Source organism: Lathamus discolor, chromosome W, assembly GCF_037157495.1.
Source record: "Lathamus discolor isolate bLatDis1 chromosome W, bLatDis1.hap1, whole genome shotgun sequence".
NCBI classification, from domain to species: domain Eukaryota; kingdom Metazoa; phylum Chordata; class Aves; order Psittaciformes; family Psittacidae; genus Lathamus; species Lathamus discolor.
In genome coordinates, this window is record NC_088908.1 from 20,560,371 (window position 1) to 20,632,459 (window position 72,089).

General features: G+C 47.1%; 1 long non-coding RNA gene across 2 annotated transcripts; it reads right to left on the minus strand.

Moving 5' to 3' along the window:
* Positions 1-23,415: 23,415 nt before the first annotated feature.
* Positions 23,416-35,440, minus strand: LOC136004326 (uncharacterized). 2 transcript variants are annotated; one of them, XR_010608387.1, is made up of 2 exons: positions 34,846-35,440; positions 23,416-25,938 (listed from the first exon to the last, which is right to left on the minus strand). It is a non-coding gene; the product is annotated as an uncharacterized LOC136004326 (long non-coding RNA). The 2 variants fall into 2 exon arrangements; XR_010608388.1 differs by lacking the exon at positions 34,846-35,440 and adding an exon at positions 26,607-27,523.
* Between the last annotated feature and the right edge of the window lie 36,649 nt (positions 35,441-72,089).

Below are 72,089 nucleotides of genomic sequence, written 5' to 3' on the forward strand. Positions count from 1 at the left end.
CATCAGAAAATCTCTTTTGGGGAAGAGGTTGTATTTTCTCTGAGGATCTGAGCTGAGGATCTAGGCAAAAGTGGAGATGTTCTTTCTGTTTTTAAGGCCAGTGGCTTACAGCCAGGTCTGAGAACCCCTCCCAAAACATCCTTTCCTCCAAACGCACTCATCTGAGTCACACTAACAGCATTGATCTGGATTAAGCTGCGTATGTGGGCATGAGGAAGGGAATCATAACTTTAGACTTGGGACCAGAGCCTGCAGTCTTGACAAGATGGAAATCCAGACTTCAGGAGTTCAGAGTCAGAGTGGTTGCCTGCATACCTGCTCTTTCCTTGTTTTCCATGATTCCTCTGGCAGGTAACTCACAGGTGAGTAGCTCCAGAGAAGACACCTTCAGCACTGGAGCATGAGGAAAACACAGCATCCAGGAGTCTTGACCCTGAATGGCAAGAGCCACCAAGGGAGTCTCAAGTCCTCGTCAGGACTTGCCCAGGAGCCAACAGCTCAGCTGATGTGAGCAGCTGACTCAGGGAGCGGTGCCAGGAGGGACAGCACCACCCCTGAGCGGATAAAACACCACCCCTGGGAGCACGAGAGACTAGGGCATGGCATGGTAGTTTGCATAAGCAGGGTGGGTGGGCAGGTGAGCAGAAAGGGTCCAGTAGCCTGGCAGGCTTCAGAGGTAAGTTCACCCAGTGAGCATCGAGAGAATGCTACAAGAGGGCATCCTCTTGACAAAAAGCAAAGAAAACTAAGTCCTCTCTGCTGGCCAGGAAGGACATGGCGACCCAGACAGAGATCCCTTATAAACATATAACTGTCGGGGTGTCTGGCTGTAGTGAGTGCCAGAGCCTGTTGGTGATGTTAGATGGTGGCTGTGTAAGATGTCAGCAGGTTGATAATTTGCTCTGCATGGTGGCAGAGCTATGGGAAGAGGTGGAATGGCTAAGGAGCATAAGGGAATCCAAGGAGGAGATTGACTGGTGGACCTGCACTCTACCATCCTTGAGAGTAGCAGGCCAGCCACTCAAAACAAAAGAACTTCAGGATCCCCTACCTTCTTGTCATGGGGCAGATGGAAGGAACCTAGGAGACAAGGGAGGTTGGAAACGGGTTACTCCTCGGAGTAGATGGCCTATTACCCCCCAGCTTGTGTCACCTTCCCAAGTACCCCTTTACAATAGATATGAGGCCCTAGTACTTCAGGATCAGGAAAGTGAGGAAGATGATAAGGGGTCATCCAGGTTAGAAGAGTTCCCACAGAAAAGTTGGAACACCTCAGTTTATGACCAGCTGTACTACAAAGAAAAGAAGAATAGTGGTGATTGGTGACTCCACCCTAAGGGGAACAGAGGGCCCTATATGTCAGCCTGACCAGACTCACAAAGAAGTCTGCCTGCCTCCCCGGGGGCCAGGGTTAGGGACTTCATCAGAGAACTCACTTATTGGTACAGCCCTGTGACTACTATCCTTTATTAGTCTTCCAGGTGGGCAATGAAGAAATCTCCTCAAGAAGCTTGAGGGGGCTCAAGAAGGACTTCAGGGCCTTGGGGCAACTGGTTAAGGGTTCAGAGCCCAAGTGGTATTCTTATCCCTCCTGCCAGTCACAAACAATGCCAATGGTTGCATCAGAAAAATGACATTAATTCCTGGCTCTGTGACTGGTGTCGCTCTGTGACTGGTGTCAGCACCAGAATTTGGGGGGTTTTGACCATGGGTCAGTTCATACAGCACCAGGCCTTCTGGCAGCAGATGGGGTATGCCTGTCCCAAAGGGGTAAAAGGTTTCTAGCCCAGGAGCTAGCAGGGCTTGTAGAGAGGGCTTTAAACTAGGTTTGAAGGAGGAAGGGGGTAACGCCAGGCTCACTAGACATGAGCCATGGGGTAGCATGCCGTTGTTGGAGTCCAGATCCACAGGGCAGCTTAAATGCATTTATGCCAATGCCTGCAGCATGGACAACAAACAGGAGGAGCTGGAAGCCATTGTGCAGCAGGGAAATCATGACATAATTGCCATCACAGAAACGTGGTGTAATGATTTGCATGAATGGAGTGCTGCAATGGACAGTTACAGGCTCTTCAGAAGGGATAGGCATGGAAAAAGGTAGTGTGGGGTTGCATTTTATGTCAGGGAGTGCATCAGCTACCCTGATCTCAATGTTGTGAGTGAGAAGGCTGAATGTGGGTGAAGATCAGGGGGAAGGCCAACCAAGCAGATATCCTGATAGGAGTCTGTTATAGACCACTCGGCGTGGATAAGGCTACAGATGAAGTGTCCTTCAAACAACGGGGTGAAGTTTCGTGATCGCTAGCCCTTGTTCTCATGGGGGACTTACCAGATGTCTGCTGGAAGTACAATACAGCAGAGAAGAAACGATCCAGGAGGTTCTTGGAGGGTGTGGAAGATAACTTCCTGACCCTGCTGGTGAGTGAGCCAACTAAGGGAGATGCCTGGCTAGATTTCCTGTGCACAAATAGAGAAGGACTGGTGGGTGATGTGATGGTTGGAGACCGTCTTGGGCAACGTGATCAAGAAATGATTGAATTTTCAATCCTTGGAGAAGTCAGGAAGAAGGTCAGCAAAACCTCCACCTTAGACTTCCGGAGGGCTGACTTTGGCCTGTTTAAGATGCTGATTGGCAGAATTCCTTGGAAACATTAAAGAAGGACAAAGGGGTCCAGGAAGGCTGGACATTCTTCAAGCAGAAGGGCCAGGAGACCTCCTTGGATGGATAAGGAGCTGCTGAGGAAAATTCAAAGGAAAAAAGAGGCTTATAAAAATGGAAGCAAGGACAGGCGGCCTGGGTAGAGTACAGGGATGTTGTCCGGGAAGCTAGGGACCAGGTTAGGAAGGCTAAGGCCCAGCTAGAATTAAACCTAGCCAGGGATGTTAAGGATAATAGGAAGGGATTCTACAGGTACGTAGCAAACAAAAAACAGACTACGGACAACATAGGCCCCCTGAGGAAGCTTTCGGGAGAACTGGCTACACAGGATTTGGAGAAGGCTGAGGTTCTGAATGACTTCTTTGCCTCGGTCTTCACTGGCAAAGGCTGACTGCACCACCCAGTTCTTAGAAGGTAGACTCAGGGACTGTGAGAATGAAGACCTTGGGCCCACTGTAGGAGAGGATCTGGTTTGAGACCATCTTCAGAATCTGAACGCGCACAAGTCCGTGGGACCTGATGGAATCCATCCGCGGGTCTTGAAGGAGCTGGCGAAGGAAGTTGCTAAGCCACTGGCCATCATATCTGAAAAATCATGGCAGTCAAGTGAAGTTCCCGACGACTGGAAAAAAGGGAAATATAACCCCCATTTTCAAGAAGGGGAAAATGGAAGACCCGGGGAATTACAGACCAGTCAGTCTCACCTCTGTGCCTGGTAAAATCTTGGAGCACATTCTCCTGGAAGGCATGCTAAGGCACATGAAAAACAAGAAGGTGCTTGGTGACAGCCAGCATGGCTTCACTAAGGGGAAATCCTGCCTGACCAATTTGGTGGCCTTCTATGATGGGGCTACAGAATTGATGGATAAGGGTAAAGCAGTTGATGTCATCTACCTGGACTTGTGCAAAGCGTTTGACACTGTCCCACACGACATCCTTCTCTCTAAATTGGAGAGATATCAATTTGATGGATGGACCACTCAGTGGATAAAGAACTGGCTGGATGGCCGCACACAAAGAGTTGTGGTCAATGGCTCGATGTCCGGCTGGAGACCAGCAACGAGTGGTGTCCCTCAGGGATCGGTGTTGGGACTGGTCTTGTTTAACATCTTCGTCGCTGACATGGACAGTGGGATTGAGTGCGCCCTCAGCAAGTTTGCCGATGACACCAAGCTGTGTGGTCCGGTTGATATGCTGGAGGGAAGGGATGCCATCCAGAGGGACCTTGACACGCTTGTGAGGTGGGCTGATACCAACCTTATGAAGTTCAACCACGACAAGTGCAAGGTCCTACACCTGGGTAGGAGGAATCCCAGGCACAGCTACAGACTGGGCAAAGAAGAGATTCAGAGCGGCCCTGCAGAGAAGGACTTGGGGGTGCTGGTCGATGAGAAAATGAACATGAGCCGGCAGTGTGCGCTCGCAGCCCAGAAAGCCAACCGTATCCTGGGCTGCATCAAAAGGAGTCTGACCAACAGGTCGAAGGAGGTGATCCTGCCCCTCTACTCTGCCCTCATGAGACCTCACCTGGAGTATTGTGCGCAGTTCTGGTGTCCTCAACATAAAAAGGACATGGAACTGTTGGAACAAGTCCAGAGGAGGGCCACGAGGATGATCAGGGGACTGGAGCACCTCCCGTATGAAGACAGGCTGAGAAAGTTGGGGCTGTTCAGCCTGGAGAAGAGAAGGCTGCATGGGGACCTCATAGCAGCCTTCCAGTACCTGAAGGGGGCCTATAGGGATGCTGGGGATGGACTCTTCGTCAGGGACTGTAGTGACAGGATGAGGGGTAACGGGTTAAAACTTAAACAGGGGAAGTTTAAATTGGATGTAAGGAGGAAATTCTTTCCTGTTAGGGTGGTGAGACACTGGAATGGGTTGCCCAGGGAGGTTGTGAGTGCTCCATCCCTGGCAGTGTTCAAGGCCAGGTTGGATGAAGCCTTGGGTGGGATGGTTTAGTGTGAGGTGTCCCTGTCCATGGCAGGGGGGTTGGAACTAGATGATCTTGAGGTCCTTTCCAACCCTAACTATTCTATGATTCTATGATTCTATGAAATCCTCAAGGTGCAGGAGCAGGCAGTCCCTATGTGCTGAAAATCAATCCAGTGGGGAAGAAACCAGCCTGGCTGAACAGGGAGATATTGCTGGAACTCTGGGGGGGGAGGGGAATTAGATGCTGGAGTGGGTCCAGAAAAGGGCAACAAAGCTGACAAAGGGCCTGGAGAATAAGTATTATGAGGAATGGCTGAGGGAACTGGGGTTGTTTAGTTTGGAGAAGAGAAGTCTCAGGGGGAACCTTATCACTCTCTACAACTACCTGAAAGGAGGTTGTAGTGAGGTGGGGGTCAGTCTCTTCTCCCAAGTAACAAGCGATAGGACAAGAGGAAACTGCCTCAAGTTGTGCCAGAGGAGGTTTAGATTGGATATTAGGAACAGTTTCTTCACAGAGAGGGTAATTGGGTATTGGTACAGGCTTTACAGGGAAGTGGTGGAATCACCATCCCTGGAAGGGTTCAAAAACTGTGTAGATGAGGCCCCTCAGTGATATGGTTTAGCAGTGGTCTTGGCAGTCCTGGGGTAATGGTTGGGCTTGATGATCTTAAAGGTCTTTTCCAACCTAGTTGATTCTATTCTATGATTATCCTCTAATTTCTTTTCCAAGAGGGAGCTGAAATGGTCACCAATTTTCATTCTTAATAGAATGGCAGAGGGCTTTTTATTATTCAGCTGCTTTGAAGCTGGAGGATAAGCCTGACTGCTAAGCACTGTCAGCTGCAAAGGGCTCTGAATAAAGGAGAATAAAGCCCATTAGATCTAACCTTGAGTTGCTGGAAATGATTCCTTTACAGTGCTTCACGTCTTAAAGAATCCAGTGTTTTTCTTCTAGATAACTTTATATCACACTTATCTATTCACTTGTAAGTTGTAAGCCTGTAAAGCAGTGATAAAATACAACAGGGGAACACAGATTTGATCCAACATGTCCATTTATTTTTCCCAATAGGCAGAGATGAAGATACAGCAGTCTTGGAAGTACGTAGAGCATGTTGCTGTTTTGAGCCCAACTAGTCTTTTAGTGTCAACCCTTATCCTCTATTCTCTTCTCTACCCGCTAGGGTAGATTCCTCAGGTCCCCGTCAATCTAATTCCAATTCAGTGGTCAATTGAGTTTGCTGTTTTCTCTGTGGACATTCCCACTTCCAGTGTCCAAATCCTTTGCAGTTTGCACATTGATCCTGACTAAGGGGAGTTCTCCTATAGCCCCCCCCTCTGCCTCTCATTCCCATTCCTCGGCCACGACCTCTGCCTCTCATGCCACTATATCCCTCATTCACTTGTCCCAATGCTGCAATCGTAGCTGTTGTTACGACCTTTCCTAATTTCTTTTCTTTAACTTGTTCTCTATTCCTGTATACTTTCCAAGCCACTTCCAGTAACTTTTCCATATCTCTTATTTCAGTCACAGATAACTTTTGAAGCTTTTGCCTGATATCCTCCGATGACCACCCCACAAAGGAATTTGCAAGCTGTAATTTTCCTTCCTCTGAGGAAGGATCCAGTGTGGTGCATTTTTGCATAGCTTCTCTGAGCTTATCCAGAAACTCTGTCGGCAACTCCCTCGGCCCCTGTCTTATTTCAAACAGCACCGACCAATATACCGCTTTAGGAATAGCATTTTCAAGCCCATATTTAATCCAATTCTGATATCTTTTCAAAGACGCATAATCTTCATCATTATCATAATCACAATTTGGAGCTGTAAGGGGAATATGATCATAGAATAGTTAGGGTTGGAAAGGACCTCAAGATCATCTAGTTCCAAGCCCCCTGCCATGGGCAGGGACACCTCACACTAAACCATCCCACCCAAGGCTTCATCCAACCTGGCATTGAACACTGCCAGGGATGGAGCACTCACAACCTCCCTGGGCAACCGATTCCAGTGCCTCACCACCCTAACAGGAAAGAATTTCCTCCTTATATCCAATCTAAACTTCCCCTGTTTAAGTTTTAACCCGTTACCCCTTGTCCTGTCACTACAGTTCCTGACGAAGAGTCCCTCCCCAGCATCCCTATAGGCCCCCTTCAGGTACTGGAAGGCTGCTATGAGGTCTCCACGCAGCCTTCTCTTCTCCAGGCTGAACAGCCCCAACTTCCTCAGCCTATCTTCATACGGGAGGTGCTCCAGTCCCCTGATCATCCTCGTGGCCCTCCTCTGGACTTGTTCCAACAGTTCCATGTCCTTTTTATGTTGAGGACACCAGAACTGCACACAATACTCCAGGTGAGGTCTCACAAGAGCAGAGGGGCAGGATCACCTCCTTTGACCTGCTGGTCAGACTCCTTTTGATGCAGCCCAGGATACGGTTGGCTTTCTGGGCTGCGAGCGCACACTGCTGGCTCATGTTCATTTTCTCATCGACCAGCACCCCCAAGTCCTTCTCTGCAGGGCCGCTCTGAATCTCTTCTTTGCCCAACCTGTAGCTGTGCTTGGGATTGCTCCGACCCAGGTGTCGGATGTTGATGATCTTCAACCCTCCCCTCTATCGCCTCTGCAGTAATCTGAGCATTTACCTGAGTACAAGCAGTTTTTATAACCAATTGTTTTTCTGTCTCTGTTAATGCATCCAGGATTACATCTATATCTTTCCAGTCAGGATCCTGGCTTTTTACCAGTATCTCAAATTTCTTTGCTACCCCTATAGGGTCATTTCGATACTCTTTTGCAATCTGCTTCCAATTATCCAAATCTCCTACAGAAAAATTCACTTTTATTTTAGTACCTCCCTCCGGTCCCATTGCTTCCCTCAGAGGGGCTTGCAGGACAGTCTTAGTTTTACTACGAATCCAGGCAGCAACAGGAGAGGAGGAAATTTGCTTTACACTTTGTTCTTGTTTTACACTTTGTTTTTGTTCCTCATGCTGAATCAGAGGATTCCTCCTCAATCAGAGGTGGTCTCTGATCCGGTACTTTTGGGGAAACATAATCCTCCATTCTATCTTCAACCCTGTTATCCTCAGCTTGTTTCTTAAGTTTCAAACAAATTTCCCCAATATCACAACCAGAACAACATCTTTCCAATCTATTCCCTGCCTGCTTCCTTTCTTTTTCTAAAGCCAAAATTAAAGGATACAAAGGTGCTATATTAATTCCACATTCTTTCTGCCATTCTGGGTGATTTCACAATGTGAAAAACATATCTGCATATATTACTTCATCCCATTTTCCTTGCCGCCTCAAAAACAACATTAATTGCAACAATGTATTATAATTCAGAGTTCCATTTTTAGGCCATTTTTCCTGATCCTCCAGAGTGTACAAAGGCCACCATTGGTTACAATATTTTATCAATGTTTTCTTATTTACTGAGCCCCCAGGAGACCCTCCCAATTCTTTCCAGTGTGCCAAAATGCACCCTAAAGGACTCTTTTTCATGATCTCCTCACTCTGCTGATTTCCCATTATCAAGCTCTCACTCACACACACACGGGATCCCACAGACACAGTCCACGCAGTTACAACACTTGAAACAGATACAGAGACTAAAATTCTATCAAACAGAACACAATTAATAATACAGTTCACCGATACCAAAATCACAAGACCAAAATCAGCACTGTAACAAGCCACAAAACAAATCGACCAATAAGATTCAAAACCGTTTCCACAAGACACCCCCTGCGTCTTGCAGGACCCAAAACCATAAGAAGCCCCCTGCTTCTTGTGGGTGTATACCAAACGGACGCTAGCAGCTGGGTATACGCCTTTACCTACGAGATTTCCTATCTCGATTTACGGAAGGCTTCCAAACCATGCGTACGCTTACCAAACCAATTTACCAAACCGAGATGCCCCCTGCACCTTACAGACTATATAAAAGAAAAGAGTACCTTTTTATGAAGATGGTCCTTGTCTGCTCCCGCAGTGATCCGAATGAGTCGAGGGGTCCCACCGGGAAAAATTCCCGAGGGCCCTAGGGAGCCCTGTCCTCAGCGGGTCCTGCAGCCGAGCAGAGAGGGTCCCATCTGGGGTGCCAGATTGATTCGGAGAAAACTCCAGGAACAAACTTGCCAACAAAGTTTTCAAGCTGACAAGCAGGTATTCTTTATTGCGGTGCCGAGAGACACGGGGGATAGCTCCACCTAACGTGTGTCTCCCCAGTTGCCACACAAGCCGTCCTTTTATAGTCACTGGGCATACATACATATTCATGAGGCTACGTATTGATTACATAATTTTCCAGAAAGCTCCCCGCATGCGTACAGAATTGTGGTGGTGGTCTCTGAGGGTCGTTTACTTCTTCCAACAATCTTCATCACTTCTGGCAGCCTTTGAAGCATGCGCAGTAGATGCTCATACCAGTTTAATTGGTTCGTTAGCACCAGAGACTCCTATCCTCCTACTTATCAGTTAGTTTAACTGTAGCCCATCCTGGACACCTGCCATTCCCAGATACTCCTTATCCCTGTGTCCTGTTCTTCTAGACTGTTTTTCTTAAAACTATGTCAACTATAATGATTTATCTTGTGTGAGAATTCTCTGTATGTTCTCTAGCTGTACTCTATTTTTTCTCTATGTATCCTGCACCTCAGTAAGTTTCCATTGCTACTGTTACAAAGCCATCAAACTTAACATTACTTAAAACTAATTCTAAAGGTTTATATATTCCTTTTTGTGATTTTGTGCCACCCTTGTCTCAAAGGCTACAATAAAAATGGAAGTGAACTTGCAGTGGCAGGTGAAATAGGATCTTTGTAACCATGAATTAACCTGAACAGAAAAATCAAGTCAGGTTTGCAAAGTTTTGGCAATTTCAGTACAGAGTTTTGCAAATCCAAATTAAAAATATCCAAATATCCAAAGTCCAAATTACAAAATTGAGAGTCAAACAGGCAGCTAGCCAGCATTCACCCAACTTTTACCTGTGTTTTGTTTAAAAACACTTCGTTATCATCAGTTGCATAAATTTAATTCAAGCTTAAGTATTCTGCAAGTTTCTCTAGTGAAAGAAGGTGGATGAGTCTGCTGTAGCTGTAAAAACTGTTTACCAAGAGCAGTACTGCTCACTTCCACCTCTGCCATGGATGCTCTGCAAAACATTGGGATTCCTGCCACTTTGGGTGAGCCCAGAGTCACTAGAGCTGAAAAATCGCAATTTCATTGGATATGTTTAAATAAAAGTCACTATCTAACAACAGGAAGATTTATTACATGAGCCCCTGCAGCTTTTTAGTTTAAATAATACCTGAACAGTAGTAACGAGAGGGTGGTATACAGCCCCCATTCACTCATCCTTAGGACCAGCTTACATGCTCACTTGACTCCATGATTAACCAACTCAGCAGAAAAGTGAGCCCTACAAAAATCATACAGCAGTGTCTGCTGGTTCAGTCAGGCCGGACAAGTCCTAGGGCCAGCAGAAGGGAAAGGATGGAGACAACATGGCAGGGTGGGAGGGAAGGCAGGACTGCAGTGGCAGTGATGGAAATTAATTTACATTGTCACACTGCATCCACAATATTTTGACATTAGGTTGTCATCACTGAAATAATTTCTGATTTTTCTGCCTCTTATTGCAATGTCATCCAAGCCAGCATATTATACAGAAACTCAATGCTTAATGCTTCCTTGAAAGGTAAGCCTTTACAGGAGTTAACATCTCCTAGATGATAAAAGCTAACAAGCCAGAGTTGTTGTTCATCCCCCAGAGCAAGCTCAAGGAAGAAACAGCAAAGGAATGAATCAGCAAGGGCTGGGAAAGGGTATCAGATTAATAATACAAGTCAAGGGAAGACATGGAGTAGCTGTACACATCACCCACAAAATTCAATATAACAAAGCACCAAGAGTCATGCTTAACTTTAAACGCGTCCCACTCAAGTTGCTTAATCACTCTAATAAATACAAGTGGCCTCAAGCATTTAAATGCTCTATTAAATAAGAGAGAGCCAACACTGCCAGCAGAACAGACTCCTTTGCACCCACAGGTAGGAGTCAATCAGTATTTCCAAGAAGTTTTGTAACAGAAAATTTTTACCTTGAGTAGAGGTACCAGGACCCTTTATGGAAGTTATTTTTATATCTCTTATCTCTCCTTCAAACTGCCTGTTTGGAAGCCTTGTTTTGAAAGAAAATGCAGAGGAAGAACCCTGGTTAAGCAGATTTTGTAAATAATGGGCAGGTTTTATTGATTTGGGGAACAAAATTTTGAATTTCACCTCTCACAATGTTTTTTGTAGGTCCCTGGCACTACAGGACTAATTGGGAAGGCTCTTCATGAGCCTTCCTAACTGGGGTGGTGACTAACAGGTGGGTGAGCTTTCTTTTTCCTAGCAAAGTTTCCTTTACTGCTGCAACTGCACAGCATTAAATTCAGAGGAACGGCAACCAACACAAAGGTCTGCTCCTTGGGACCCATCAGACTACATCATGGTCACCTTTGGGATCTAAGAAATCAGAGGGAAATTCTTTAATGTGGGTGGGACATTTTAACAATAGATGAAAGGAGTGAACCTGAGCTCAGCCAGTCATTTAAAGTGGCCTTAGCATATTTCAATGAGAGCTTACATGCTATCCAGTGTGTGTCAAGCCATCCTCTTGGTCTGGCAAGCATCCAGATGGCAGTTCCCCTCCTCCCCTCCACAAGTTGAGAAGAGAGAAGTTAGAAAGTGATATGGCAAATCTCCAGTCCTCTCTGAATATATTTTATTAATATAGCAATTAATATCACAAACCAGTGCCTACTTCATAAAAGCAAATTCAATGTTGTTAGGAATGTAGAGTGCAAGTGATTTAGAAACTACAGTTTCTTGGACAAGGGCATACTTAAAAAGCATGATCTCATAAATCTGTGGTTTCTCCACTTTTTTAGGTTGTGTATATGAGAACTCCCACACCAGATAGCAGGATGTGTAACATTAACTCCATGAACCCCAGTCACAGGATGGTAATTACTGAAAACCTTGAAACAAAAAAACGTAATAAATTCATTAAGAGCACAGCTCCTGTTCAGTTACTCATAGTACAGAGCTGACCTTGGCCAGAACCCATGTATGGAAAGGTCTTATCCTTTAAAGCATCTTGATTTCTCAACATGTTGCTGATCGTTTATCTACTTCTGTCTACATGTTGGACAAAAAATAGTCCACTCAAATGTCTTTGAAGGGCTCAAAGCATCTAACCCAGCAGATGCTGGCTCCTAATTCCTTTGGCCTCATCAGAAATTCAGAATTAGTAGCTTCAATAGGGAGGAATGATTAAGTCCAGCTCAGTGAAGTTTTGCTTTCCAAATACAGAGGTTCTTCAGAGCACACAGTTGAGTAGCTTGAACTTACTTGAGAAATGTCCCATGGACCACATGTATTCTGGTGAAAAGCTGCTTGAAATAGGGAAGCAGGAAAATTGGCAGGAATGGGGTGACAAGCACTCAAGAGGAGGGAGAACAGTAGAAGCAGAAGTATTCACCACCCACTGCAGTGGATGAGAAGCACCCACAGTTTAGCATCTCCCCAGGTCAAACTTCTACAAATGAATGCAGGTTATCATACTAAAACTTCTCTGTTGTCCTCTTTCTAGAGCCATCGACAGAGATCTCGAACCAGATCCTCTCCTACAGTGGGCCCAAGGTCTTCATTCTCACAGTCCCTGCGTCTGCCTTCCAAGACTTGGGTGGTGTGGTCAGAGCATTTGCCAGTGAAGACCAAGGCAAAGAAGTCATTAAGAACCTCAGCCTTCTCCAAATCCAGGGTAGCCAGTTCTGACAGCTTCTGGCGGGGGCCCACGTTGTACCCTAGTCTGTCTTTTATTTGCTACGTACCTATAGAACACCTTCCCGTTATCTTTCACATCCCTTGCCAGATTTAATTCTAACTGCCCTTAGCTTTCCTAACCTGGTCCCTAGCTTCCTGAACAACATCCCTGTGTTCTTCCCAGGCTGCTTGTCCTTGCTTCCACCTTTTATAAGCCTCTTTTTTCCTTTGAATTTTTCTCAGCAGCTCTTTATCCATCCAAGGAGGTCTCTTGGCCCTCCTGCCACACTTCCTTCTAGTTGGGACACAACAGTCCTTAGCTTGGAGCAGGTAATCCTTGAATATCAACCAACAGTCTTGGGCCCCCCTGCCCTCCAGGGCTATATCCCATGGAAGCTTACTAAGCAGGTTCCTGAAGAGGCCAAAGTCTGTTCTCCTGAAGTCCAGGGCAGTGAGCTTGCTGCACACTCTTCTCACTGTCCTGAGGATCTGGAACTCGACCATCTCATGATCGCTACAGCCAAGGTTGCCCTGGAGCATCACATTCCCAACCAGCCCCTCCCTGTTGGTGAGCATGAGGTCAAGCATGGCACCTCTCCTTGTTGGCTCCTCTATTACTTGCAAGAGGAAGTTGTCTTCCACACAAATTGAGGAACCTCCTGGATTGCTTGTGCCGGGCTATACCGTCCCTCCAACAGACATCAGGATGGTTGAAGTCTCCCATAAGGACAAGGGCCCGCGAGCGTGAGGCTGTTCCTATCTGTCTATAGAGGGCTTCATCCACAGAGTCCTCCTGATCAGATGGTCTGTAACAGATTCCCACAATAATGTCCCCCATAGCTGTTCTAACTTTGACCCTGACCCACAAACTCTCTGTTGACTGATCACCTGTCCCCAGGCAGAGTTCCATACTCTCCAGCCTATCACTGACATAAATAGCAACTCCTTCTCCCCATCTGCTGGGCCTGTCTTTTCTAAAGAGCCTGTAACCTTCCATTCTAACACTCCAGTCATAAGAGCCATCCCACCATGTTTCTGTGATGCCAGTTATATCATATCCCTGTAGCCATGCACACATCTCTAATTCTTCTTGTTTATTCCCCCTACTACAGGTGTTTGTATAGAGGCATCTGAGCCAAGCTCCAAATGAAGCAGACTCATTGGCTGGAGCAGCTGAAATATCTCTACATTGCTCCGAGCATTTATTATAGGTGCTGGCAACTGACTAGGTGTGTTGGGATGGAATGATGCCCCCCTCCCCCAGCATATCTAGTTTAAAGCTTTCTTGACCAGCCTGACAAGCCTCCTACTGAAACAGCCCTTCCCCTTGTCAGACCAGCTCCACCAGCCTCCAGTAGACCTGGCCTCCCAAATCAAGTCCTGTATTCTAATCACGAAAACCCCTGACTATGGCACCACCTTTCTGACCATTTATTAACCTGACAAATCCATCTGGCCTTTTCAAGGTCCTCCCCTTTAACCTGGAGGATTGATGAAAAAGCTATGTGAGCTCCAGAGCCTCTAACCACCTCTCCCAGGGCTCTGTAGTCCTTCTTAATGTTCTCCAGTCTACTGCTATCTATATCACTAACACACACATGGACCACTAGAAGTGGGCAACAGTCAGCAAGACTTACTAGACCAAGCACCCTCTCTGCAAAATCCCTGACCCGAGCCCCTGGTAGGCAACGCACCTCCCTCGAGACTGGGTCAGGCCGACAGATAGGTGCATCTGTGCCTTTCAAAGTAGATTCTCCCTCTGCTTTTTCCTGGCAGCACCAGTAGCGATCTTCTTTACTGGTGCACCAGCAGATTGTTCATTTGGCAAGGTGTGCATTTCCTCGTTAGCCCCCTGCAGAACTGCAAAGCAGTTCTGGGTGGGTACAACAGATTTAGGAAGAAGCCCCTTGCTTTTAATTGTCCTCTTCCTCCTTTTTTTTGTTGTTGGTTTTTTATTTTTTTCTGTTACTAGCTCCCAGCTTCCTGGGTTAATGCCCTCCTTCTTTCCTGTATGGGCTATGATGGAGGCTTGAGTCCCCTGCACAGTGTGGGGCTGGGGAAAGCAGCCCAGCTCCCTCTCAGCTTCCCTGACATCTTTCAGCTTACTGACAGTGTGCCGCAACTCAGACACCTGATGCAAGACCTCCACCAGGGTGCACCAAGTGCAGCCCTGGAGGCACTTTATACACTCTGAGCTCTGCACTGCAGCCTTCCCTCTCATCCGCTCTGTCTGGTGCCGACGCTGCCACTGCCGGAGCAGCCAGAGCAAATCCCCCAGACCAGGACCTGGTCCTGAGACGAATGCTCAACATCAAGGCATGTCCTTATTTCAGGTGACAGGTACGACCTCACCCAGATCTCAAAGTGTTTCAGTGCTGTAATTCCCAGCATTTGAGGTTTGGTGACAACCATTTAAGGTGGCCTTAATCTTAAGGGGTGTTGTCAAATGTTAAGAATCAATTTTCAGTGTTTGGTCCCATCTCCTCACAAAGAGTTTAATGGTACCTGAACTGTTGCTCAAATCGCAGTGAGAGCTGCTGAAACAACACCGAAAAGACATTTTATAAAATAATCCTTCTGTCACTGCTGCTAAACTGAATAAAACCAGAAATTTACGCCTTGATTCAGGAAGGCACTTAAATGAGCACTCGCATCTTAGTGAGCACATTTGCTATGGGCAGTTTCTGTTCCAATGCATTGCTTTCAAAGCTTTCCAAAGGATTGTTAGGTTTTTTAGAATATACCTTTCAAAAGAAACTCTTCCTCCTTCCATAGGAGTTGTCAGTATGGTAACTGTGCCTTCTGCAAGAGAGTAGGTTGTAGAAATGCATTATAAGAAATGTATATATGTATATATACACGCATACACACACACACAAAAAGAGAGAGATGTCATTCCCTAGTGCATGGACCAATCCCTGTAAAGCTGCTGAGTTCATCCGGTCCATGATGTCGGGTTCCATCTCTTGTAACAGTCTTTCAGAGCAGGAGAGACGGTGTGCAGTGTTGGATTGTTGCCTGCTGATGGCATCGCAGAACTCATCTGGTCACTTCTGAACTCATCTGGTTTCATCAAGGTTCATTCATTGCTGGGATGGTGGTCGGAGGGAAGTCAGGGCCAGTCACTGGTGACCTGAAGACATCTAGTTGGTGGGCTATAAACGTGCTACATAGCAGGCAACAGCATATGTTGCCTTCGTTGACTTGACGACCTATCTCAGGAACGGCACGGCGACCAACCCCAGGCCGCTCGGGCCATCAGCTCGCAGACACCAATGTGGTGGACGGCAAATGGCCTTTATTGACGGGTAACACGGTGTTATATACCCTGAGTTTACAACGTCACTTTCGTCTGCTTACGTCACAAACCAAGTGTTACTGGCTCTAGGGAGAGGGGTCTTATCTTCTTATCTTTCCGTACAACACGACATCTTCCGACCGCCGATCCCTAACTACCACATTTCCCCCCTCCCTATGCTTAACTAAATAGGCTAAAGTATAAAAGTATAAAAACATGCATTATATTTTCATAATAACAATAAAATTGGCTAAAATCTAATAAGTTCTAAAAGAGGTATATCACTATCCACTTATCTTGAGGTATATATAAGGCATGTAGAGAAAGAGGTACCCAGGGGGCAACTAGGATCAGTGAGGTGTAATTGGAGATGGCGAAAGGAGACTTCGAATAAGAACGTTTCTAAAGCAGTTGTTGGCGTTCTACCAACATAATGTCAACTCGCTCTAGCCGGCTCCTGACGAACGATATAAGCTTGTTCAGGACGCAGGGTCCAAAGATCAGTGCCATCATGATCATTGCAACTGGCCCCACCAGGGCAGGTATCAGGGTGGTTAGCCATGGTGAATGGTTAAACCATGTTTCATACCACCCTTGTTGGGCTTCTCTGTCCCTTTTTCTTTTTTCTAGACCTTCTCTAAGTTTAGTCATGGTATCTCTGACAACTCCAGTGTGATCTGCAAATACACAACATTCCTCTCTAAGCGCTACACACACTCCTCCTTGCTGTAAAAACATTAAATCTAATCCTCTCCGGTTTTGCAACACTACTTCGGAGAGTGATCTGATGGATTTTTCTAAAGCAGTTATTGATTGCTCAATTCTCACCAGGTCCTCATCTACGGCCATCCTTAGTGCTTGAAATTCTTTGCTCTGTTGTACCAATGAGGTTACTCCTGTTCCTACTCCCGCACCTCCCAGGATCATTAATGTGGCTACTGTTAATGCTGTAAAGGGTTCTCGTTTGAACAAGTGATGATTCGAGGTGGTATGTGAGTCATAAACAAACTCTTCGGTATGGTAAAATATTTTGGGGATTATAGTCACTTGGACGCAATATTCTGTGGATGGGTTAAATTTTTCTAGCGACAGGCAAGGTGTAATTCCCATAATAGAACAAACCCACTTAGTATTGTTGGCCAGTATTAGCCATTTTGCAGAGGTGCTATCTTGGATCTTATTAACACACAGTTGTTTTTTTTTCGGGACTTTACCTACACACACGCCACGCCCCACTATTTGCTCTATGGTGATTCCTTGTTTTTCTGTGTCCCATATACACTGGACTGGGTTTGGGACGTTTATTCGTGAGGGTTCGTCACCTACTCCTATAGCCTCATAATAAGGTGGGTTTATCCCGTAGCACAGCCAACAATGTTCGGTAAGATTTGGGTGAGTTTCGTTCAGGACTTGATAGCTACCCTGCATCATTTTCCAAAGAGAATTTTTATCATAAATTTTGGGGATGTGTGTCGGTATAGTTGTGGTGAGTTTGGTATTATTCATGGCAATATTCGGGAAAGGTGTGGGCAGTCTCTTTGGGGGCGTGGGTGTTTGTGGTTTGAGAACTGGATTAGTTGGGGGTTGCGGATTAAGGACTGGGTTAGGTCCGACTGCTTGGGGTGCTTGCGGCAAGAGTCTAATGATTTGTATTACTACTCCGGGATCTGTGAAAACTTTGTGAATGAATACCGACCACATTTTTCCCACAGCCCAACCCGCATTGGTTGGGTGTAGGATTTCTAAGTTTAAATTGGTGCAAGTGCCTCTATGATATATCATTCCATCACTCGCAAATTTTGGATGGTCACAGTTATCTGGTCCCCATGTTACTAGCAAGAATTCATCGTTTCTTCCTGGCTTCCATCTATCACTTGTTACGATGGTCTCACACCCCCAGTATCCACAGAAATAATATCCTGGATAGTTACAGTATCTCATTCCTGGGTTCGAATTGGGGCACCAATATGTTCCCCACAATGATTTAGATTTGGATCCTCCCACCCTGGAGAACAAATCGCCAATTGTTACCGTAAAAATCGGGGCACCTACTGTCGTGTTTTCTTTTATCACTGGTTCACTGTGTGCGACTTTTAGGACCCACCTGAATGGTCGATGGGGATGGTAAGCTGAACCTGCCTGACTTACAGTAACAAGCCCTAAGATCAAGATTACGCAGGAGCATCGCAGCCCTCCTCCACGGGGGTTAGGTCGCTGTTGGTTAGATTCAGCCAGTGTGGAGCTCTCGGGTGCAGACTGGATAGTTGTCGACTCATTCTCTCTGTCGGTCACCGGGATGTATCGGTTACGGGGACGTCCGATGAGGTGGTCCTGTGGGCAAAAACTCGCAGTTTTCATTAGTTTCATTGTTTTTATCAATTTTGTTCTGGAGATCTGGTTTAATAGACTTAAGTGGGCACCATTTAACTCTGCCATCTTTTCTGACTTCAGCATACCCTCGCCCTGTGAGGACTAGCCTCCATCCTTGCTCCCATTCTCCCAACTCATTTCTAATCATGACTGACGGGCCCTCATCTAGTGCTCGAGTGGCCCAGTGTTTTTGGGAGGGGCTATTTACCTCGTCCCCCCTGGGGAATTGATTTAATGCTAACAGAGCAGTCGCTAGCAGGCGCGCTTGGTCTCCCAAGGGAATGGTGTTGACAAAACCTTCTGTCTTTGCCAATACCTCTAACTTAGATTTCAAAGTTTGATTCGCTCGTTCAACTATGGCTTGCCCGGTGCTATTATACGGGATCCCATGTGTTAGAGTGATACTCCATTTAGAAGCAAATGTCCGTACTGATTTAGAGACAAAATTCGGACCGTTGTCTGTTTTAATCTGACTGGGGACACCAAGCCACGCCATGGCCGTCAGCCAATGTTGGATGGTCGCTTTAGAGTCAGTTCTGAGGTGTTGCGTGGCTATGATCACTCCACTATATGTATCTACAGTTACTGCCAACCACGCCCGAGGTTTCAACAGCTGACAAAGCGTAAAGTCCATCTGCCACACCTCAGAGGCCTTAAGACCTCTGGGATTAACTCCACTGGACCACAGTGGTGTTTTCTGACAGTGGGGACACGTGGCGACTATGTGCTTCGCGTCAGCGATCGAAATCCCACATTTCTTTGCTAGTGCTTTGGCTCCAATATGGAGAGACTCATGTAGCTGACGGGTGTGTCTTAGCGTCCACAGTCCTTTTGCGGCAGCGGCAGCTTTGTCGTTGCCGGTTTGGAAGAAACCTTTGATTGGGTCATGACTGTTAACATGGATGACCGATATGGTGCCCTTTCGGGAAAACAGTGCTTCTTCTAGCATCAAAGCTACTGTAGATGTTGACACACCGGGACCTGACATGGCCAAGCAAAGCTTGGCCACGAACATCGAGTCGGTCACTATATTAAGGTGTTCCATTGGGAACAGTCCGCACGCCAGTGCCACTGCCCTCGCTTCTAACTGTTGGACTGAAAGCGTGTGGTCAGTCATTTTGATGCAGTGCCATTCCCCTTCCGATTGCCATACCGCCGCTGCGGTTGAAGTCACTGAGGATGCATCTGTGAAAACTGTTGGTCCCTGTTGGGGTCGGTCCATGACCTTCCATGGGAGGTCGATGTTGACAAGTGCCAACATTTGAGTCCAGGGAGGCTTCGTAGCGTACCGGACTTCTCCACCAAATCCAACGAGGGCTATGGCCAGGTACTCTGACATCGCCACTGATTGTGTTGGGAGCTGCTTGCGGAAGGGTAGGAATATCCTGGAGGGTTCGATGCCCAGGTGTCTTAGGGCGAGTTTCCTGCCTTTCATGATTAAGTTACCAAGACACTCAATTCCCGGAGAAAATGCACGAGACGGTTTTCCCAGGACTATCCATTGTATTGGGCGGGCCTTTTCAGGGGGACCCTGGGCTAATGCTCCTACTCCCCCTCCTTCCGTAAAGTGTACGTACAGATCGAGCAGTATATTCGGATTCCACCTGGTGAGCGTACTTGACGATATCTACTGCTCGATAAAATCAAGAGAGTTTATTGCCTCCGGCGTTAGAGTTTTTGGTTCCCATGGGTTCTTCCCTTTTAGAAGGTCATGCAAGGGGTTCATGGTTTCAGGAGGGATCAGGACAATATTGCGGAGCCATTGTAAGGACCCTACTAAGTGTTGTACATCATGGAGCGTCTTGATGTGCCGACGGATTTTTACTAGGGGAGGAGTTATGTAAGAACTTGTGATCCCCACTCCTAAAAAACTCACGCATGGTCCTCTTTTAATTTTCGCGCTCGCAATTTTGAACCCGCTTATCTTCAAAGTCTCCGAAACCATTGATACTAGCTGGTCCACCTGATTTCCTGATGGTGCGGCAATCAGGATATCGTCCATATATTGAATGATGGTCGCGGTCGGATCACTGTGCCGAACCGGTGTCAACGCCCGGTCCACTGTAATCTGGCAAATAGTGGGCGAGTTGATCATTCCTTGAGGCAACACTTTCCATTGGAAACGTAGGTTGGGGCGCTGGCTGTTTGGGAATACAACAGAAAAAGCAAACCGGTTCCTGTCTTCCTCATGCAAAGGTATCGAAAAGAAACAGTCCTTAATATCAAGGACAGCACAAGGTTGTCCTTCTGGTATCATAGAGTTCATGGGCAACAGCGTTTGGACAGGACCCATTGGCTCGATTCTTTTGTTTACTTCACGCAGATCATGAAGGAGGCGAAATCCCTTACCAATCCGCTTGGGTGTAACAAAGACCGGGGTATTCCATGGGCTGGTGGAAGGTTCTATATGGCCTTGTTGTAGTTCGCGGTCAACTAGCTCAAGAAGAGCATCCATTCGAGGCTTAGACAGGGGCCACTGCTCGACCCACACTGGATCAGATGATTTCCAAGACAATTTAATTGGTGGAGGCGGGTGTGTGGCAGTGGCCCTTACTATAAATTTGTCACCTTGGCTTTTAATAGGGCTAAAGCGTCCCTCCCCAACAGGGGTGGGACTCCTGACATAACATATGGAAAAAGGGTAATTGTTTTCTCCGGTCCTTTTTCAGTATGAAGTGTGATTGCTATCAGTTGGGCACTCTTCCGAGCTCGGGATAATCCCCCCACTCCACCCACCATAGAGGCGTCTTTCAATTTCCAGCACGGGGGCCAGTTCGTCTCAGGGATAACGGTGACGTCTGCCCCAGTATCAATCAGGAAAGGGACACTGATGGTGGTACCAGATAAGACATTATGGAGGGAACAGACCCCCCACACCACTGGCGGGTTATCACAGTTCACAGCCAGGGCCACCCTGGGGTCCCGCTCCCAGGGGTTGGTCCTTGTTGACCCTGGGGTAGGGACAGTTCTGGCTGAACCGTCGGTTGGACCATAAAGCTGGTTGCTTCTCGAGGGGGTAATGGGTTCGGGAGTGCCTCGCCCCATCTGGGGTTGGCATAGTTGGGCCGCCTCATGTCCCAAGTGGGAGAGGACTGTGCGCGGCCCAAGTGTCCCCTCCCCGCCCCGTTTCCCTGGGTTTTAGATCTACATTCCTTAGCAAAATGCCCTTTCTTTCCGCAGGCCCAACACGGTCCTCTGGGTTGGTTCCGACGTGGGGGAGGCGCTATTAGTGGCTTTTCCGACTGAGGACAGTTTGGTGCAATGTGGCCCACCCGGCCACACTTAAAACATGCCGTCATATTAGCCATCGTGGTGTGGACAGCCGCCTGGATCGGGGCCAGTTGCTCTTCTTTTGCGACATGCTTAATCATGTCCGCAATGCTTGACCTCGCCGGCAATGATCGTAAAATTTCTTTGGTTGTCGAATTGCATTGCTGACGTAAGCATTCTGTGACAACTGCGCCTTTCGCTTCCGCAGGCAGGGACGAGGAGTCGACCGCTGCCTGGAGGCGGTCTACAAATTGTGTAAAACTCTCACTTTCATTTTGTTTTATTGTAGACCATGGCGATGGCTTGACAACGATTCTAGAAGCTTCACGAATAGCTTCTCTGGCTGCACGGGTAGTTGTCATTACTTCATAGGGCCGCAGGCCCTGGGCCTGTGACTGGGGGGTGATCATTGCCAGATCTATACCTGTTAATCGCTGCAGGCTGGAGCCGTGTAGTGGATGATCCGCCCCGGTTACTTGAGCTAGTTGTGCTATACAGTTGTATTCCCATTCTTGATTAAAAACAATCATCCCTGCCCCGTCAAGAATCATTTTACAGGTTTGTTTTATATCGAACGGGAGCATATCATCTCCCCCAAAAACACCATCTATGAGGGTGGAGACCATGGCAGAATTAAGCCCTTTATCTGCGATTGCCTTAACAATCGCTTGTATATCTTTTGGATTTATTGGCGAGTAGACCCTCTGCCCCCCATCTGTCACCCGGACTGGGAACGCTAATTTGGGTGATGGGGTCCAGTCGGCGCAAGCAATCTTTATTTTCCTCCAGTCCGTGAGGGGGAGTCCTCCCCCTTTGTCCATCTTCGTTTCCTCCTCCTCTAGGCTTGAATCGGTTGTGACCCACTCGTCCCAGCTGCTGCCTGATTCAGAGTCAGAGCTCGACTGACTGCTCACTTCCGGTTTCCTGTGCCTTTCTCTCAGGCTCCGGCCCCGCCCGCTTTTCTTGTGGGCGGGCCGTTCCCTCCCTCTCGGTCCGCCCCGCCCTCTACTCGGCGGGCTCCGGCCCCGCCCGCTTTTCTTGCGGGCGGGCCGCTCCCTCTCTCTCGATTCGCCCCCCCCTCTCCTCGGCGGGCTGTTTGCCGTAGGAGGGTATTTTTCCAGGTGGCCGCTCCGATCGGCTTTCTGCCCCTCGCTCGCGCTCTCCTCCCGTTCCCGGGTGCCCCCCCCAGTTCTCTCCTCCCCGTTCTTTCTCTCCTCCCCCTCCTCGCTGCGTGCGCATGATAATACCGGCGCTTTCTCCTTTTTCCCGCCACGGGCGTCTTCGCCCCGCCCTCCGCCTTTGTGCTCGGCGCCATCTTGGGGCGCATATGGCGGCGGTCTAGGCCAGGCTGCCTCAGACTCCGCTTTCTCCGCGGCTTTCCTGGCCTCCTCGGCTAGCCTGCCCCAGAAAGATTTATCTCGATTCTGTCCCTCCGTTAACATGTCGGGGCCCGTGTCGGGACCCGATCGAGGGGACGGGTCGCCCTCTTGTTGATCTTTGGGCTCAAGACAATCAGCATCATCTGGGGGGTGCGAAGTCTGCGTGGCCGCCCCGACTCCCAATTTCGGGGTGGCCAACAAACAGTTCTCTGCCGCTTTCCAGGTCTCCTGCTCTTGTATGGCCTTTTTCAGAGCCTGTACGACTTTCCCCCATGACTTAAGATTTTTCCCACAACCCAAAGACATCGTTTCTTCGGCTAACGCTTTAGTACATTTATCCCACACTTCGGGGTGGAGAATATCCACCGGCTGGGCAATAACCCCAGTTTGCAAAAGCCTCGCAACTGCGAGAGTAAAATCTTTGGGTTTGCAATCGATACCCCACTGACTATGTAACTGCGATACGACCTTCACAAGGGCTTCCATCCTCCTTCTTGGTCCGGGAGCGTCCTCCCCGCCGGGCTGGTCCTGCCGCTCCGGCCGCCGTTCACTCGTCCAGGCGATTCCCGAAAACCCTGCTCCCGGGTTTCGGCACCACTTGTTGCCTTCGTTGACTTGACAACCTATCTCAGGAACGGCACGGCGACCAACCCCAGGCCGCTCGGGCCATCAGCTCGCAGACACCAATGTGGTGGACGGCAAATGGCCTTTATTGACGGGTAACACGGTGTTATATACCCTGAGTTTACAACGTCACTTTCGTCTGCTTACGTCACAAACCAAGTGTTACTGGCTCTAGGGAGAGGGGTCTTATCTTCTTATCTTTCCGTACAACACGACATCTTCCGACCGCCGATCCCTAACTACCACAAGCATACACTTGAGTTCATTGTCTGTTTTCCCCTAAAATCAAATCCCCTTGAGGTACACACTGGAATTCCCCATCTTCCTGCATTACCCACCATGTATATCCGGGTACCTGAGCAAAAACAATCCTGAAGCAGGAATAACCCAGACTGTCTTCCCCACCAAATTCTTTATGTGCACCACAGGAACTTTATCCCCTTCTACATTATGTAAAAGTTCTGACTGGGCTGGGCCGGCCCTGTTGGCAGATCCCCTCGTGTTGACCAACCAGGTGGCTTTTGGCAAATGTGTATCCCAATGTTTGAAAGTCAAACCACCCATTGCTCTCAGTGTGGTTTTTAACAGCCCATTGTACCGATCAATTTTCCCAGCAGCTGGTGCATGGTAGGGGATGCGATATACCCACTCAATGCCATACTCTTTGGCCCAAGTGTCTGTAAGGTTGTTCCGTAATTGAGTCCCACTGTCTGACTCAATTCTTTCAGGAGTGCCGTGTCACCACAAGATTTGTTTCTCAAGGCCCAGGATAGTGTTCCGGGCAGTGGCGTGGGGCACAGCATATGTTTCCAGCCATCCAGTGGTTGCTTCCACAACGGTAAGCACGTGGCGCTTGCCTTGGCGGGTCGGTGGGAGTGTGATATAGTCAGTCTGCCAGGCCTCCCCATATTTGTACTTCAGCCATCGTCCTCCATACCAAAGAGGCTTTAACCGTTTGGCTTGTTTAATTGCAGCACATGTTTCACAGTCATGAGTAACCTGGGCAATAGTGTCCATTGCTAAGTCCACCCCTCGATCACGAGCCCCTCTGTATGTTGCATCTTTGCCCTGATGGCCTGAAGTGTCATGGGTCCACTGGGCCAAAAATAATTCACCCTTATGTTGCCAGTCTAAGTCCATCTGAGCCACTTCAGTCTTAGAAGTTTTATCCACCTGTTGGTTATTCTAGTGTTCCTCAGTGGCCCGACACTTAGGTACATGAGCATCTATGTGGCGTACCTTCACCACCAGGTTCTGCACCCAGGCAGTGATATCTTGCCACGGTGCCGCAGCCCAGATGTTAAAGTGAACTGTGGCCTGCACTCTGCTGCCATAGGAACTGGGAAAAATGCATGGGCAATATCAGTCATGGCATACCACTTGGCTGCCTTTGACTCCAGTTCATACTGAAGTTCTAGCATGTCCAGTACGGCAGCACTCAAGGATGGTGTGACATCATTCAGGCCATGATAGTCTACTATTAGTCTCCACTCTCCGCTAGACATTTGCGCTGGCCATATGGGGCTATTAAAGGGTGAGCGGGTCCTACTGATCACTCCCTGACTCTCCAGTCTACGGATCAGCCTATGGATGGGAATCAGGGAGTCTTTTTGGTGCGATATTGCCGCCAGTGCACTGTTGTGGACACGATTGGCACTTGTTCTTCGACCTTCAGCAACCCCACAACAGAAGGATCCTCTGAGAGACCAGGCAAGGCAGACAGCTGCTCAATTTCCTCTGTCTCCAAAGCAGCAATACCAAAAGCCCATCGGTACCCTTTTGGGTCTTTCAAGTACCCTCTCCTGAGGCAGTCTATGCCGAGGATGCATGGAGCCTCTGGACCAGTCACAATGGGGTGCTTTTGCCACTTCCTCCCAGTCAGGCTGATTTCAGCCTCCAGTACAGTCAACTCTTGGGATCCTCCTGTCATTCCAGAAATATAGATGGGTTCCACCCCTTGACAGCTTGATGGCATCAGGGTACACTCTTCACCGGTATCTACTAAAGCCTTATACTTCTGTGGGACTGATGTGCCAGGCCATCTGATCCACACAGTCCAGTAAATCCGATTGTCCCTTACCTCTACCTGGCTGGAGGCAGGGCCCCTCTAGTAGTCATCACAACATTGGTCACTTACGTCTTGTAGGCAGGGATTAGTCTTCCTTGTCACAGGAGCTGGAGTAAAATCAGCTCTTCCACTCCATCTGGGAACCTGCTCACCAGAGACTGAAGCCGCAGCTTTCATGGGATGATCATGTTTGACCTTTTTTCTCCACTTCAATTCAAGCACCTGTTTCTCCAGAGGTTTCCCATCCCACTTCCTCATGTCTTCTCCGTGATCCCGCAGGTAAAACCATAGGGTGGCCAGTGGCATGTACCTCCAATATCTTCTCTCTTTAGCAGTAGGGTGCCTTTTGTTAATAGCTGAGACATGGGTTGGTACACGTGGGGAGCTTATGAATCATTTCATCATTTGAAGGGGTGTCCAGTTCACCTGGAACAGACTGCCCCAGGGGTGGAAACACAGCCCTACCATCTGTAATGGATTGATCCACACTGCACTGGAACAGGGGCAAGCTCCAGAACACCTGCAAGACATTGATGACACTGTTGTGCGGCGCGACACAGCGGAAGAAGCTTTTGAGAAAGGGAGGAAAATAATCCAAATTGTGCTGAAAGCCGTTTTTGCCATAAAATGGAGTAAGGTAAAGGGACCTAGAATCATAGAATCATAGAATAGTTAGGGTTTCAAAGGACCTTAAGATCATCTAGTTTCAACCCCCCTGCCATGGGCAGGGACACCTCACACTAAACCATGCCATCCAAGTCTCTGTCCAACCTGTCCTTGAACACCACCAGGGATGGAGCATTCACAACTTCCCTGGGCAACCCATTCCAGTGCCTCACCACCGTCACAGTAAAGAACTTCTTTCAGTCTAAACTTCCCCTGTTTAAGTTTTAACCCGTTACCTCTTGTTCTATCTCTACAGTCCCTAGTGAAGAGTCCCTCCCCAGCATCCTAATAGGCCTCCTTCAGCAGTGAGAGCTGCTGAAACAACACCGAAAAGACATTTTATAAAATAATCCTTCTGTCACTGCTGCTAAACTGAATAAAACCAGAAATTTACGCCTTGATTCAGGAAGGCACTTAAATGAGCACTCGCATCTTAGTGAGCACATTTGCTATGGGCAGTTTCTGTTCCAATGCATTGCTTTCAAAGCTTTCCAAAGGATTGTTAGGTTTTTTAGAATATACCTTTCAAAAGAAACTCTTCCTCCTTCCATAGGAGTTGTCAGTATGGTAACTGTGCCTTCTGCAAGAGAGTAGGTTGTAGAAATGCATTATAAGAAAAGGTCAGTGGATTTTGGGAGTGCATTCACTGAATTTTAAGGTTTTTTTTTAATTGGAGACTGAATTCTTGCTATATGGGCTTAAATTTGGCAGGTGGTTTGACTAAAATAACCAAGATATTTCAGAAAATTGAAAGCATCTTTGCCAAACTGCAGAACTTCCAGTTTGGATACCTTTCATCTAGAAATGGATATAATTTTAATGGGTTAAATCAGAGTAGAGGAATAACTTGGGGATGAAATAAGATGAAGCCAGCCCTGGTTTGGTCAGTCCATAAGTAAAATAATTGTTTTCCTTCTGTAGACACCAGGGTGACTGTCGTAGTTTAAGCTCAGCCGGTAACTCAGGACCATGCAACCGCTCACTCACTCCCCCCCTTCCTCCCCCCACTCCCAGAGGGATGGGGAGGAGAATCGAAATAATGTAACTCCCACGGGTTGAGATAAGAACAGTCCAGTAACTAAGGTATAACACAAACCACTACTGCTACCACCAATAATAACAATAAAGGACATAACAAGGGAAGAGAATACAACCGCTCGCCACCTGCCAACCGATACCCAGCCCAACCAGAGCAGTGATCTAGCCCTTCTGGGTAACTGCCTTCAGTTTATATACTGGGCATGGCATGCTGTGGTATGGAATACCCCTTTGGTTAATTTGGGTCAGGTGTCCTGTCTCTGCTTCCTCCCAGCTTCCCCTCCTCCCTGGCAGAGCATGAGACTCACAAAGTCCTTGGTCAGAGTAAACATAGCAGCAACTAAAAACATCGGTGTTATCAGCGTTGTTCCCAGGCTGAAAGTCAAAACCGCAGCACTGCACCAGCTACTAAGAAGGAGAAAAATGACTGCTACTGCTGAACCCAGGACAGTGTCCACCCCTTATTCCACACCATTCCCGTCATGCTTGGATCCCACGTTTTCAATATACCATCACTCTTGTCTCATATATATATGTACATATACACGCATCCACACACAGATGGGTTTCCCTCTCTGTTGCCAGTTGCTCTGCTTCCATTGCTGCAACCACCCCCACAGGGCATTCAGAAGCTCAGCTCAAATCAGGTGAAGAAATTGAAACAAAGACCAGAGCAGTTTAGACAAAATTGAATTGCTGTACATTTTAATTTGCTGCAATTTTCTTGCATGCAGCTCAGGAACCTCTGGGTGTTTTATTTGGTAAAGTGTGAAATTACATTAATGCTGGGAGGTGGAGGCCTTTCTATCTTAAGCAGATACTGTGTGACTGTTTATCCATGTGCAACACCCAAGAAAGCTTGTCTTTCTTTCTTATTAGATGGTGGAGACATTGCTGTTCTCTTCTTGATCACATCTGTGGGGATCTGGCAACGTCCATCTTGCCATTTTGTTCCCCAAAATTGAATCTTCTGTGTAGGTTTGAAAAAAAATTGAACCTCCTGGGCTGCATCAAGAGGACCAGCAGGTCGAAGGAGGTGATCCTGCCACGAGGATGATCAGGGGACTGGAGCACTTCCCGTATGAAGACAGGCTGAGGAAGTTGGGGCTGTTCATACTGGAGAAGAGAAGTCTGAGTGGAGACCTCATAGCAGCCTTCCAGTATCTGAAGGAGGCCTACAAGGAGGGTTTGGTCGAAGTGGTGACGGTCAATGGCAGCCTTGGCTGCAGTGACCATGAGATGGTGGAGTTTAGGATCCTGTGTGGGAGGAATAGAATACCTAGCAAAGCCACAGTTCTGGATTTCCGAAGGGCCAACTTTGGCCTCTTCAGTCAACTGCTAAGGGAAGTCTCATGGGAAAGGGTACTAGGCGGTAAAGGGGCTCAAGATAGTTGGTTAGCATTCAAGGACCGCTTCTTCCAAGCTCAGGATCGGAGCGTCCCAATGAGTAGGAAATCAAGTAAGGGATCTAGGAGACCGGCGTGGTTAAACAAGGAGCTGCTGGGCAAACTCAAGTGGAAAAGGAGAATCTATGGATTATGTAAGGAGGGGCTGGCCGCTTGGGAGGAATATAGGACAGTTGTTAGAGGATGTAGGGAGGCAATTAGGACAGCTAAGGCCTCCTTGGAACTCAATCTTGCTAGTCGGGTTAAAGACAATAGAAAGGGCTTCTTCAAATACATAGCAAATAAAACTAACACAAGAGGCAATATAGGCCCACTGCTGAACGAAGTGGGTGCCCTGGAGACAGAGGATATAAAGAAGGCAGAGGTGCTGAATGCCTTCTTTGCCTCTGTCTTTACTCCTGCAGACTCTCCCCGAGGGCCCCGGATTTCTATAGCCCCAGAAGGAGTCAGGACAAAGGAGTTTGCTTTGGTAGATGAGGATTGGGTTAGGGATCAGCTATGCAATCTGGACATCTGTAAATCGATGGGTCCGGATGGAATGCACCCACGGGTGCTGAGGGAGCTGGCGGAGGTCATTGCTAGGCCACTCTCCATCATCTTTGGTAAGTCGTGGGAAACGGGAGAGGTGCCTGAGGATTGGCGGATGGCAAAGGTCACACCAGTCTATAAGAAGGGCAAAAAGGAGGACCCGGGTAATTATAGACCGGTCAGCCTTACCTCCATCCCTGGAAAGGTGATGGAACAACTTATTCTTGACTCCATCACTAGGCATATCAAGGATGAGGGGGTCGTTAAGAACAGCCAACATGGTTTTATGAGGGGGAAGTCATGTATGACCAACCTTATAGCCTTCTATGAGGAAGTGACTAGGTGGAGGGATGATGGTAGAGCGGTAGATGTAGTTTTTCTTGATTTCAGTAAGGCATTTGATACTGTCTCCCACAGCATCCTCCTAGATAAGCTAAGGAAGTGTGGGCTTGACGATCAAGTAGTGAGGTGGATCGAGAACTGGTTGAAAGGAAGAAGGCAGAGAGTTGTGGTCAATGGCGCAGAATCTAGCTGGAGGTCTGTGACTAGTGGAGTCCCTCAGGGGTCGGTGCTGGGACCGGTGCTGTTTAATATTTTCATCAATGACCTGGATGAGGGAACTGAGTGCACCCTCAGCAAGTTCGCTGATGACACAAAACTGGGAGGAGTGGCTGACACACCAGAAGGCTGTGCTGCCATTCAGCCAGACCTGGACAGGCTGGAGAGTTGGGCGGGGAGAAACTTGATGAAATTTAACAAGGGCAAGTGTAGAGTCTTGCATCTGGGGAAGAACAACCCCATGTACCAGTACAGGTTGGGGGTTGACCTGCTGGAAAGTAGCGAAGGGGAAAGGGACCTTGGGGTCCTGGTGGATAGGAGGATGACCATGAGCCAGCAATGTGCTCTTGCGGCCAAGAAGGCAAATGGCATCTTAGGGTGCATTAGAAAGGGTGTGGTTAGTAGGTCAAGAGAGGTTCTCCTCCCCCTCTACTCAGCCTTGGTGAGGCCGCATCTGGAATATTGCGTCCAGTTCTGGGCCCCTCTGTTCAAGAAGGACAGGGAATTGCTTGAAGGAGTCCAGCGCAGAGCCACAAAGATGATTAGGGGAGTGGAACATCTCCCTTATGAGGAGAGGCTGAGGGAGCTGGGTCTCTTTAGCTTGGAGGAGACTGAGGGGTGACCTCATCAATGTTTACAAATATGTAAAGGGTGGGTGTCAGGATGATGGAGCTAGGCTTTTTTCAGTGATATCCAGTGATAGGGCAAGGGGCAATGGGTGTAAACTGGAGCATAGGAAGTTCCACGTTAACATCAGGAAGAACTTCTTTACTGTAAGAGTGACAGAGCACTGGAACAGGTTGCCCAGGGGGGTTGTGGAGTCTCCTACACTGGAGATATTCAAGGCCCGCCTGGACAAGTTCCTGTGTGATGTACTGTAGGTTACCCTGCTCTTGCAGGGGAGTTGGACTAGATGATCTTTCGAGGTCCCTTCCAACCCTTGGGATTCTGTGATTCTGTGATTAGGATGCTGGGGAGGGACCATCCTTGAGTGCTGCCGTACTGGACATGCTAGAACTTCAGTATGAACTGGAGTCAAAGGCAGCCAAGTGGTATGCCATGACTGATATTGCCCATGCATTTTTCCCAGTTCCTATGGCAGCAGAGTGCAGGCCACAGTTCACTTTAACATCTGGGCTGCGGCACCGTGGCAAGATATCACTGCCTGGGTGCAGAACCTGGTGGTGAAGGTACGCCACATAGATGCTCATGTACCTAAGTGTCGGGCCACTGAGGAACACTAGAATAACCAACAGGTGGATAAAACTTCTAAGACTGAAGTGGCTCAGATGGACTTAGACTGGCAACATAAGGGTGAATTATTTTTGGCCCAGTGGACCCATGACACTTCAGGCCATCAGGGCAAAGATGCAACATACAGAGGGGCTCGTGATCGAGGGGTGGACTTAGCAATGGACACTATTGCCCAGGTTACTCATGACTGTGAAACATGTGCTGCAATTAAACAAGCCAAATGGTTAAAGCCTCTTTGGTATGGAGGACGATGGCTGAAGTACAAATATGGGGAGGCCTGGCAGACTGACTATATCACACTCCCACCGACCCGCCAAGGCAAGCGCCACGTGCTTACCGTTGTGGAAGCAACCACTGGATGGCTGGAAACATATGCTGTGCCCCACGCCACTGCCCGGAACACTATCCTGGGCCTTGAGAAACAAATCTTGTGGTGACACGGCACTCCTGAAAGAATTGAGTCAGACAGTGGGACTCAATTACGGAACAACCTTACAGACACTTGGGCCAAAGAGTATGGCATTGAGTGGGTATATCGCATCCCCTACCATGCACCAGCTGCTGGGAAAATTGATCGGTACAATGGGCTGTTAAAAACCACACTGAGAGCAATGGGTGGTTTGACTTTCAAACATTGGGATACACATTTGCCAAAAGCCACCTGGTTGGTCAACACGAGGGGATCTGCCAACAGGGCCGGCCCAGCCCAGTCAGAACTTTTACATAATGTAGAAGGGGATAAAGTTCCTGTGGTGCACATAAAGAATTTGGTGGGGAAGACAGTCTGGGTTATTCCTGCTTCAGGATTGTTTTTGCTCAGGTACCCGGATATACATGGTGGGTAATGCAGGAAGATGGGGAATTCCAGTGTGTACTGTAAGAAACTATGAATTAGGATATTGTTTATTAAGATTTATGTTAAGCGCAATGTAAAGGTTAGGCAATAAAAAGTATGAAATTGCTTACTCAAACAGTCACCGGACACAGCTTACATAGACTAACAGTCGCCAACCGCAATCGCTTATCGCTTATGCAAACATAGCAGATGTTGCCTAAAGATAGCTGTAAGATGTTCCATGTGAGAAACTATAGACTAGTGTATTGTTTATTAAGATATATGTTAAGCCAAATGTAAAGGAACTGACAGAGATAAAGCACAGCTGGCCAAGATAAGATAGCCGCAAGATGTCCCAGGAACTGGCAGAGATAAGACTAACAACTCCCTGCAAAGACATATGGATGAAGGATCAAAGGAGGAAGACTTCTCACCTTGGTCTCATCGATCACCAGGAGGCAGGAAACTACCCCCTAACAACAACTGAAGCATGCGCAGAGTACTTCCACTATTTCATGAACAAAGAAGTAAAGATGTATAAAAAGGGGCTGTTTGAAATACTTAACACGGCAGTTGGCGGAGCGCAGACTCCCCTGTCGTCCAGCGCTGTCTTTGCTCATATTCTACTTGCTATAATTAATAAAATTTTAATTGGATTATGATCCGTTGAGGTCTTACATCCTCCTTATTATTCCCTGCTATGAGCAGATCATCTACATACTGTAACAGCACGTTCCCCGTTTGTACCTGGTATTCTTTTAAGAGCTCTTCTAGGTATGTTTGTAGCCCATATCCCTGGGAATACCTGATCCAGTATATCTTCAATCTGACTTCTCCCTCGACATGATTAGTGATCAAAATTAAGCTTTTAACATCTCTATATACTGTTGGTCCTTTACTTTTAAAGTGATCTCGCCTCCTTTGAAAGTAATGGTTGCTCCCAAGTGTTCTAACAAATCTCTCCCCAAAAGAGCTTTTGCGGAGTTAGGCATATACAAAAACTTATGGATGCCCCATTGTTTTCCCAATTGATATTTTAGTAGTTTACAAAAATAAGCCTTTTCACCTTGGCCAGTCGCCCCTTTTATCATCATATAATCGTCCCCAAAGGTATTAAAGCTTTGTTTAAAACTGAATACATTGCACCTGTATCAACCAAAAATTCCATTATAACCAGTGGATCTGCTAGGGAAGATTCCCCTGGTCCCATCAGCCTAGTTCCAATTCAGTCACCCGAGCCACCCCATGGCACTCCCACTAGGGTAGTCTCACTCCCAGCATCCAAACTCCTCATAGCACTCACACCGATCCGGTTCCACAGAAGAGGAGGTTACTCCCCCACTTCTGTCCGACATTCGTCCTCCACCAGTTTTAAAGCAACCAGCGCAGCCGTGGCTGTAGCACGACCCAGCTTTTTATTTTCTACCTATTTCCAATTCCTATACACTCTCCATGCTTCCTCCTTCACTCCCGTCCACATTTATTCATCAACCGTTCAATCCTGTCTATCAACATGTCTGTCTGCCTGCCCCAGCACCCATCTCATGCTCAAACACAGGAACTGCGGGAGCTTCCCTCCTTTCCCCTTTGGTTTTCCCTTTTTTTATTTATTTATTTGTTATTTTTCACAGGTGCTCACCCTGCTCTGCAGGGGTTACAGATGCCTGCCTCTGCAACAGCACTTCTGGTTTAACCCCTTCTTAACCCTGAATGTGAATGTGCTGCATGTTGCCAGTGACAGCAATTTCCTCCTCCTTATCAATACCTGATAGGACAGAGGCAGAGGGTGCTCCTCTCAGAGGTACCTGTGATATATAATTTTCTTGATGACTGTCCCAATATCACAGGCTGAACAACATCTCTCCAGCTTAGCTTTCTGTTTTTCCCTGTCCTTTTCCAAAACCAAAATTAGGGATCTGGCAGAGTTATATTAATTTCACATTCTGTCTGCCACTCCAGGTGCTTTCTTAAAGTGAAACATATCTGCATACATTACTTCATTGCATTTTCTTGGCCACCTCAAAACCAACATAAATTGTAAAAAAAAAGCATTAGAATTCAGGGTTCCATTTTTAGGCCATTTTTCCTGATTTCCAAAGTTTATAAAGGCCACCATTGATTACAATATTTTACCAATGTTTTCTTGTTTACCGAGCCCCCAGAAGAACCTCCCAGTTCTTTCCAATGTGCCAAAATGTAACCCAATGGGCTTTTCTTCAGAATTCCCTTGTTTTGACCGGCTCCCATTTCAAACAATCTCTTACAAATCTCTATAGCTTCTCTTTCCCAGTGCTCTGCAAATGCACTTAAAATATGAGAGCACCTACACACAAGTTTTATGATATTCTCAGGGGATTCAGTAAGATAGTATCTCTGGGTTCTGCAGATCAACTCCCCTGTCATTAGAACATAGTTTCAGTTCCAGCAAAATTTACATTGCCCTAGTATCCACAGCAGGTTCCACTGTTCAAAACTTATTATGCACTCATATGTCAGGTTACGAAGGTTTTCCTAATATCCCCCGTTGATTGTCCCAAAAAGAGAGACATTAATTGTTGTATTCCCATTTTATTTTTTTTTTTCCTTTGTAACCACATCTTCTCAAATTTTCTTTGATACCTTTTATAAACCCTTTCTCAGTTTTCCATTCTAACTTCCCGGAAGTCCGCCAGGATTTTGTGGCTTTTCTCCACAAAGTAATCTTTTATTTCTGGTCACCGATTAGATAATTATAATTTTCTACCTGGCAGTGTTTTGTAAGACACCCCGAGCAGTATCTGCCCCACCGGTGTCCTGAGTGGCGATATCCACGTGAAATGCCACCCGTCCCATACAGTTACACTCCTACAAGGCACATACTCTCACAGGGCATATAGGAAATTCCCTTGCCCTTGTATTTCGTAAAATTATCCACTGCGGGAGGGGTAGCCGGACCTTCCCCCGCTTTCTAAGCTGCTTGATGGTTATACACAGACAAGACACAGGACAGAAAAACATAAACGCTTCGTCCGTCTCCGGCCGCTCCCCTCACGGAGACACGGAACTGCGGATTAGGACTCCACACTCGCTTCGTAGCTACGCTACGTCTCAGTCACACAGAAACACATGGGATCCCACACACTCACGCTATGGTTCCGCTTACCCTTCTCCTGCTTCCTACACGGTCATTAGCAGGTCCGCCCTGGCTCCAAAACTTGGGATGCAGCGAAAACCCGGGCTCGCCCGATCCGCCTCCAGGATCGCTTGCAGCCGCGCTATCGGTCGACGAGCCCCCCCAGCTTGCAAGCCCTACCTGCCACGGGGAACTCCGCCGTGCGCCAGACGTCTCTGCACGCCTTACCAGCAGCCCCGGGCCACGCGTACGCCCTACAGGCCCCCCAAAGTACCTAAATTCCAAGCATACCGCCTCTCCGCAGCCGGCGCAGGTCGCTGTCTGTCCCCGCAGTGAGCGGATGAGAAGCGGAGCTCCCCCAGGCAAGCGGCCTGGGGGGGGCTTAGGATATCCGCTCCTCACCCGATCCTGCAGCCGAACAGAGGCCTCCTGGCTGGCTCGCCAAATTGATATGCAGATTGACTCCACAACTCATTAAAGTTGTAAAGTAGGTATGCTTTATTCAGCGCTGAGGTGCATGGGGATCGTTCCTCCAAAGTATGCACACCCAGGGTCGTTTTTCCTTTACATTTATTCCCTTACGCCTATACATATTTAGTATCTGTCCCCGCTTCATATTATACCTTCTTTTTCTTTTGTTTAGTTTTTATCTCATTCAGCCGGTAAAGTCTAGCTCCCGGTCTTTTTAGCCACACTTCCGCATATTGACTCTCCTCAGGGTTAAGAGGTTTTTTATTATTAACCCAGAGGTTTAATTGCTGTCTTACCCAATCTTCTTCTGACTCATAGACTGGCCAAAAAAAAACAGTTTTAAAAATCTTCTTCCCTCCCCATATCTTAGTACAATATTCTATCATTTTTTGCTTATCTTTCCCTAGGGTTCCAGTGAGATATCTCCAATTGTCTAAGATATCTGACAGAGGGGTATTCTTAGGTACAATGGGTACCCTTCCCATGGGAGTCGAAGGCTTGCTGCCCTTCGCCCCCATCTTCTGGAATATCTCCGAACACGCACTCACTCGCTCCCCCTTGTTCCTGGCCCAGTCCCTCGCGGGAGATGGGAACCGCAGTACTTAAGGGTCCACACTCGCTTGGTTCAGTATATCGAACCTCTCATTCGTTATATTCCAGGAAACCCAATCCCGCCCGAACGGTAAACCCGCGAACAACTCTGCCGTGAACAATCACTCTGCAGATCTGCCGTGAACAATTTCACTCTGCAGATCTGCCGTGAACAATCTCACTCTGCAGATCTGCCGTGAACAATTTCACTCTGCAGATCTGCCGTGAACAATTTCACTCTGCAGATCTGCCGTGAACAATCTCACTCTGCAGATCTGCCGTGAACAATCTCACTCTGCAGATCTGCCGTGAACAATCTCACTCTGCAGATCTGCCGTGAACAATCTCACTCTGCGGATCTGCCGTGAACAATCTCACTCTGCGGATCTGCCGTGAACAATTTCACTCTGCAGATCTGCCGTGAACAATTTCACTCTGCAGATCTGCCGTGAACAATCTCACTCTGCAGATCTGCCGTGAACCAATTTCACTCTGCAATTTCTCAAGGATGGTCCCTCCCCAGCATCCTAATCACAGAATCACAGAATCCCAAGGGTTGGAAGGGACCTCGAAAGATCATCTAGTCCAACTCCCCTGCAAGAGCAGGGTAACCTACAGTACATCACACAGGAACTTGTCCAGGCGGGCCTTGAATATCTCCAGTGTAGGAGACTCCACAACCCCCCTGGGCAACCTGTTCCAGTGCTCTGTCACTCTTACAGTAAAGAAGTTCTTCCTGATGTTAACGTGGAACTTCCTATGCTCCAGTTTACACCCATTGCCCCTTGCCCTATCACTGGATATCACTGAAAAAAGCCTAGCTCCATCATCCTGACACCCACCCTTTACATATTTGTAAACATTGATGAGGTCACCCCTCAGTCTCCTCCAAGCTAAAGAGACCCAGCTCCCTCAGCCTCTCCTCATAAGGGAGATGTTCCACTCCCCTAATCATCTTTGTGGCTCTGCGCTGGACTCCTTCAAGCAATTCCCTGTCCTTCTTGAACAGAGGGGCCCAGAACTGGACGCAATATTCCAGATGCGGCCTCACCAAGGCTGAGTAGAGGGGGAGGAGAACCTCTCTTGACCTACTAACCACACCCTTTCTAATGCACCCTAAGATGCCATTTGCCTTCTTGGCCGCAAGAGCACATTGCTGGCTCATGGTCATCCTCCTATCCACCAGGACCCCAAGGTCCCTTTCCCCTTCGCTACTTTCCAGCAGGTCAACCCCCAACCTGTACTGGTACATGGGGTTGTTCTTCCCCAGATGCAAGACTCTACACTTGCCCTTGTTAAATTTCATCAAGTTTCTCCCCGCCCAACTCTCCAGCCTGTCCAGGTCTGGCTGAATGGCAGCACAGCCTTCTGGTGTGTCAGCCACTCCTCCCAGTTTTGTGTCATCAGCGAACTTGCTGAGGGTGCACTCAGTTCCCTCATCCAGGTCATTGATGAAAATATTAAACAGCACCGGTCCCAGCACCGACCCCTGAGGGACTCCACTAGTCACAGACCTCCAGCTAGATTCTGCGCCATTGACCACAACTCTCTGCCTTCTTCCTTTCAACCAGTTCTCGATCCACCTCACTACTTGATCGTCAAGCCCACACTTCCTTAGCTTATCTAGGAGGATGCTGTGGGAGACAGTATCAAATGCCTTACTGAAATCAAGAAAAACTACATCTACCGCTCTACCATCATCCCTCCACCTAGTCACTTCCTCATAGAAGGCTATAAGGTTGGTCATACATGACTTCCCCCTCATAAAACCATGTTGGCTGTTCTTAACGACCCCCTCATCCTTGATATGCCTAGTGATGGAGTCAAGAATAAGTTGTTCCATCACCTTTCCAGGGATGGAGGTAAGGCTGACCGGTCTATAATTACCCGGGTCCTCCTTTTTGCCCTTCTTATAGACTGGTGTGACCTTTGCCATCCGCCAATCCTCAGGCACCTCTCCCGTTTCCCACGACTTACCAAAGATGATGGAGAGTGGCCTAGCAATGACCTCCGCCAGCTCCCTCAGCACCCGTGGGTGCATTCCATCCGGACCCATCGATTTACAGATGTCCAGATTGCATAGCTGATCCCTAACCCAATCCTCATCTACCAAAGCAAACTCCTTTGTCCTGACTCCTTCTGGGGCTATAGAAATCCGGGGCCCTCGGGGAGAGTCTGCAGGAGTAAAGACAGAGGCAAAGAAGGCATTCAGCACCTCTGCCTTCTTTATATCCTCTGTCTCCAGGGCACCCACTTCGTTCAGCAGTGGGCCTATATTGCCTCTTGTGTTAGTTTTATTTGCTATGTATTTGAAGAAGCCCTTTCTATTGTCTTTAACCCGACTAGCAAGATTGAGTTCCAAGGAGGCCTTAGCTGTCCTAATTGCCTCCCTACATCCTCTAACAACTGTCCTATATTCCTCCCAAGCGGCCAGCCCCTCCTTACATAATCCATAGATTCTCCTTTTCCACTTGAGTTTGCCCAGCAGCTCCTTGTTTAACCACGCCGGTCTCCTAGATCCCTTACTTGATTTCCTACTCATTGGGACGCTCCGATCCTGAGCTTGGAAGAAGCGGTCCTTGAATGCTAACCAACTATCTTGAGCCCCTTTACCGCCTAGTACCCTTTCCCATGAGACTTCCCTTAGCAGTTGACTGAAGAGGCCAAAGTTGGCCCTTCGGAAATCCAGAACTGTGGCTTTGCTAGGTATTCTATTCCTCCCACACAGGATCCTAAACTCCACCATCTCATGGTCACTGCAGCCAAGGCTGCCATTGACCGTCACCACTTCGACCAAACCCTCCTTGTAGGCCTCCTTCAGATACTGGAAGGCTGCTATGAGGTCTCCACTCAGACTTCTCTTCTCCAGTATGAACAGCCCCAACTTCCTCAGCCTGTCTTCATACGGGAAGTGCTCCAGTCCCCTGATCATCCTCGTGGCAGGATCACCTCCTTCGACCTGCTGGTCCTCTTGATGCAGCCCAGGAGGTTCAATTTTTTTTCAAACCTACACAGAAGATTCAATTTTGGGGAACAAAATGGCAAGATGGACGTTGCCAGATCCCCACAGATGTGATCAAGAAGAGAACAGCAATGTCTCCACCATCTAATAAGAAAGAAAGACAAGCTTTCTTGGGTGTTGCACATGGATAAACAGTCACACAGTATCTGCTTAAGATAGAAAGGCCTCCACCTCCCAGCATTAATGTAATTTCACACTTTACCAAATAAAACACCCAGAGGTTCCTGAGCTGCATGCAAGAAAATTGCAGCAAATTAAAATGTACAGCAATTCAATTTTGTCTAAACTGCTCTGGTCTTTGTTTCAATTTCTTCACCTGATTTGAGCTGAGCTTCTGAATGCCCTGTGGGGGTGGTTGCAGCAATGGAAGCAGAGCAACTGGCAACAGAGAGGGAAACCCATCTGTGTGTGGATGCGTGTATATGTACATATATATATGAGACAAGAGTGATGGTATATTGAAAACGTGGGATCCAAGCATGACGGGAATGGTGTGGAATAAGGGGTGGACACTGTCCTGGGTTCAGCAGTAGCAGTCATTTTTCTCCTTCTTAGTAGCTGGTGCAGTGCTGCGGTTTTGACTTTCAGCCTGGGAACAACGCTGATAACACCGATGTTTTTAGTTGCTGCTATGTTTACTCTGACCAAGGACTTTGTGAGTCTCATGCTCTGCCAGGGAGGAGGGGAAGCTGGGAGGAAGCAGAGACAGGACACCTGACCCAAATTAACCAAAGGGGTATTCCATACCACAGCATGCCATGCCCAGTATATAAACTGAAGGCAGTTACCCAGAAGGGCTAGATCACTGCTCTGGTTGGGCTGGGTATCGGTTGGCAGGTGGCGAGCGGTTGTATTCTCTTCCCTTGTTATGTCCTTTATTGTTATTATTGGTGGTAGCAGTAGTGGTTTGTGTTATACCTTAGTTACTGGACTGTTCTTATCTCAACCCGTGGGAGTTACATTATTTCGATTCTCCTCCCCATCCCTCTGGGAGTGGGGGGAGGAAGGGGGGGAGTGAGTGAGCGGTTGCATGGTCCTGAGTTACCGGCTGAGCTTAAACTACGACAGTCACCCTGGTGTCTACAGAAGGAAAACAATTATTTTACTTATGGACTGACCAAACCAGGGCTGGCTTCATCTTATTTCATCCCCAAGTTATTCCTCTACTCTGATTTAACCCATTAAAATTATATCCATTTCTAGATGAAAGGTATCCAAACTGGAAGTTCTGCAGTTTGGCAAAGATGCTTTCAATTTTCTGAAATATCTTGGTTATTTTAGTCAAACCACCTGCCAAATTTAAGCCCATATAGCAAGAATTCAGTCTCCAATTAAAAAAAAACCTTAAAATTCAGTGAATGCACTCCCAAAATCCACTGACCTTTTCTTATAATGCATTTCTACAACCTACTCTCTTGCAGAAGGCACAGTTACCATACTGACAACTCCTATGGAAGGAGGAAGAGTTTCTTTTGAAAGGTATATTCTAAAAAACCTAACAATCCTTTGGAAAGCTTTGAAAGCAATGCATTGGAACAGAAACTGCCCATAGCAAATGTGCTCACTAAGATGCGAGTGCTCATTTAAGTGCCTTCCTGAATCAAGGCGTAAATTTCTGGTTTTATTCAGTTTAGCAGCAGTGACAGAAGGATTATTTTATAAAATGTCTTTTCGGTGTTGTTTCAGCAGCTCTCACTGCTGAAGGAGGCCTATTAGGATGCTGGGGAGGGACTCTTCACTAGGGACTGTAGAGATAGAACAAGAGGTAACGGGTTAAAACTTAAACAGGGGAAGTTTAGACTGAAAGAAGTTCTTTACTGTGACGGTGGTGAGGCACTGGAATGGGTTGCCCAGGGAAGTTGTGAATGCTCCATCCCTGGTGGTGTTCAAGGACAGGTTGGACAGAGACTTGGATGGCATGGTTTAGTGTGAGGTGTCCCTGCCCATGGCAGGGGGGTTGAAACTAGATGATCTTAAGGTCCTTTGAAACCCTAACTATTCTATGATTCTATGATTCTAGGTCCCTTTACCTTACTCCATTTTATGGCAAAAACGGCTTTCAGCACAATTTGGATTATTTTCCTCCCTTTCTCAAAAGCTTCTTCCGCTGTGTCGCGCCGCACAACAGTGTCATCAATGTCTTGCAGGTGTTCTGGAGCTTGCCCCTGTTCCAGTGCAGTGTGGATCAATCCATTACAGATGGTAGGGCTGTGTTTCCACCCCTGGGGCAGTCTGTTCCAGGTGAACTGGACACCCCTTCAAATGATGAAATGATTCATAAGCTCCCCACGTGTACCAACCCATGTCTCAGCTATTAACAAAAGGCACCCTACTGCTAAAGAGAGAAGATATTGGAGGTACATGCCACTGGCCACCCTATGGTTTTACCTGCGGGATCACGGAGAAGACATGAGGAAGTGGGATGGGAAACCTCTGGAGAAACAGGTGCTTGAATTGAAGTGGAGAAAAAAGGTCAAACATGATCATCCCATGAAAGCTGCGGCTTCAGTCTCTGGTGAGCAGGTTCCCAGATGGAGTGGAAGAGCTGATTTTACTCCAGCTCCTGTGACAAGGAAGACTAATCCCTGCCTACAAGACATAAGTGACCAATGTTGTGATGACTACTAGAGGGGCCCTGCCTCCAGCCAGGTAGAGGTAAGGGACAATCGGATTTACTGGACTGTGTGGATCAGATGGCCTGGCACATCAGTCCCACAGAAGTATAAGGCTTTAGTAGATACCGGTGAAGAGTGTACCCTGATGCCATCAAGCTGTCAAGGGGTGGAACCCATCTATATTTCTGGAATGACAGGAGGATCCCAAGAGTTGACTGTACTGGAGGCTGAAATCAGCCTGACTGGGAGGAAGTGGCAAAAGCACCCCATTGTGACTGGTCCAGAGGCTCCATGCATCCTCGGCATAGACTGCCTCAGGAGAGGGTACTTGAAAGACCCAAAAGGGTACCGATGGGCTTTTGGTATTGCTGCTTTGGAGACAGAGGAAATTGAGCAGCTGTCTGCCTTGCCTGGTCTCTCAGAGGATCCTTCTGTTGTGGGGTTGCTGAAGGTCGAAGAACAAGTGCCAATCGTGTCCACAACAGTGCACTGGCGGCAATATCGCACCAAAAAGACTCCCTGATTCCCATCCATAGGCTGATCCGTAGACTGGAGAGTCAGGGAGTGATCAGTAGGACCCGCTCACCCTTTAATAGCCCCATATGGCCAGCGCAAATGTCTAGCGGAGAGTGGAGACTAATAGTAGACTATCATGGCCTGAATGATGTCACACCATCCTTGAGTGCTGCCGTACTGGACATGCTAGAACTTCAGTATGAACTGGAGTCAAAGGCAGCCAAGTGGTATGCCATGACTGATATTGCCCATGCATTTTTCCCAGTTCCTATGGCAGCAGAGTGCAGGCCACAGTTCACTTTAACATCTGGGCTGCGGCACCGTGGCAAGATATCACTGCCTGGGTGCAGAACCTGGTGGTGAAGGTACGCCACATAGATGCTCATGTACCTAAGTGTCGGGCCACTGAGGAACACTAGAATAACCAACAGGTGGATAAAACTTCTAAGACTGAAGTGGCTCAGATGGACTTAGACTGGCAACATAAGGGTGAATTATTTTTGGCCCAGTGGACCCATGACACTTCAGGCCATCAGGGCAAAGATGCAACATACAGAGGGGCTCGTGATCGAGGGGTGGACTTAGCAATGGACACTATTGCCCAGGTTACTCATGACTGTGAAACATGTGCTGCAATTAAACAAGCCAAACGGTTAAAGCCTCTTTGGTATGGAGGACGATGGCTGAAGTACAAATATGGGGAGGCCTGGCAGACTGACTATATCACACTCCCACCGACCCGCCAAGGCAAGCGCCACGTGCTTACCGTTGTGGAAGCAACCACTGGATGGCTGGAAACATATGCTGTGCCCCACGCCACTGCCCGGAACACTATCCTGGGCCTTGAGAAACAAATCTTGTGGTGACACGGCACTCCTGAAAGAATTGAGTCAGACAGTGGGACTCAATTACGGAACAACCTTACAGACACTTGGGCCAAAGAGTATGGCATTGAGTGGGTATATCGCATCCCCTACCATGCACCAGCTGCTGGGAAAATTGATCGGTACAATGGGCTGTTAAAAACCACACTGAGAGCAATGGGTGGTTTGACTTTCAAACATTGGGATACACATTTGCCAAAAGCCACCTGGTTGGTCAACACGAGGGGATCTGCCAACAGGGCCGGCCCAGCCCAGTCAGAACTTTTACATAATGTAGAAGGGGATAAAGTTCCTGTGGTGCACATAAAGAATTTGGTGGGGAAGACAGTCTGGGTTATTCCTGCTTCAGGATTGTTTTTGCTCAGGTACCCGGATATACATGGTGGGTAATGCAGGAAGATGGGGAATTCCAGTGTGTACCTCAAGGGGATTTGATTTTAGGGGAAAACAGACAATGAACTCAAGTGTATGCTTGTGGTAGTTAGGGATCGGCGGTCGGAAGATGTCGTGTTGTACGGAAAGATAAGAAGATAAGACCCCTCTCCCTAGAGCCAGTAACACTTGGTTTGTGACGTAAGCAGACGAAAGTGACGTTGTAAACTCAGGGTATATAACACCGTGTTACCCGTCAATAAAGGCCATTTGCCGTCCACCACATTGGTGTCTGCGAGCTGATGGCCCGAGCGGCCTGGGGTTGGTCGCCGTGCCGTTCCTGAGATAGGTTGTCAAGTCAACGAAGGCAACAAGTGGTGCCGAAACCCGGGAGCAGGGTTTTCGGGAATCGCCTGGACGAGTGAACGGCGGCCGGAGCGGCAGGACCAGCCCGGCGGGGAGGACGCTCCCGGACCAAGAAGGAGGATGGAAGCCCTTGTGAAGGTCGTATCGCAGTTACATAGTCAGTGGGGTATCGATTGCAAACCCAAAGATTTTACTCTCGCAGTTGCGAGGCTTTTGCAAACTGGGGTTATTGCCCAGCCGGTGGATATTCTCCACCCCGAAGTGTGGGATAAATGTACTAAAGCGTTAGCCGAAGAAACGATGTCTTTGGGTTGTGGGAAAAATCTTAAGTCATGGGGGAAAGTCGTACAGGCTCTGAAAAAGGCCATACAAGAGCAGGAGACCTGGAAAGCGGCAGAGAACTGTTTGTTGGCCACCCCGAAATTGGGAGTCGGGGCGGCCACGCAGACTTCGCACCCCCCAGATGATGCTGATTGTCTTGAGCCCAAAGATCAACAAGAGGGCGACCCGTCCCCTCGATCGGGTCCCGACACGGGCCCCGACATGTTAACGGAGGGACAGAATCGAGATAAATCTTTCTGGGGCAGGCTAGCCGAGGAGGCCAGGAAAGCCGCGGAGAAAGCGGAGTCTGAGGCAGCCTGGCCTAGACCGCCGCCATATGCGCCCCAAGATGGCGCCGAGCACAAAGGCGGAGGGCGGGGCGAAGACGCCCGTGGCGGGAAAAAGGAGAAAGCGCCGGTATTATCATGCGCACGCAGCGAGGAGGGGGAGGAGAGAAAGAACGGGGAGGAGAGAACTGGGGGGGGCACCCGGGAACGGGAGGAGAGCGCGAGCGAGGGGCAGAAAGCCGATCGGAGCGGCCACCTGGAAAAATACCCTCCTACGGCAAACAGCCCGCCGAGGAGAGGGGGGGGCGAATCGAGAGAGAGGGAGCGGCCCGCCCGCAAGAAAAGCGGGCGGGGCCGGAGCCCGCCGAGTAGAGGGCGGGGCGGACCGAGAGGGAGGGAACGGCCCGCCCACAAGAAAAGCGGGCGGGGCCGGAGCCTGAGAGAAAGGCACAGGAAACCGGAAGTGAGCAGTCAGTCGAGCTCTGACTCTGAATCAGGCAGCAGCTGGGACGAGTGGGTCACAACCGATTCAAGCCTAGAGGAGGAGGAAACGAAGATGGACAAAGGGGGAGGACTCCCCCTCACGGACTGGAGGAAAATAAAGATTGCTTGCGCCGACTGGACCCCATCACCCAAATTAGCGTTCCCAGTCCGGGTGACAGATGGGGGGCAGAGGGTCTACTCGCCAATAAATCCAAAAGATATACAAGCGATTGTTAAGGCAATCGCAGATAAAGGGCTTAATTCTGCCATGGTCTCCACCCTCATAGATGGTGTTTTTGGGGGAGATGATATGCTCCCGTTCGATATAAAACAAACCTGTAAAATGATTCTTGACGGGGCAGGGATGATTGTTTTTAATCAAGAATGGGAATACAACTGTATAGCACAACTAGCTCAAGTAACCGGGGCGGATCATCCACTACACGGCTCCAGCCTGCAGCGATTAACAGGTATAGATCTGGCAATGATCACCCCCCAGTCACAGGCCCAGGGCCTGCGGCCCTATGAAGTAATGACAACTACCCGTGCAGCCAGAGAAGCTATTCGTGAAGCTTCTAGAATCGTTGTCAAGCCATCGCCATGGTCTACAATAAAACAAAATGAAAGTGAGAGTTTTACACAATTTGTAGACCGCCTCCAGGCAGCGGTCGACTCCTCGTCCCTGCCTGCGGAAGCGAAAGGCGCAGTTGTCACAGAATGCTTACGTCAGCAATGCAATTCGACAACCAAAGAAATTTTACGATCATTGCCGGCGAGGTCAAGCATTGCGGACATGATTAAGCATGTCGCAAAAGAAGAGCAACTGGCCCCGATCCAGGCGGCTGTCCACACCACGATGGCTAATATGACGGCATGTTTTAAGTGTGGCCGGGTGGGCCACATTGCACCAAACTGTCCTCAGTCGGAAAAGCCACTAATAGCGCCTCCCCCACGTCGGAACCAACCCAGAGGACCGTGTTGGGCCTGCGGAAAGAAAGGGCATTTTGCTAAGGAATGTAGATCTAAAACCCAGGGAAACGGGGCGGGGAGGGGACACTTGGGCCGCGCACAGTCCTCTCCCACTTGGGACATGAGGCGGCCCAACTATGCCAACCCCAGATGGGGCGAGGCACTCCCGAACCCATTACCCCCTCGAGAAGCAACCAGCTTTATGGTCCAACCGACGGTTCAGCCAGAACTGTCCCTACCCCAGGGTCAACAAGGACCAACCCCTGGGAGCGGGACCCCAGGGTGGCCCTGGCTGTGAACTGTGATAACCCGCCAGTGGTGTGGGGGGTCTGTTCCCTCCATAATGTCTTATCTGGTACCACCATCAGTGTCCCTTTCCTGATTGATACTGGGGCAGACGTCACCGTTATCCCTGAGACGAACTGGCCCCCGTGCTGGAAATTGAAAGACGCCTCTATGGTGGGTGGAGTGGGGGGATTATCCCGAGCTCGGAAGAGTGCCCAACTGATAGCAATCACACTTCATACTGAAAAAGGACCGGAGAAAACAATTACCCTTTTTCCATATGTTATGTCAGGAGTCCCACCCCTGTTGGGGAGGGACGCTTTAGCCCTATTAAAAGCCAAGGTGACAAATTTATAGTAAGGGCCACTGCCACACACCCGCCTCCACCAATTAAATTGTCTTGGAAATCATCTGATCCAGTGTGGGTCGAGCAGTGGCCCCTGTCTAAGCCTCGAATGGATGCTCTTCTTGAGCTAGTTGACCGCGAACTACAACAAGGCCATATAGAACCTTCCACCAGCCCATGGAATACCCCGGTCTTTGTTACACCCAAGCGGATTGGTAAGGGATTTCGCCTCCTTCATGATCTGCGTGAAGTAAACAAAAGAATCGAGCCAATGGGTCCTGTCCAAACGCTGTTGCCCATGAACTCTATGATACCAGAAGGACAACCTTGTGCTGTCCTTGATATTAAGGACTGTTTCTTTTCGATACCTTTGCATGAGGAAGACAGGAACCGGTTTGCTTTTTCTGTTGTATTCCCAAACAGCCAGCGCCCCAACCTACGTTTCCAATGGAAAGTGTTGCCTCAAGGAATGATCAACTCGCCCACTATTTGCCAGATTACAGTGGACCGGGCGTTGACACCGGTTCGGCACAGTGATCCGACCGCGACCATCATTCAATATATGGACGATATCCTGATTGCCGCACCATCAGGAAATCAGGTGGACCAGCTAGTATCAATGGTTTCGGAGACTTTGAAGATAAGCGGGTTCAAAATTGCGAGCGCGAAAATTAAAAGAGGACCATGCGTGAGTTTTTTAGGAGTGGGGATCACAAGTTCTTACATAACTCCTCCCCTAGTAAAAATCCGTCGGCACATCAAGACGCTCCATGATGTACAACACTTAGTAGGGTCCTTACAATGGCTCCGCAATATTGTCCTGATCCCTCCTGAAACCATGAACCCCTTGCATGACCTTCTAAAAGGGAAGAACCCATGGGAACCAAAAACTCTAACGCCGGAGGCAATAAACTCTCTTGATTTTATCGAGCAGTAGATATCGTCAAGTACGCTCACCAGGTGGAATCCGAATATACTGCTCGATCTGTACGTACACTTTACGGAAGGAGGGGGAGTAGGAGCATTAGCCCAGGGTCCCCCTGAAAAGGCCCGCCCAATACAATGGATAGTCCTGGGAAAACCGTCTCGTGCATTTTCTCCGGGAATTGAGTGTCTTGGTAACTTAATCATGAAAGGCAGGAAACTCGCCCTAAGACACCTGGGCATCGAACCCTCCAGGATATTCCTACCCTTCCGCAAGCAGCTCCCAACACAATCAGTGGCGATGTCAGAGTACCTGGCCATAGCCCTCGTTGGATTTGGTGGAGAAGTCCGGTACGCTACGAAGCCTCCCTGGACTCAAATGTTGGCACTTGTCAACATCGACCTCCCATGGAAGGTCATGGACCGACCCCAACAGGGACCAACAGTTTTCACAGATGCATCCTCAGTGACTTCAACCGCAGCGGCGGTATGGCAATCGGAAGGGGAATGGCACTGCATCAAAATGACTGACCACACGCTTTCAGTCCAACAGTTAGAAGCGAGGGCAGTGGCACTGGCGTGCGGACTGTTCCCAATGGAACACCTTAATATAGTGACCGACTCGATGTTCGTGGCCAAGCTTTGCTTGGCCATGTCAGGTCCCGGTGTGTCAACATCTACAGTAGCTTTGATGCTAGAAGAAGCACTGTTTTCCCGAAAGGGCACCATATCGGTCATCCATGTTAACAGTCATGACCCAATCAAAGGTTTCTTCCAAACCGGCAACGACAAAGCTGCCGCTGCCGCAAAAGGACTGTGGACGCTAAGACACACCCGTCAGCTACATGAGTCTCTCCATATTGGAGCCAAAGCACTAGCAAAGAAATGTGGGATTTCGATCGCTGACGCGAAGCACATAGTCGCCACGTGTCCCCACTGTCAGAAAACACCACTGTGGTCCAGTGGAGTTAATCCCAGAGGTCTTAAGGCCTCTGAGGTGTGGCAGATGGACTTTACGCTTTGTCAGCTGTTGAAACCTCGGGCGTGGTTGGCAGTAACTGTAGATACATATAGTGGAGTGATCATAGCCACGCAACACCTCAGAACTGACTCTAAAGCGACCATCCAACATTGGCTGACGGCCATGGCGTGGCTTGGTGTCCCCAGTCAGATTAAAACAGACAACGGTCCGAATTTTGTCTCTAAATCAGTACGGACATTTGCTTCTAAATGGAGTATCACTCTAACACATGGGATCCCGTATAATAGCACCGGGCAAGCCATAGTTGAACGAGCGAATCAAACTTTGAAATCTAAGTTAGAGGTATTGGCAAAGACAGAAGGTTTTGTCAACACCATTCCCTTGGGAGACCAAGCGCGCCTGCTAGCGACTGCTCTGTTAGCATTAAATCAATTCCCCAGGGGGGACGAGGTAAATAGCCCCTCCCAAAAACACTGGGCCACTCGAGCACTAGATGAGGGCCCGTCAGTCATGATTAGAAATGAGTTGGGAGAATGGGAGCAAGGATGGAGGCTAGTCCTCACAGGGCGAGGGTATGCTGAAGTCAGAAAAGATGGCAGAGTTAAATGGTGCCCACTTAAGTCTATTAAACCAGATCTCCAGAACAAAATTGATAAAAACAATGAAACTAATGAAAACTGCGAGTTTTTGCCCACAGGACCACCTCATCGGACGTCCCCGTAACCGATACATCCCGGTGACCGACAGAGAGAATGAGTCGACAACTATCCAGTCTGCACCCGAGAGCTCCACACTGGCTGAATCTAACCAACAGCGACCTAACCCCCGTGGAGGAGGGCTGCGATGCTCCTGCGTAATCTTGATCTTAGGGCTTGTTACTGTAAGTCAGGCAGGTTCAGCTTACCATCCCCATCGACCATTCAGGTGGGTCCTAAAAGTCGCACACAGTGAACCAGTGATAAAAGAAAACACGACAGTAGGTGCCCCGATTTTTACGGTAACAATTGGCGATTTGTTCTCCAGGGTGGGAGGATCCAAATCTAAATCATTGTGGGGAACATATTGGTGCCCCAATTCGAACCCAGGAATGAGATACTGTAACTATCCAGGATATTATTTCTGTGGATACTGGGGGTGTGAGACCATCGTAACAAGTGATAGATGGAAGCCAGGAAGAAACGATGAATTCTTGCTAGTAACATGGGGACCAGATAACTGTGACCATCCAAAATTTGCGAGTGATGGAATGATATATCATAGAGGCACTTGCACCAATTTAAACTTAGAAATCCTACACCCAACCAATGCGGGTTGGGCTGTGGGAAAAATGTGGTCGGTATTCATTCACAAAGTTTTCACAGATCCCGGAGTAGTAATACAAATCATTAGACTCTTGCCGCAAGCACCCCAAGCAGTCGGACCTAACCCAGTCCTTAATCCGCAACCCCCAACTAATCCAGTTCTCAAACCACAAACACCCACGCCCCCAAAGAGACTGCCCACACCTTTCCCGAATATTGCCATGAATAATACCAAACTCACCACAACTATACCGACACACATCCCCAAAATTTATGATAAAAATTCTCTTTGGAAAATGATGCAGGGTAGCTATCAAGTCCTGAACGAAACTCACCCAAATCTTACCGAACATTGTTGGCTGTGCTACGGGATAAACCCACCTTATTATGAGGCTATAGGAGTAGGTGACGAACCCTCACGAATAAACGTCCCAAACCCAGTCCAGTGTATATGGGACACAGAAAAACAAGGAATCACCATAGAGCAAATAGTGGGGCGTGGCGTGTGTGTAGGTAAAGTCCCGAAAAAAAAACAACTGTGTGTTAATAAGATCCAAGATAGCACCTCTGCAAAATGGCTAATACTGGCCAACAATACTAAGTGGGTTTGTTCTATTATGGGAATTACACCTTGCCTGTCGCTAGAAAAATTTAACCCATCCACAGAATATTGCGTCCAAGTGACTATAATCCCCAAAATATTTTACCATACCGAAGAGTTTGTTTATGACTCACATACCACCTCGAATCATCACTTGTTCAAACGAGAACCCTTTACAGCATTAACAGTAGCCACATTAATGATCCTGGGAGGTGCGGGAGTAGGAACAGGAGTAACCTCATTGGTACAACAGAGCAAAGAATTTCAAGCACTAAGGATGGCCGTAGATGAGGACCTGGTGAGAATTGAGCAATCAATAACTGCTTTAGAAAAATCCATCAGATCACTCTCCGAAGTAGTGTTGCAAAACCGGAGAGGATTAGATTTAATGTTTTTACAGCAAGGAGGAGTGTGTGTAGCGCTTAGAGAGGAATGTTGTGTATTTGCAGATCACACTGGAGTTGTCAGAGATACCATGACTAAACTTAGAGAAGGTCTAGAAAAAAGAAAAAGGGACAGAGAAGCCCAACAAGGGTGGTATGAAACATGGTTTAACCATTCACCATGGCTAACCACCCTGATACCTGCCCTGGTGGGGCCAGTTGCAATGATCATGATGGCACTGATCTTTGGACCCTGCGTCCTGAACAAGCTTATATCGTTCGTCAGGAGCCGGCTAGAGCGAGTTGACATTATGTTGGTAGAACGCCAACAACTGCTTTAGAAACGTTCTTATTCGAAGTCTCCTTTCGCCATCTCCAATTACACCTCACTGATCCTAGTTGCCCCCTGGGTACCTCTTTCTCTACATGCCTTATATATACCTCAAGATAAGTGGATAGTGATATACCTCTTTTAGAACTTATTAGATTTTAGCCAATTTTATTGTTATTATGAAAATATAATGCATGTTTTTATACTTTTATACTTTAGCCTATTTAGTTAAGCATAGGGAGGGGGGAAATGTGGTAGTTAGGGATCGGCGGTCGGAAGATGTCGTGTTGTACGGAAAGATAAGAAGATAAGACCCCTCTCCCTAGAGCCAGTAACACTTGGTTTGTGACGTAAGCAGACGAAAGTGACGTTGTAAACTCAGGGTATATAACACCGTGTTACCCGTCAATAAAGGCCATTTGCCGTCCACCACATTGGTGTCTGCGAGCTGATGGCCCGAGCGGCCTGGGGTTGGTCGCCGTGCCGTTCCTGAGATAGGTCGTCAAGTCAACGAAGGCAACATATGCTGTTGCCTGCTATGTAGCACGTTTATAGCCCACCAACTAGATGTCTTCAGGTCACCAGTGACTGGCCCTGACTTCCCTCCGACCACCATCCCAGCAATGAATGAACCTTGATGAAACCAGATGAGTTCAGAAGTGACCAGATGAGTTCTGCGATGCCATCAGCAGGCAACAATCCAACACTGCACACCGTCTCTCCTGCTCTGAAAGACTGTTACAAGAGATGGAACCCGACATCATGGACCGGATGAACTCAGCAGCTTTACAGGGATTGGTCCATGCACTAGGGAATGACATCTCTCTCTTTTTGTGTGTGTGTGTATGCGTGTATATATACATATATACATTTCTTATAATGCATTTCTACAACCTACTCTCTTGCAGAAGGCACAGTTACCATACTGACAACTCCTATGGAAGGAGGAAGAGTTTCTTTTGAAAGGTATATTCTAAAAAACCTAACAATCCTTTGGAAAGCTTTGAAAGCAATGCATTGGAACAGAAACTGCCCATAGCAAATGTGCTCACTAAGATGCGAGTGCTCATTTAAGTGCCTTCCTGAATCAAGGCGTAAATTTCTGGTTTTATTCAGTTTAGCAGCAGTGACAGAAGGATTATTTTATAAAATGTCTTTTCGGTGTTGTTTCAGCAGCTCTCACTGCGATTTGAGCAACAGTTCAGGTACCATTAAACTCTTTGTGAGGAGATGGGACCAAACACTGAAAATTGATTCTTAACATTTGACAACACCCCTTAAGATTAAGGCCACCTTAAATGGTTGTCACCAAACCTCAAATGCTGGGAATTACAGCACTGAAACACTTTGAGATCTGGGTGAGGTCGTACCTGTCACCTGAAATAAGGACATGCCTTGATGTTGAGCATTCGTCTCAGGACCAGGTCCTGGTCTGGGGGATTTGCTCTGGCTGCTCCGGCAGTGGCAGCGTCGGCACCAGACAGAGCGGATGAGAGGGAAGGCTGCAGTGCAGAGCTCAGAGTGTATAAAGTGCCTCCAGGGCTGCACTTGGTGCACCCTGGTGGAGGTCTTGCATCAGGTGTCTGAGTTGCGGCACACTGTCAGTAAGCTGAAAGATGTCAGGGAAGCTGAGAGGGAGCTGGGCTGCTTTCCCCAGCCCCACACTGTGCAGGGGACTCAAGCCTCCATCATAGCCCATACAGGAAAGAAGGAGGGCATTAACCCAGGAAGCTGGGAGCTAGTAACAGAAAAAAATAAAAAACCAACAACAAAAAAAAGGAGGAAGAGGACAATTAAAAGCAAGGGGCTTCTTCCTAAATCTGTTGTACCCACCCAGAACTGCTTTGCAGTTCTGCAGGGGGCTAACGAGGAAATGCACACCTTGCCAAATGAACAATCTGCTGGTGCACCAGTAAAGAAGATCGCTACTGGTGCTGCCAGGAAAAAGCAGAGGGAGAATCTACTTTGAAAGGCACAGATGCACCTATCTGTCGGCCTGACCCAGTCTCGAGGGAGGTGCGTTGCCTACCAGGGGCTCGGGTCAGGGATTTTGCAGAGAGGGTGCTTGGTCTAGTAAGTCTTGCTGACTGTTGCCCACTTCTAGTGGTCCATGTGTGTGTTAGTGATATAGATAGCAGTAGACTGGAGAACATTAAGAAGGACTACAGAGCCCTGGGAGAGGTGGTTAGAGGCTCTGGAGCTCACATAGCTTTTTCATCAATCCTCCAGGTTAAAGGGGAGGACCTTGAAAAGGCCAGATGGATTTGTCAGGTTAATAAATGGTCAGAAAGGTGGTGCCATAGTCAGGGGTTTTCGTGATTAGAATACAGGACTTGATTTGGGAGGCCAGGTCTACTGGAGGCTGGTGGAGCTGGTCTGACAAGGGGAAGGGCTGTTTCAGTAGGAGGCTTGTCAGGCTGGTCAAGAAAGCTTTAAACTAGATATGCTGGGGGAGGGGGGCATCATTCCATCCCAACACACCTAGTCAGTTGCCAGCACCTATAATAAATGCTCGGAGCAATGTAGAGATATTTCAGCTGCTCCAGCCAATGAGTCTGCTTCATTTGGAGCTTGGCTCAGATGCCTCTATACAAACACCTGTAGTAGGGGGAATAAACAAGAAGAATTAGAGATGTGTGCATGGCTACAGGGATATGATATAACTGGCATCACAGAAACATGGTGGGATGGCTCTTATGACTGGAGTGTTAGAATGGAAGGTTACAGGCTCTTTAGAAAAGACAGGCCCAGCAGATGGGGAGAAGGAGTTGCTATTTATGTCAGTGATAGGCTGGAGAGTATGGAACTCTGCCTGGGGACAGGTGATCAGTCAACAGAGAGTTTGTGGGTCAGGGTCAAAGTTAGAACAGCTATGGGGGACATTATTGTGGGAATCTGTTACAGACCATCTGATCAGGAGGACTCTGTGGATGAAGCCCTCTATAGACAGATAGGAACAGCCTCACGCTCGCGGGCCCTTGTCCTTATGGGAGACTTCAACCATCCTGATGTCTGTTGGAGGGACGGTATAGCCCGGCACAAGCAATCCAGGAGGTTCCTCAATTTGTGTGGAAGACAACTTCCTCTTGCAAGTAATAGAGGAGCCAACAAGGAGAGGTGCCATGCTTGACCTCATGCTCACCAACAGGGAGGGGCTGGTTGGGAATGTGATGCTCCAGGGCAACCTTGGCTGTAGCGATCATGAGATGGTCGAGTTCCAGATCCTCAGGACAGTGAGAAGAGTGTGCAGCAAGCTCACTGCCCTGGACTTCAGGAGAACAGACTTTGGCCTCTTCAGGAACCTGCTTAGTAAGCTTCCATGGGATATAGCCCTGGAGGGCAGGGGGGCCCAAGACTGTTGGTTGATATTCAAGGATTACCTGCTCCAAGCTAAGGACTGTTGTGTCCCAACTAGAAGGAAGTGTGGCAGGAGGGCCAAGAGACCTCCTTGGATGGATAAAGAGCTGCTGAGAAAAATTCAAAGGAAAAAAGAGGCTTATAAAAGGTGGAAGCAAGGACAAGCAGCCTGGGAAGAACACAGGGATGTTGTTCAGGAAGCTAGGGACCAGGTTAGGAAAGCTAAGGGCAGTTAGAATTAAATCTGGCAAGGGATGTGAAAGATAACGGGAAGGTGTTCTATAGGTACGTAGCAAATAAAAGACAGACTAGGGTACAACGTGGGCCCCCGCCAGAAGCTGTCAGAACTGGCTACCCTGGATTTGGAGAAGGCTGAGGTTCTTAATGACTTCTTTGCCTTGGTCTTCACTGGCAAATGCTCTGACCACACCACCCAAGTCTTGGAAGGCAGACGCAGGGACTGTGAGAATGAAGACCTTGGGCCCACTGTAGGAGAGGATCTGGTTCGAGATCTCTGTCGATGGCTCTAGAAAGAGGACAACAGAGAAGTTTTAGTATGATAACCTGCATTCATTTGTAGAAGTTTGACCTGGGGAGATGCTAAACTGTGGGTGCTTCTCATCCACTGCAGTGGGTGGTGAATACTTCTGCTTCTACTGTTCTCCCTCCTCTTGAGTGCTTGTCACCCCATTCCTGCCAATTTTCCTGCTTCCCTATTTCAAGCAGCTTTTCACCAGAATACATGTGGTCCATGGGACATTTCTCAAGTAAGTTCAAGCTACTCAACTGTGTGCTCTGAAGAACCTCTGTATTTGGAAAGCAAAACTTCACTGAGCTGGACTTAATCATTCCTCCCTATTGAAGCTACTAATTCTGAATTTCTGATGAGGCCAAAGGAATTAGGAGCCAGCATCTGCTGGGTTAGATGCTTTGAGCCCTTCAAAGACATTTGAGTGGACTATTTTTTGTCCAACATGTAGACAGAAGTAGATAAACGATCAGCAACATGTTGAGAAATCAAGATGCTTTAAAGGATAAGACCTTTCCATACATGGGTTCTGGCCAAGGTCAGCTCTGTACTATGAGTAACTGAACAGGAGCTGTGCTCTTAATGAATTTATTACGTTTTTTTGTTTCAAGGTTTTCAGTAATTACCATCCTGTGACTGGGGTTCATGGAGTTAATGTTACACATCCTGCTATCTGGTGTGGGAGTTCTCATATACACAACCTAAAAAAGTGGAGAAACCACAGATTTATGAGATCATGCTTTTTAAGTATGCCCTTGTCCAAGAAACTGTAGTTTCTAAATCACTTGCACTCTACATTCCTAACAACATTGAATTTGCTTTTATGAAGTAGGCACTGGTTTGTGATATTAATTGCTATATTAATAAAATATATTCAGAGAGGACTGGAGATTTGCCATATCACTTTCTAACTTCTCTCTTCTCAACTTGTGGAGGGGAGGAGGGGAACTGCCATCTGGATGCTTGCCAGACCAAGAGGATGGCTTGACACACACTGGATAGCATGTAAGCTCTCATTGAAATATGCTAAGGCCACTTTAAATGACTGGCTGAGCTCAGGTTCACTCCTTTCATCTATTGTTAAAATGTCCCACCCACATTAAAGAATTTCCCTCTGATTTCTTAGATCCCAAAGGTGACCATGATGTAGTCTGATGGGTCCCAAGGAGCAGACCTTTGTGTTGGTTGCCGTTCCTCTGAATTTAATGCTGTGCAGTTGCAGCAGTAAAGGAAACTTTGCTAGGAAAAAGAAAGCTCACCCACCTGTTAGTCACCACCCCAGTTAGGAAGGCTCATGAAGAGCCTTCCCAATTAGTCCTGTAGTGCCAGGGACCTACAAAAAACATTGTGAGAGGTGAAATTCAAAATTTTGTTCCCCAAATCAATAAAACCTGCCCATTATTTACAAAATCTGCTTAACCAGGGTTCTTCCTCTGCATTTTCTTTCAAAACAAGGCTTCCAAACAGGCAGTTTGAAGGAGAGATAAGAGATATAAAAATAACTTCCATAAAGGGTCCTGGTACCTCTACTCAAGGTAAAAATTTTCTGTTACAAAACTTCTTGGAAATACTGATTGACTCCTACCTGTGGGTGCAAAGGAGTCTGTTCTGCTGGCAGTGTTGGCTCTCTCTTATTTAATAGAGCATTTAAATGCTTGAGGCCACTTGTATTTATTAGAGTGATTAAGCAACTTGAGTGGGACGCGTTTAAAGTTAAGCATGACTCTTGGTGCTTTGTTATATTGAATTTTGTGGGTGATGTGTACAGCTACTCCATGTCTTCCCTTGACTTGTATTATTAATCTGATACCCTTTCCCAGCCCTTGCTGATTCATTCCTTTGCTGTTTCTTCCTTGAGCTTGCTCTGGGGGATGAACAACAACTCTGGCTTGTTAGCTTTTATCATCTAGGAGATGTTAACTCCTGTAAAGGCTTACCTTTCAAGGAAGCATTAAGCATTGAGTTTCTGTATAATATGCTGGCTTGGATGACATTGCAATAAGAGGCAGAAAAATCAGAAATTATTTCAGTGATGACAACCTAATGTCAAAATATTGTGGATGCAGTGTGACAATGTAAATTAATTTCCATCACTGCCACTGCAGTCCTGCCTTCCCTCCCACCCTGCCATGTTGTCTCCATCCTTTCCCTTCTGCTGGCCCTAGGACTTGTCCGGCCTGACTGAACCAGCAGACACTGCTGTATGATTTTTGTAGGGCTCACTTTTCTGCTGAGTTGGTTAATCATGGAGTCAAGTGAGCATGTAAGCTGGTCCTAAGGATGAGTGAATGGGGGCTGTATACCACCCTCTCGTTACTACTGTTCAGGTATTATTTAAACTAAAAAGCTGCAGGGGCTCATGTAATAAATCTTCCTGTTGTTAGATAGTGACTTTTATTTAAACATATCCAATGAAATTGCGATTTTTCAGCTCTAGTGACTCTGGGCTCACCCAAAGTGGCAGGAATCCCAATGTTTTGCAGAGCATCCATGGCAGAGGTGGAAGTGAGCAGTACTGCTCTTGGTAAACAGTTTTTACAGCTACAGCAGACTCATCCACCTTCTTTCACTAGAGAAACTTGCAGAATACTTAAGCTTGAATTAAATTTATGCAACTGATGATAACGAAGTGTTTTTAAACAAAACACAGGTAAAAGTTGGGTGAATGCTGGCTAGCTGCCTGTTTGACTCTCAATTTTGTAATTTGGACTTTGGATATTTGGATATTTTTAATTTGGATTTGCAAAACTCTGTACTGAAATTGCCAAAACTTTGCAAACCTGACTTGATTTTTCTGTTCAGGTTAATTCATGGTTACAAAGATCCTATTTCACCTGCCACTGCAAGTTCACTTCCATTTTTATTGTAGCCTTTGAGACAAGGGTGGCACAAAATCACAAAAAGGAATATATAAACCTTTAGAATTAGTTTTAAGTAATGTTAAGTTTGATGGCTTTGTAACAGTAGCAATGGAAACTTACTGAGGTGCAGGATACATAGAGAAAAAATAGAGTACAGCTAGAGAACATACAGAGAATTCTCACACAAGATAAATCATTATAGTTGACATAGTTTTAAGAAAAACAGTCTAGAAGAACAGGACACAGGGATAAGGAGTATCTGGGAATGGCAGGTGTCCAGGATGGGCTACAGTTAAACTAACTGATAAGTAGGAGGATAGGAGTCTCTGGTGCTAACGAACCAATTAAACTGGTATGAGCATCTACTGCGCATGCTTCAAAGGCTGCCAGAAGTGATGAAGATTGTTGGAAGAAGTAAACGACCCTCAGAGACCACCACCACAATTCTGTACGCATGCGGGGAGCTTTCTGGAAAATTATGTAATCAATACGTAGCCTCATGAATATGTATGTATGCCCAGTGACTATAAAAGGACGGCTTGTGTGGCAACTGGGGAGACACACGTTAGGTGGAGCTATCCCCCGTGTCTCTCGGCACCGCAATAAAGAATACCTGCTTGTCAGCTTGAAAACTTTGTTGGCAAGTTTGTTCCTGGAGTTTTCTCCGAATCAATCTGGCACCCCAGATGGGACCCTCTCTGCTCGGCTGCAGGACCCGCTGAGGACAGGGCTCCCTAGGGCCCTCGGGAATTTTTCCCGGTGGGACCCCTCGACTCATTCGGATCACTGCGGGAGCAGACAAGGACCATCTTCATAAAAAGGTACTCTTTTCTTTTATATAGTCTGTAAGGTGCAGGGGGCATCTCGGTTTGGTAAATTGGTTTGGTAAGCGTACGCATGGTTTGGAAGCCTTCCGTAAATCGAGATAGGAAATCTCGTAGGTAAAGGCGTATACCCAGCTGCTAGCGTCCGTTTGGTATACACCCACAAGAAGCAGGGGGCTTCTTATGGTTTTGGGTCCTGCAAGACGCAGGGGGTGTCTTGTGGAAACGGTTTTGAATCTTATTGGTCGATTTGTTTTGTGGCTTGTTACAGTGCTGATTTTGGTCTTGTGATTTTGGTATCGGTGAACTGTATTATTAATTGTGTTCTGTTTGATAGAATTTTAGTCTCTGTATCTGTTTCAAGTGTTGTAACTGCGTGGACTGTGTCTGTGGGATCCCGTGTGTGTGTGAGTGAGAGCTTGATAATGGGAAATCAGCAGAGTGAGGAGATCATGAAAAAGAGTCCTTTAGGGTGCATTTTGGCACACTGGAAAGAATTGGGAGGGTCTCCTGGGGGCTCAGTAAATAAGAAAACATTGATAAAATATTGTAACCAATGGTGGCCTTTGTACACTCTGGAGGATCAGGAAAAATGGCCTAAAAATGGAACTCTGAATTATAATACATTGTTGCAATTAATGTTGTTTTTGAGGCGGCAAGGAAAATGGGATGAAGTAATATATGCAGATATGTTTTTCACATTGTGAAATCACCCAGAATGGCAGAAAGAATGTGGAATTAATATAGCACCTTTGTATCCTTTAATTTTGGCTTTAGAAAAAGAAAGGAAGCAGGCAGGGAATAGATTGGAAAGATGTTGTTCTGGTTGTGATATTGGGGAAATTTGTTTGAAACTTAAGAAACAAGCTGATGATAACAGGGTTGAAGATAGAATGGAGGATTATGTTTCCCCAAAAGTACCGGATCAGAGACCACCTCTGATTGAGGAGGAATCCTCTGATTCAGCATGAGGAACAAAAACAAAGTGTAAAACAAGAACAAAGTGTAAAGCAAATTTCCTCCTCTCCTGTTGCTGCCTGGATTCGTAGTAAAACTAAGACTGTCCTGCAAGCCCCTCTGAGGGAAGCAATGGGACCGGAGGGAGGTACTAAAATAAAAGTGAATTTTTCTGTAGGAGATTTGGATAATTGGAAGCAGATTGCAAAAGAGTATCGAAATGACCCTATAGGGGTAGCAAAGAAATTTGAGATACTGGTAAAAAGCCAGGATCCTGACTGGAAAGATATAGATGTAATCCTGGATGCATTAACAGAGACAGAAAAACAATTGGTTATAAAAACTGCTTGTACTCAGGTAAATGCTCAGATTACTGCAGAGGCGATAGAGGGGAGGGTTGAAGATCATCAACATCCGACACCTGGGTCGGAGCAATCCCAAGCACAGCTACAGGTTGGGCAAAGAAGAGATTCAGAGCGGCCCTGCAGAGAAGGACTTGGGGGTGCTGGTCGATGAGAAAATGAACATGAGCCAGCAGTGTGCGCTCGCAGCCCAGAAAGCCAACCGTATCCTGGGCTGCATCAAAAGGAGTCTGACCAGCAGGTCAAAGGAGGTGATCCTGCCCCTCTGCTCTTGTGAGACCTCACCTGGAGTATTGTGTGCAGTTCTGGTGTCCTCAACATAAAAAGGACATGGAACTGTTGGAACAAGTCCAGAGGAGGGCCACGAGGATGATCAGGGGACTGGAGCACCTCCCGTATGAAGATAGGCTGAGGAAGTTGGGGCTGTTCAGCCTGGAGAAGAGAAGGCTGTGTGGAGACCTCATAGCAGCCTTCCAGTACCTGAAGGGGGCCTATAGGGATGCTGGGGAGGGACTCTTCGTCAGGAACTGTAGTGACAGGACAAGGGGTAACGGGTTAAAACTTAAACAGGGGAAGTTTAGATTGGATATAAGGAGGAAATTCTTTCCTGTTAGGGTGGTGAGGCACTGGAATCGGTTGCCCAGGGAGGTTGTGAGTGCTCCATCCCTGGCAGTGTTCAATGCCAGGTTGGATGAAGCCTTGGGTGGGATGGTTTAGTGTGAGGTGTCCCTGCCCATGGCAGGGGGCTTGGAACTAGATGATCTTGAGGTCCTTTCCAACCCTAACTATTCTATGATCATATTCCCCTTACAGCTCCAAATTGTGATTATGATAATGATGAAGATTATGCGTCTTTGAAAAGATATCAGAATTGGATTAAATATGGGCTTGAAAATGCTATTCCTAAAGCGGTATATTGGTCGGTGCTGTTTGAAATAAGACAGGGGCCGAGGGAGTTGCCGACAGAGTTTCTGGATAAGCTCAGAGAAGCTATGCAAAAATGCACCACACTGGATCCTTCCTCAGAGGAAGGAAAATTACAGCTTGCAAATTCCTTTGTGGGGTGGTCATCGGAGGATATCAGGCAAAAGCTTCAAAAGTTATCTGTGACTGAAATAAGAGATATGGAAAAGTTACTGGAAGTGGCTTGGAAAGTATACAGGAATAGAGAACAAGTTAAAGAAAAGAAATTAGGAAAGGTCGTAACAACAGCTACGATTGCAGCATTGGGACAAGTGAATGAGGGATATAGTGGCATGAGAGGCAGAGGTCGTGGCCGAGGAATGGGAATGAGAGGCAGAGGGGGGGGCTATAGGAGAACTCCCCTTAGTCAGGATCAATGTGCAAACTGCAAAGGATTTGGACACTGGAAGTGGGAATGTCCACAGAGAAAACAGCAAACTCAATTGACCACTGAATTGGAATTAGATTGACGGGGACCTGAGGAATCTACCCTAGCGGGTAGAGAAGAGAATAGAGGATAAGGGTTGACACTAAAAGACTAGTTGGGCTCAAAACAGCAACATGCTCTACGTACTTCCAAGACTGCTGTATCTTCATCTCTGCCTATTGGGAAAAATAAATGGACATGTTGGATCAAATCTGTGTTCCCCTGTTGTATTTTATCACTGCTTTACAGGCTTACAACTTACAAGTGAATAGATAAGTGTGATATAAAGTTATCTAGAAGAAAAACACTGGATTCTTTAAGACGTGAAGCACTGTAAAGGAATCATTTCCAGCAACTCAAGGTTAGATCTAATGGGCTTTATTCTCCTTTATTCAGAGCCCTTTGCAGCTGACAGTGCTTAGCAGTCAGGCTTATCCTCCAGCTTCAAAGCAGCTGAATAATAAAAAGCCCTCTGCCATTCTATTAAGAATGAAAATTGGTGACCATTTCAGCTCCCTCTTGGAAAAGAAATTAGAGGATAATCATAGAATAGAATCAACTAGGTTGGAAAAGACCTTTAAGATCATCAAGCCCAACCATTACCCCAGGACTGCCAAGACCACTGCTAAACCATATCACTGAGGGGCCTCATCTACACAGTTTTTGAACCCTTCCAGGGATGGTGATTCCACCACTTCCCTGTAAAGCCTGTACCAATACCCAATTACCCTCTCTGTGAAGAAACTGTTCCTAATATCCAATCTAAACCTCCTCTGGCACAACTTGAGGCAGTTTCCTCTTGTCCTATCGCTTGTTACTTGGGAGAAGAGACTGACCCCCACCTCACTACAACCTCCTTTCAGGTAGTTGTAGAGAGTGATAAGGTTCCCCCTGAGACTTCTCTTCTCCAAACTAAACAACCCCAGTTCCCTCAGCCATTCCTCATAATACTTATTCTCCAGGCCCTTTGTCAGCTTTGTTGCCCTTTTCTGGACCCACTCCAGCATCTAATTCCCCTCCCCCCCCAGAGTTCCAGCAATATCTCCCTGTTCAGCCAGGCTGGTTTCTTCCCCACTGGATTGATTTTCAGCACATAGGGACTGCCTGCTCCTGCACCTTGAGGATTTCATAGAATCATAGAATCATAGAATAGTTAGGGTTGGAAAGGACCTCAAGATCATCTAGTTCCAACCCCCCTGCCATGGACAGGGACACCTCACACTAAACCATCCCACGCAAGGCTTCATGCAACCTGGCCTTGAACACTGCCAGGGATGGAGCACTCACAACCTCCCTGGGCAACCCATTCCAGTGTCTCACCACCCTAACAGGAAAGAATTTCCTCCTTACATCCAATTTAAACTTCCCCTGTTTAAGTTTTAACCCGTTACCCCTCATCCTGTCACTACAGTCCCTGACGAAGAGTCCATCCCCAGCATCCCTATAGGCCCCCTTCAGGTACTGGAAGGCTGCTATGAGGTCCCCATGCAGCCTTCTCTTCTCCAGGCTGAACAGCCCCAACTTTCTCAGCCTGTCTTCATACAGGAGGTGCTCCAGTCCCCTGATCATCCTCGTGGCCCTCCTCTGGACTTGTTCCAACAGTTCCATGTCCTTTTTATGTTGAGGACACCAGAACTGCACACAATACTCCAGGTGAGGTCTCATGAGGGCAGAGTAGAGGGGCAGGATCACCTCCTTCGACCTGCTGGTCAGACTCCTTTTGATGCAGCCCAGGATACGGTTGGCTTTCTGGGCTGCGAGCGCACACTGCCGGCTCCTGTTCATTTTCTCATCGACCAGCACCCCCAAGTCCTTCTCTGCAGGGCCGCTCTGAATCTCTTCTTTGCCCAGTCTGTAGCTGTGCCTGGGATTCCTCCTACCCAGGTGTAGGACCTTGCACTTGTTGTGGTTGAACTTCATAAGGTTGGTATCAGCCCACCTCACAAGCGTGTCAAGGTCCCTCTGGATGGCATCCCTTCCCTCCAGCATATCAACCGGACCACACAGCTTGGTGTCATCGGCAAACTTGCTGAGGGCGCACTCAATCCCACTGTCCATGTCAGCGACGAAGATGTTAAACAAGACCGGTCCCAACACCGATCCCTGAGGGACTCCACTCGTTGCTGGTCTCCAGCCGGACATCGAGCCATTGACCACAACTCTTTGTGTGCGGCCATCCAGCCAGTTCTTTATCCACTGAGTGGTCCATCCATCAAATTGATATCTCTCCAATTTAGAGAGAAGGATGTCGTGTGGGACAGTGTCAAACACTTTGCACAAGTCCAGGTAGATGACATCAACTGCTTTACCCTTATCCATCAATTCTGTAGCCCCATCATAGAAGGCCACCAAATTGGTCAGGCAGGATTTCCCCTTAGTGAAGCCATGCTGGCTGTCACCAAGCACCTTGTTGTTTTTCATGTGCCTTAGCATGCCTTCCAGGAGAATGTGCTCCAAGATTTTACCAGGCACAGAGGTGAGACTGACTGGTCTGTAATTCCCCGGGTCTTCCATTTTCCCCTTCTTGAAAATGGGGGTTATATTTCCCTTTTTTCCAGTCGTCGGGAACTTCACTTGACTGCCATGATTTTTCAGATATGATGGCCAGTGGCTTAGCAACTTCCTTCGCCAGCTCCTTCAAGACCCGCGGATGGATTCCATCAGGTCCCACGGACTTGTGCGCGTTCAGATTCTGAAGATGGTCTCAAACCAGATCCTCTCCTACAGTGGGCCCAAGGTCTTCATTCTCACAGTCCCTGAGTCTACCTTCTAAGAACTGGGTGGTGCAGTCAGCCTTTGCCAGTGAAGACCGAGGCAAAGAAGTCATTCAGAACCTCAGCCTTCTCCAAATCCTGTGTAGCCAGTTCTCCCGAAAGCTTCCTCAGGGGGCCTATGTTGTCCGTAGTCTGTTTTTTGTTTGCTACGTACCTGTAGAATCCCTTCCTATTATCCTTAACATCCCTGGCTAGGTTTAATTCTAGCTGGGCCTTAGCCTTCCTAACCTGGTCCCTAGCTTCCCGGACAACATCCCTGTACTCTACCCAGGCCGCCTGTCCTTGCTTCCATTTTTATAAGCCTCTTTTTTCCTTTGAATTTTCCTCAGCAGCTCCTTATCCATCCAAGGAGGTCTCCTGGCCCTTCTGCTTGAAGAGTGTCCAGCCTTCCTGGACCCCTTTGTCCTTCTTTAATGTTTCCAAGGAATTCTGCCAATCAGCATCTTAAACAGGCCAAAGTCAGCCCTCCGGAAGTCTAAGGTGGAGGTTTTGCTGACCTTCTTCCTGACTTCTCCAAGGATTGAAAATTCAATCATTTCTTGATCACGTTGCCCAAGACGGTCTCCAACCATCACATCACCCACCAGTCCTTCTCTATTTGTGCACAGGAAATCTAGCCAGGCATCTCCCTTAGTTGGCTCACTCACCAGCAGGGTCAGGAAGTTATCTTCCACACCCTCCAAGAACCTCCTGGATCGTTTCTTCTCTGCTGTATTGTACTTCCAGCAGACATCTGGTAAGTCCCCCATGAGAACAAGGGCTAGCGATCACGAAACTTCACCCCGTTGTTTGAAGGACACTTCATCTGTAGCCTTATCCACGCCGAGTGGTCTATAACAGACTCCTATCAGGATATCTGCTTGGTTGGCCTTCCCCCTGATCTTCACCCACATTCAGCCTTCTCACTCACAACATTGAGATCAGGGTAGCTGATGCACTCCCTGACATAAAATGCAACCCCACACTACCTTTTTCCATGCCTATCCCTTCTGAAGAGCCTGTAACTGTCCATTGCAGCACTCCATTCATGCAAATCATTACACCACGTTTCTGTGATGGCAATTATGTCATGATTTCCCTGCTGCACAATGGCTTCCAGCTCCTCCTGTTTGTTGTCCATGCTGCAGGCATTGGCATAAATGCATTTAAGCTGCCCTGTGGATCTGGACTCCAACAACGGCATGCTACCCCATGGCTCATGTCTAGTGAGCCTGGCGTTACCCCCTTCCTCCTTCAAACCTAGTTTAAAGCCCTCTCTACAAGCCCTGCTAGCTCCTGGGCTAGAAACCTTTTACCCCTTTGGGACAGGCATACCCCATCTGCTGCCAGAAGGCCTGGTGCTGTATGAACTGACCCATGGTCAAAACCCCCCAAATTCTGGTGCTGACACCAGTCACAGAGCCAGGAATTAATGTCATTTTTCTGATGCAACCATTGGCATTGTTTGTGACTGGCAGGAGGGATAAGAATACCACTTGGGCTCTGAACCCTTAACCAGTTGCCCCAAGGCCCTGAAGTCCTTCTTGAGCCCCCTCAAGCTTCTTGAGGAGATTTCTTCATTGCCCACCTGGAAGACTAATAAAGGATAGTAGTCACAGGGCTGTACCAATAAGTGAGTTCTCTGATGAAGTCCCTAACCCTGGCCCCCGGGGAGGCAGGCAGACTTCTTTGTGAGTCTGGTCAGGCTGACATATAGGGCCCTCTGTTCCCCTTAGGGTGGAGTCACCAATCACCACTATTCTTCTTTTCTTTGTAGTACAGCTGGTCATAAACTGAGGTGTTCCAACTTTTCTGTGGGAACTCTTCTAACCTGGATGACCCCTTATCATCTTCCTCACTTTCCTGATCCTGAAGTACTAGGGCCTCATATCTATTGTAAAGGGGTACTTGGGAAGGTGACACAAGCTGGGGGGTAATAGGCCATCTACTCCGAGGAGTAACCCGTTTCCAACCTCCCTTGTCTCCTAGGTTCCTTCCATCTGCCCCATGACAAGAAGGTAGGGGATCCTGAAGTTCTTTTGTTTTGAGTGGCTGGCCTGCTACTCTCAAGGATGGTAGAGTGCAGGTCCACCAGTCAATCTCCTCCTTGGATTCCCTTATGCTCCTTAGCCATTCCACCTCTTCCCATAGCTCTGCCACCATGCAGAGCAAATTATCAACCTGCTGACATCTTACACAGCCACCATCTAACATCACCAACAGGCTCTGGCACTCACTACAGCCAGACACCCCGACAGTTATATGTTTATAAGGGATCTCTGTCTGGGTCGCCATGTCCTTCCTGGCCAGCAGAGAGGACTTAGTTTTCTTTGCTTTTTGTCAAGAGGATGCCCTCTTGTAGCATTCTCTCGATGCTCACTGGGTGAACTTACCTCTGAAGCCTGCCAGGCTACTGGACCCTTTCTGCTCACCTGCCCACCCACCCTGCTTATGCAAACTACCATGCCATGCCCTAGTCTCTCGTGCTCCCAGGGGTGGTGTTTTATCCGCTCAGGGGTGGTGCTGTCCCTCCTGGCACCGCTCCCTGAGTCAGCTGCTCACATCAGCTGAGCTGTTGGCTCCTGGGCAAGTCCTGACGAGGACTTGAGACTCCCTTGGTGGCTCTTGCCATTCAGGGTCAAGACTCCTGGATGCTGTGTTTTCCTCATGCTCCAGTGCTGAAGGTGTCTTCTCTGGAGCTACTCACCTGTGAGTTACCTGCCAGAGGAATCATGGAAAACAAGGAAAGAGCAGGTATGCAGGCAACCACTCTGACTCTGAACTCCTGAAGTCTGGATTTCCATCTTGTCAAGACTGCAGGCTCTGGTCCCAAGTCTAAAGTTATGATTCCCTTCCTCATGCCCACATACGCAGCTTAATCCAGATCAATGCTGTTAGTGTGACTCAGATGAGTGCGTTTGGGCCACAGAAAAAGAAGTGGAATTTCGTATAGTACTGGGTCAAATTATTCGGTTCTGAATCAAGATTTGACACTAAAAGGATAAGAGTCTGCAATGGTTGTGGGAGCTACTGGCTGTCAGGAAAAAGCATTCTTTCTAAAACCTTTAAAATATAATATGGGAAAACAAATTGGGGTACATCAATTTCTATATATGCCAAATTCACCCAAATCATTATTGGGAAGAGATTTATTAGAACATTTGGAGGCGATCATAACTTTCAAAAGAGGTGAAATAGAACTAAAAGTAAAAGAGGACCAATTAATTGAAGCTATAAGTGTGTCATTAATTCAACAGGAAATCGAGAAGTCCAATTCACCCAAAGTAGAAGAAATCCTCAATCAGGTATATCCAGGAGTTTGGGCATCAGAAATTCCAGGTAAGGCAAAGAATGCTTTGCCTATTAAAATTGAAATAAAAAGGGGGGCCTGCCCAGTTCGAATAAAACAGTATCCTTTAAGAATACAAGATAGAAGGGGAATTAAAGAAATAATTGATAGTTTTTTAAGATATGGTTTATTAGTGGAATGTGAATTGGAATATAACACCCCCATTTTACCAGTAAAGAAAGCAGATGGGAAAAGCTATAGGCTTGGTCAAGATTTAAGGCCAATAAATAAAATAGTAGAAGATATTCACCCTGTGGTGGCTAATCCATATACTTTATTGACCAAACTAAAATTAAATCAGAAATGGTTTGCCATCCTGGATTTAAAGGATGCTTTCTTTTGCTTACCATTGGCCAAAGAAAGCCAAAATTTATTTGCTTTTGAATGGGAAAATCCTGATACAGGAAGAAAAACTCAATTAACTTGGATGGTATTACCTCAGGGGTTTAAAAACAGTCCAACAATTTTTGGAAATCAGCTAGCACAAGAACTAGAATCCTGGAAGCCACCTACTCAGACAGGGACTCTGTTACAATACGTGGATGACCTGTTAATTGCTACAGAAACAAAGGGAGAATGTATCCAGTGAACAGTGGAATTATTAAGTTTTCTGGGACTGAATGGTTATCAGGTATCCAGACAAAAGGCCCAACTAATCCAAACCCGAGTTTCCTACCTAGGATATGAAATAACAGGAGGACAGAGAGGACTTGGAACTGCCAGAAAAGAAGCCATTTGCCAGACTCCATGACCGTCAACCGTCAAGGAGCTCTGGACATTCCTGGGAATGACTGGATGGTGCAGACTTTGGATCCATGATTATGGAGTTCTTGTAAGACCACTATATGAACTGTTGAAGGGAAACCCTCCCTCTTTGGACTGGACTGATACAGCAGAGGAGGCTTTTAGAAATTTAAAGATAGAGTTAATGAGAGCTCCAGCTCTGGGACTTCCGGATGTGACTAAACCCTTTTGGCTATATTCCTATGAAAAACAAGGAATAGCCTTGGGGGTCCTTGCTCAGAAACTAGGACCATACAGAAGGGCAGTGGCGTATTTTTCAAAACAGCTGGATGAAGCGAGCAAAGGATGGCCCGGATGCCTAAGAGCTGTGGCCGCAGTCATCATAAATATTGAAGAGGCTCGCAAATTCACCTTGGGACAGAAGATTACTGTGCTAGTGTCCCATGTGGTATCAGCAGTCCTGGAGCAGAAAGGAGCCCACTGGTTATCTCCTTCACGTTTTTTAAAATACCAGGCCACCCTTGTGGAACACGATGATATAGAAATTGCAGTCACTAACGTTGTGAATCCAGCATCCTTTTTGCAGGAACAATCAACAGAACCACTAACACATGACTGCTTGGCCACCATAGAGACTGTGTATTCGAGCCGACCAGACTTGAAAGAAAAACCTCTGGAAGGTGCTGATTCTTGGTTTACTGATGGTAGTAGCTTCCTGAAAAATGTGAATGAAAGGCAGGATATGCCGTTACCACCATTTCACAGAAGCTAAACCTTTACCTGCGAACACCTCTGCCCAGAAGGCAGAAATAATAGCATTAACAAGAGCCCTGGAATTGGCTAAAGATCAAAGGATAAATATTTGGACTGATTCTAAATATGCATTTGGTGTGGTTCATGCACATGGAGCTATCTGAAAAGAATGAGGACTTTTGAACACACAAGGGAAACAGATTAAACATGCTGCAGAAATTCTACAATTACTGGAAGCTGTTCAGCTACCTGAAGAAGTTGTTATTATGTACTGTAAAGGACATCAACAAGGTGACTCTGATCAGGAAACTGGAAATAGTTTGGCTGATTCTGAAGCCAAACGAGCAGCTGAACAATCTAAAATCATGTCCTTAATCCCTGACGGCAAATTAATAATTGAAAAATCTAAACCTAGATATTCAAAAGAGGATAGAAAATTGATTGAGGATCTAAAGGAACAGGAAAATAAAGAGGGTTGGGTTCAAATACCTAATGGGTGAATTGTAATCCCCTATAACCAACTCTGGAAGTTAGTTCAGGAAGAACATAATAAAACTCATTGGGGTAGCAACTCTTTGCATAAATATTTAGACAAACAAATTGTAGGAAGGAATCTATACACCACAGTTCAATTAGTGACAAAACAATGTCAGCTATGTCTTAAGAATAATCCTAAAACTGAAAATAGAAATCAAATTGGGACAATCGGGAGAGGAAGTTATCCGGGACAGCAGTGGCAAATAGATTTTTCTGAATTACCAAGATAAGGGGGTTATCAATATTTGTTGGTGTTAATGGATACTTTTTCAGGCTGGCCAGAAGCATTCCCTTGTAGAATAATGCAAGACAAGTGATTAAAACATTATTAAATGAAATAATACCTCGTTTTGGAGTACCAGTGGCAATTTCTTCCAACTGGGGTTCACACTTTAGTGCAAAATTGTTACAAGAAATTAGAAAAAAATTAGAAATGGACTGGCAACTCCATGTTCCATACAGGCCTTAGGCCAGTAGGCAAGTAGAAAAGATGAACCATCTGATTAAACAACAGATTAGTAAAATATGTCAGGAAATGAATTTATATTGGTACCAGGCATTACCACTGGCTCTATTAAGAATTAGAACTAAACCTCGGTCGAAAGAAGAGGTTAGTCCATTTGAGATTTTGTATGGAAGACCATATCAGTCCCAGTTTAAAGGAGAAAGTCTTCAAGAAGTGGGAGAAGGCTATCTCTGACAGTTTTTGATCAATCTGGGAAAACAATTGGAAGAGATAAATAAGAGAATAGTAGGGACAAGAGCAAGAGGTTTGGATTATCCGATTCACCCTTTCAGATCTGGAGACTGGGTTTATGTTAAGAATTTTTCAGGAGATCCTCTACAGGAGAAGTGGAGTGGACCATAGCAGATATTACTGACCACCTTTACAGCAGTGAATATAAAGGAACAACCTGCTTGGATGCATTATTCGAGAGTAAAGAAAGCACCAGAGCCACGGAAGACATGGCAGATCGAACCTTCAGGACCCTTGCGTATGAAATTGCGTCGATCATGATTCGGACTTATGTGATAACTGGCGCACCAGCTTGGGACCAGAATTTATACCTGAAATTTGTTCAGAATGTTACTAATATTTTTAATCGTAGTGACTGTTGGGTGTGTGCACAGTTGCCTAAATCAGGAGAAAGCCTGGATCTCCCATTGATTGTAATTCCAATTCATAACACTGTCTCATGGACAAATTTGTGGGTGAACACTAGCAATCTGTATTCAAAGGAAAGGTTAAAATTTGGAACAGTTAATCCAAGTAATAAATATTACACCTGTGCACAAAGATGTATTACACCAGGAACCAGGGTAGGAAATCATGCTTGTTCAAATGCCACAGATGTAGGTCACTATTCAAATTGCAATAATACTATTAATATAGATGGTATCATAGTCCAGTGGTAGCCCATTCCTAAAGGGAAAGAATGGTATTGGTTATGTGGAGAAAATGCTTATAAGATTCTACCCCCCAACTGGAAGGGGGCATGCACCTTAGGTGCTGTAATACCCAATTTTACTATTATCGACAGGTATCCTTCTGGGACCGGGATTAGAAGTTTTGCTAAACGGATTAAGCGAGGGTTTAACCCTATTATTGAACGGCACACTGCATTTCATAGTTTTGTAAGAGGGCTAATTCCATCTTTGGGAGTAAGTGAATTAGAAAAAGCAGTTGTAAATATCTCAGCAACTATAGAGAAAATAGAAAGTAAAAACATTGATATAATCCACGCAGAACAACAAGAGATAACTAGCCTATCTAAGGTGTTATTACAAAACCGAATGGCTCTAGACATGCTATTGACATGACAAGGAGGGGTTTGTTCCATAATCAATGAATGTTGTTGTTCCTATATAGATCAAAGTGGCAGAATTGAAACAGATCTGGAGGAAATTTGGAAACAAACTAAGATATTTCATGAAATGGCCATGGATGACACCTCCTGGGGTTTTGAAGAGATATGGAAAAGGTTAACTTCATGGTTGCCCAATCTCTCCTGGTTAAGGCAACTGGTTGCAGGAGTATTGATGTTAATTATTTTAATATTGATTACTTGTGGTATGATACAATGTTCCCTCAGGTGTTGCAAACGATCTATGATAAATTATGAAGATTGGAAAAGGAATGAAATTAAGCACCAAGTAGAAACGGGAAATTATTACAAAAAGACTTCTGATGGTAATGGTAACATAAAATGTTGCAAAAGATTTTGCAAAAGGACAGAAAAAGGGGGGATTTGAGACAAGGGGGCACAAAATCACAAAATGGAATATATAAACTTTTAGAATTAGTTTTAAGTAATGTTAAGTTTGATGGCTTTGTAACAGTAGCAATGGAAACTTACTGAGGTGCAGGATACATAGAGAAAAAAATAAGCTAGAGAACATACGGAGAATTCTCACACAAGATAAATCATTATAGTTGACAGTTTTAAGAAAAACAGTCTAGAAGAACAGGACACAGGGATAAGGAGTATCTGGGAATGGCAGGTGTCCAGGATGGGCTACAGTTAAACTAACTGATAAGTAGGAGGATAGGAGTCTCTGGTGCTAACGAACCAATTAAACTGGTATGAGCATCTACTGCGCATGCTTCAAAGGCTGCCAGAAGTGATGAAGATTGTTGGAAGAAGTAAATGACCCTCAGAGACCACCACCACAATTCTGTACGCATGCGGGGAACTTTCTGGAAAATGATGTAATCAATACGTAGCCTCATGAATATGTATGTATGCCCAGTGACTATAAAAGGACGGCTTGTGTGGCAACTGGGGAGACACACGTTAGGTGGAGCTA